Raw genomic sequence first — 72,089 nt, 5'->3', positions numbered from 1 at the left:
TGGGACAGGCACAGACAAATAAAGCGGGGTTAAACATGTTAGAGTTCTAACCTTCCCTTAACCTTAACATAGTCATATTGGTGGAACACCTCAATCTAAGAGCACTTTGTTAAAACTGCAATCTAATGCAGGAACTATTGTATTATAAAAACTGTTAATTTGTCTTATACTGAACAAACATGACGTATACTTTTCACTGGACAATACGCACATGGCAAGGTTTTTTTCCTTTTGCGAGTGGACTCACAATTTTATATATATACTAGAACATACCCGTGAAATCGCTGGTCCGTGACTGAATTAAAGTATATAACTATGTGTAAGCTTTATTTTAGCCTGGATATTTAGTATTGACTAGAACACACCCGTGATATCACGGGTCCGTGACTGAATTAAAGTATATAACTATGCGCAAACCTTATTTTAGTATTATTAGTATTGTCATCTGATAAAGTCATGCCGATAAAAGATACACAGTTTTTCTCTGCTTTCGTCTTTGTTTGAACCCGTCGAACTGAAACAATAATATTAATTATTTGGAAAACAAAAGGTCCTGGAATGGAGTATTTTTTAATCAACAGCATTGTCCTATATAAGTTATAAATAAAGTTGAGTTCTTTGCTTCGCTGTTTTACGTCATGCCCACTAACACATTGAAAACTGTACCTATACGCCTTATTTTTAGTCCAGATTTTTAGTATTCGTATTGTTATCTTAAGAAAGTCTTACTGATTAAAATACTACAATAGGTAACAATTTGACAATTTAGTATAGTGTCAACCCTGTGGTTATGACCCGTGTATATAGCATATTAATCCTGAATACAACCGTTTGGTGGTGCGCCTGTCAGATGCGAAACGTACAGATAAGGTAATAGGTATCAGTTGATTATACTATTGGTATCGGTAGCGGACTCGAACCGGAACTTCTTAATTATTGGCAATATTAATTACGTGGAAAACAAAAGGGCCTGGAGTGGTGTAATTTTTAATCTACACCTTTGTACTATATTAGTTATATATAAAGTTGAATTCTGTGATTCGTCGTTTTTACGTGATGACGGCTGACAAATTGGACCTCGTAATTTTAGTATTATAGATATTGTCATCTGATAAAGTCATGCTGATTATAAGATGCACAGTTTTCTCACCTTTCAAAATCTTTCTGTTTGAAACCGTCGACCTGGAACTTATCAATTATTGGTTATTTATTAACTATTTGAAAAACAAAAGGGCCTGGAATGGAGTATTTTTTTAAAATTTGTCCAATATTAGTTATAAATAAAGTTGAATTTTTGTTTCGCTGTTTTTGCGTCATGCCGGCTAATAAATTGGACACTGTACCTATACGCCTTATTTTAAGTATTCGTATTGTCTTCTTTTAAAGTCATACTGATTAAAATACTACAATAGGATACATGTGACAATGATATAATTTAGTAGTGTCAACCCTGTGATTATGACCCGTGTATATATAGCAAATCCTAAATACACCGTTTGGTGGTACGCCTTTAAGATGTGGAACGTACAGATAAGGTATAGGCAACTTGTGAATGTTGAATTCTTTGTTTCGCTGTTTTTCGTCATGCCGGCTAACAAATTGGAAACTGTACCTATATATGCCTTATTTGAAGTATTCGTATTGTCATCTTTTAAAGTCATACTGATTAAAATACTACACAAGGATACATGTGACAATGATATATGGGTGGTGCGCCTATAAGATGTGGAACGTACAGATAAGGTATAGGCAACTTGTGAATATACTATTGGTATCGGTATCGTTTTCGACCCGGAATTTGTTTTAAAATTATTGGCAATATTAATTATGTGGAAAACAAAAGGGTCTGGAGTGGTGTAATTTTTAATCAACACCATCCTCCTATATTAGCTATATACATGTATAAAGTTGAATTCTTTCCGATGACGGCTGATAAATTGGACCTCGTTATTTTATTATTATAGATAATAAAATTGAAAATGGAAATCGGGAATGTGTCAAAGAGACAACAACCCGACCATAGAATAGACAACAGCAGAAGATCACCAACAGGTCTTCAATGCAGCGAGAAACTCCCGCACCCGGAGGCGTCCTAAACAAATGTATATACTAGCTCAGTGATAATGAACGCCATAATAAACTCCAAATTGCACAAAAGAAACTTAAATTAATAATACAAGACTAACAAAGGCTACAGGCTTCTGAATTGGGACAGGCGCAAAAATGCAGAGGGGTTAAACATGTTTATGAGATCTCAACCCTCCCCTATATCTCAAGCCAATGTAGAAAAGTAAACGCATAACAATACGCACATTAAAATTCAGTTCGAGAGAAGTCCGAGTCTGATGTCAGAAGATGTAACCAAGGAAAAGAAACAAAATGACAATAATACATAAATAACAACAGACTACTAGCAGTTCTTATTCATATTTCGCCTTCGGTCTCAAGTAATAAATTAGCTTAACTTCTCTATGAGGGGTGAAGCTTACATGTAATATCTCTGTTTAAAGAAACAAACTATAACCACCAGACCATAGCTGGCCAGTGACCTTGACCCTAGTATATAAGCACCTGTTCCATAATAACTTGTCATTCATTCATCATTACCACAGTCACGTCTCAGTCATTACAGCTGAACGGACGTGCTGGGCCAGCTCTCCTTTACCCGCTATCTTCGATGAGGGTTTACAGTTAGATATCAACGACTTACTACTTAAGATGACAGAAACCAATCCATGCCGTACAGATAGACGTAGTAGTTGGCGTACCCGCGTTAACATGCACTCCAAAACCATTGTATCATGGGGAGTGTTATGCCGATTAACGTCCGAGGGCTGTATCCTAGGCTGTTGGGTGATACGACCTTCAATTCACTGCCTCACGGCTTTGGTCCTGATAACGCTTCCTGTCATCTTTCGAACTACGTCCGAGATCATCTACCAGTACTCCGTCATCGAGGCTAGCGGGCTGCCAAGCTGACCAAACTGGCCCTGAAAGCAGCCGTTGTGAAGTAAACCAACATCAAAATAGTCAACAAAAGAAAAACAACTCACCAAAACCAAGATGGCGGCCTACATATTGCGACCTCCACTACTTGTTCCTGACCCATGGCATCAAAATATGATAAAGCTCACCAAACGCCTTCGGGCACCGAGCCGACCGTGCGAGGGCTGTATAGCCAGTCAAGGTCGTTAAACACCACCACATATATATAACTTGTCATTATTTTTCTAGAGGGTGTGAAGTGAACACTTCACTTGAATTCTTTTTGGTTATTTTATTTTTATCTAAGATTTAGGGGAAAGTTACTAAAGTTACATTTAACTTGTCTACGATGTACGACAAGTTCTAATGTTATTTTGTTAATTAGAAATAATAATTCCTCAATTGTCTACGATGTATGACAAGTGTTGATGGAAATTAATTTAAAAATTTCTTGTCTACGATGTATGACAAGTGTCGATGGAAATTAATTAAAAAATTTTATTGTCTACGATGTATGACAATTTTATATATTCATTAAGTTTTTGCCTTAGTACGATGTACGGCACATTTGTTACTTAATTCATACTCCTGTTTGTTAAACAGGTAGATATTTAAAGGCATTTCTATTCACCTGAAGGTCGTGAGTACTCTTCAGAATTTACACGTGTTTTACCTGCACAGGTACACATTATTTTATTACAATGGCTGAATTTGATTATGCAAATGTATTGCTTTTGCAAGATGTTTAGAATGATGTATATGTTCCAGACCGTATGAGTATTTGGACCGTACGCGTACGGTCTGGACCGTATGCGTACTTTTTCAAAATACGCATACGGTCGGACCGTACGCGTACGGTCTGACTAATATTAAGAAGTTGGTCAAGTTTATTTGATACAAATGTATATGGTAGATCAACATAATTTATATCTGAAATTAATTTAAAAAGTTCAATAGTAATTGAAATAAAAACTTTTCATATTATAACTATTTAAAAAAATCACGCTTATTCAATCTGTTAATCTCCTGTATTTAGCATGTAAGAAATTCATAAATAGCAGCCCAGTATGCTCATTGAAATTGAATTCATCGGAAGTAAACATAGAGTGGGAGAACAATTATAGTTTTAGAATATTTAGGAACTTTACAAAAAAATGCATATGCAAAGGAACATGCATGATCAAAACATGTTAATGTAAAAAAAAAATATGACGTTCTCTGTGGAAACCAGTGTCACCTTGAGTAACAAAATAGAATTATCGGATAAACAAATATTTAATTTCAATTGTTCGCTTATTCACTTTATCCATCTAACTGTAATTATAACAATTTGTATAACGAAAAATAAAGATTTTGATAAATGTTTGTTTGAATTTAACCCATATGATCCCAAAACAAGTATGGTCAGCTGGACCGTACGCGTATACTCATACGGTCCGACCGTACGAGTATACGTATACGGTCCGGACCGTACGCGTACGGTCCAAATACTCGTATGGTCTGGAACATTTACACTTACAAGGGTGATGGCTATGATTTTCATCACCTCTGGTTGTTTTAAAATTAAAGATGATAAATTTAATAGGAAAACAAGAGGTATTTTGAATAAATCCTCTTCCTAAACAGTTATAAAACCTAGTAGTTTTATAAAAGATCATAATGGCATGGCAATTGGAAATAATTGACAAAGCAACAGAACCTGTCAAAAGTAAGTTTTAAAAACTAGTGCTACTTGTATAGCTTCAAAATCTACTTGATTTGTGAATATTTCTCAAGATAGGGCTGTTGAGTTTTAAGATAGGCATGTATATTTATGTATTGACTCATTATTATTAATGTAGTAAAGAACCTGTATGAATCATGAGGTTTGAGACAGTTTCTCTGCCTTCAACTCAAGCAGAGTTTGTAGAGAAACCTGCTGCTTTATTCGAATTTTGCCATTAGAGGCCGCTTACTTTAATGAAGATTTAGTTCTAAATTTTGATCTGAACTACTGTAATGATACTGTGCATGTACCTCCTTTTGGAGTTTGTGCCATGGCTGATGATAGTCCAGCTGGAGCTGAATTTGATACGTCTTTTGATCCTGCATTAAGGTTTTTAGAAGCCTTTAAGGCTTCTCTTAGTGAGATTAATGGTCCATTATCTCATCCTGTTTGTTGAACAGTTTAATCATGATTTTGCTCGGAAAATCCCAAAATTGTTAAAAAAGGCAGAAAACTGTGTAAGTTTTCTTCTGGACTTTATGTGACTGTTAATAATACTACCATGTCAGTAAATATCAAATCAGGAAAATATTAAGTTCATAGAGGAGTAATACTATCACCCTGAGAACTGTGAGTATCCTAGTGTGTCTAGGATAAATAAAAAGATCATCATTCCTATTGTTGAGTTGGCTATTTTTTGTTGTAAGAATGAGCCATTGGATCTTGATAATGCAAGGATTTTATTGTAAAATTCTATTTGTTTGTTTGACCATAGGTTTCTGGTTAAACGCATAGGAGATGCTCAGAAATATCTAGATGATAAAACTTATTTGTAATTCTGATGTGATTGTTGATTTATCACATTTTTAGATATGATTGCATGAAGCAAACTTGGTGATTATACAAAGATTCTAAAGCAAATTCTAGATTCCTTGGAAGAGGTTCCAGGTCTAGCAATTAATTTACTCCCAGCTGTTATGGGAAAGGCAATATCAGTCTTTTAATTGCGGAGGCTCTGTTGGTCTAGCAATTCCCTTCATTGAGAGGAATGGTTTCCCAAAAGGGAACAGAGAATCTCAAAGAGGTCACATTTCTCAACCAGTTGCTATATACAGTAGATAACTTAAATATTATGATTTGGAAAATGTTACTAATGATCTATTGATATTAGATTTTATAAGAAATGGTTATAAATTGTTTTTAATGATGTACCACAAGGTTCATCATTTTTGAATAAAATACATTTCACCTTTCATAAGGATGAAATAATTTCAGAAGTCCAAAAAATGATACATGTAGCTAAGGGAGCTATTTAAAAGATTGATCGATCATTGGAAAATCAGTTTATTTCTTATATTTTCTTAGTTCCAAGAAAGATGGGTCTTAAAGGCCTGTTATCTATTTGAAAAATTCAAACAAACTTAGCTTGTGGCTAATCAGCATTTGGAGCAGGACCATTTATCTTTTGTTTAGATGTAATTCTCAGGGATAATTATCTATATATATAGAGAGACCTAACATCTATAGAAGGATTTGGGATCTAAATTTGAAGAAAATTTTTCTGTTGGTGGATGGAGCTTCTTTAAGAACATGCGCTCATTTCATATAGATTTCATAGAATTGTTGGCTATATTTTTCTTTTGGAGAAAAGTTTTTAGTCACAGAGAGTTATACAATCAGAAAATACAATTTCAGTAGCTTTTATTATGCAATAGGAGGTATAACCTCTTTGTCACTTAACATGCTTACTACAAATATTTCATTATTTGGGCTTGGTGTTCAAGAAAGAACATTTTTATCACAGCTCTTTATATTCATGGTAAGAAAATTTTGATGCTTATCATATGTCTAAAAAATTTACAGATTCAACAGGATGGTAATTGAAAGAAGATATATATTTGTTTTGTTGTTATCACATTTTCATTTTCAAATCTGTAGATAATTGTTTCGTTGTCTTTTGACCAACAAGCTCCTTTCAGAGATGTTTGTACTTTTCATGGTCAGAATTAAGACCTTATATTTTCCCATCTTTTTCACTGTTGGGGATAATTATAAAGAAAACTATTAGTGATAAAGTTCAGAAGGCTTTTTTGATTATTCCTTTTTGGCCTGCTCAGAGTTGGTTTTCTTTGCTAAGACCAATTTTAATTTATTTGCCAGTTAAACTGCTAAGCATAAAAATTAGTAACAATGTTGCGCATGCATACTGAAGAATGCCTTTTCTTCAGGAAGAAACTTAATTTAACTGTATATTGTAAAAAATATAAGTGAACCAACACCTGAAGGGTTGATTGTGCGGTAGGGTAAAAATGTGTGTATTATATTCAGAAATCACTTTAATATAAACAGGAGATTTCAGAATCATTTGTAAAATATATTTACACTCCATCTTGGAGATCATGCATCTATAGCTATGATCAAGCATTATCAATATTTTTTGATACATTTCATTATTTGGTGTGTTCAAAGAGAACCAATTCCTTATCACCATCTAAAAAGGATGTTATTGATTGAATTTTTTTTTGTAAAACACAAGCTTTTCATATTCAGCATGTTTAATGTGAATTTTACTTGTTCTATGTTGAAACAGACTTGATCCTTTAAGAAGTAGATGTTACTTAATTTGTTTGTTTACTACATGTATGTGTGAAAGGTTGCTTGAACCTGAATCTGCAATTGAAGAGTTCGATACTTTTTCACGGTGGAGATGAATTTAGTGCTATCTTTTTTAAGTTCTTTTTATTCATTGGAGGATTTAAAGTTGAAGACTGTCTTTTATACTGTCTTGTGTCTTTATTTGCCTTGACTACAGCTGCCCAAGTGCAATCTTTATCAGCTGTAAATTTACATTCTATGTCTTTCATTCAGAGACATGGCACTTTATTTTTTCATATACATGAGTTTTTGAAAAATACTAGATCTATTAGTAAGTCTACCTAATGAGATGATCAAGGGTTTTGATAAACCAAAACTTTGTGTTGTTAAGACAATGACTTATCATGTTTTGTGTACAAAATATGTGAGAGAATTCATCTAAGTCTTTTCGTAAAGTTTAAATAGTTGGAGAGAGTTCTAATTTTAGCCGAGGTTTTAAGGTTTACTCATTTAGAGGAACCTCTTCATAAGTGCACTTAGCTTCAGGATGTTCTATTAAAGACAATATGGCAACAGCTTAGTCTGGACATATGCTAAAACTTTTGATAAGTTCTATAACAGGAAAGTGAATAATATCAGTACTAAAACACTTTCTATGCTTTATTAAATGTTGGCATTTATATAAAAATTGTTTTTAGTTTGTGTCTACACTTTAAACAAGCTAATTTATTACTTGAGACCGAAGGCGAAATATGAATAAGAATGTTCCTTCATCCAAGCATATCTTGGATGTGCAGGATGAAGGTCATTCTTAGAATATGAGCCTGAGGCTCGAAAGTAATTAATTCCCACCCTAGGGATTATCAGTCAGACCCACCCTTTTCCAATGAGTTTTATATTTGGTCGACACAAACTTTCATTAAATTATGACAAGTTATTATGGAACAGGTGCTTATATACTAGGGTCAAGGTCACTGGCAAGCTATGGTCTGGTGGTTATAGTTTGTTTCTTTAAACAGAGATATTACATGTAAGCTTCACCCCTCATAGAGAAGTTAAGCTAATTTATTACTTTCGAGCCTCAGGCTCATATTCTAAGAATGATCTTCATCCTGCACATCCAAGATATGCTTGGATGAAGGAACATTATCTGACATGCCAGCTCCAGACTTCAATTAAACTGATTGAAAGAGTAGGTCTTCATCATATGACTATCAGACACAATCCTTCCCGTTAGGGGTTTAGTATCGTACCCATAACATATATGAGAAGAACATAACCGTGTCATGCCAACAACTAGTTTTTAAATAAATGTGTTTAGTTCCGATGCAAAGCCTCTATAAGTGAAACAGTATTAACGCCAAAATATGCAATCTTAATGACCTGACAACAGTATCGTAACTGTATCCCTTCTTAATAAGACTATTTAAAGGTTTTCTTAACTTTTGAGGTGAAATAGTATAGTTGACTTAAGAACTATACTTTTAGGTCAATTTCTGAAGGGGAAAACGATTAATACGCGCCGTGGTATGTATGTCTGCGCATATCCATAGTCAAGAGCTTGTAAGTTAGTGCTTCTCGTTTTATTGATGTAGTCCATATTTTTTTTTTCGTTCACTTATGCCGATACTTTCCTCGATCGTAATGTGTGGCATTAGTCATTTCGGGGCCTTTTTTAGCATGTTATGCGGTATGGGTTCATTGTTGAAGGCCATATGGTGACATATAGTTGTTAATTTCTGTGTCATTTGGACCCTTGTGGAGAGTTGTATCATTGGCAATCATACGATATCTTTTTTTTTTGTATGTAGAAACGAATTATTAGATATTTGAACCTATGAACATCGAAAACAGGTCTTAATTTGACGTCCAATGCGGAAAAATCTAGGCATGAACAGAACATCATGGAATGCTAAATAGCGGAAACGTGTGAACTAGCAATACATTACATGTTGATCAATTCTTTCGATGGTTTTATGTGTATGGAGCGTTGTACTCTCGCACAAAGGAGCATATTGTTGAATTATTAAGTCGGAGTTCGTACTTACAAGTAAGCGTGTTATGATTTTCTAAATAAGACATTTAACTAGCCAAACAATTTTATTACGTATGACGTGAATACAGAAGTATTTTTTTTCATAAAATTGGCTCTTTGTGTTGAAGTTTTTTAGACTCTCCAAATCCCAAATTATGGAAAACCACGTTATACAGAATCGAAGTACTCATAAAATTGGCTATTTGTTTCAAGTCTTCAACCTCTTCAAATCCTCAAATTAGGGAAAACTATCTACCGTAACGATCAACCAAGTTGCATATTTTCCAGCTGTATTCTCGATCTCTGAAATAAAATTAAACTTTATACTTTTTCTTGCTCGAGTTATATAGGTTTCGTGTGTACAATTTGGAAATTAGTATGGCGTTCATTATCACTGAACTATAGTGTATATTTGTTTGGGGGCCAGCTGACGGACGCCTCCGGGTGCGGGAGTTTCTTGTTGCATTGAAGACCTACTGGTGACCTTCTGTTGTTTTTTTCTATGGTCGGGTTGTTGTCTCTTTGACACGTTCCCCATTTCCATTCTCAATTTTATTTATAGAGTCCAAGCAATGTATAACTTGCTTTGCGGTATGGGTTTTGTTCATTGTTGTTTGCTATGGTTAAGAGTATTGGCGTCGGGTTTTGTTCATTGTTTGCTGTGGTAAAGAGTATTGGTGTCATCTCTTTTTTTTGGTGCAAACTCGTGGGGATTTTTTTTTAACTTACTCATAGTGTCTGACCGTTATGTGTATTGACATCATTTCTAGTAGAATAATGTGGTACACACTTATTAAAATATTCAAACTTACACACAAAAGTTGTGTGTACTGAAAACACCTTTAATAAGGGACGACATCAAAAGTTCAATGTAGGGTAAAAAAAACTTCGATTCATATTTTTTATCACTAACCCACCTACCCCCTTTTTTTATTAACCTATTGACCAATAAGGATAAATATAAAATTGATGGCAATTAACAACACTTGCAGTTATTTTTTACCCCCCACCCCAAACTATTTGATTCTTCATTGATTTTTTGATGTCGCCCCTTACGTAACAATTTCATATCCTATATACTCATTGAACTTTCTAAACTTACTCGAAGTAGTTGGAATGTCTGCTGGAAACACCTTTTACAACGGAACCTTCTGGTACCCTTACTGTATTGGGTTTGTCAAAGTTATTCTTCATAGTATTTTCACATTGTCTTACTTCCTTTCCTAAAAGAAATACATATTGAATAAGCTCCTTATTTGTAAATAAAAGTTTGATAAAGGCAAACAAGAATTAATCTTAGCTTTGTAAATTATTTTAAGCGTCGTTAAGAGTCATTATTTAAACTTCAATCGTGACTAAGGCCGTGTTCACACCAAACGCCGTGTACAGTTAACATGTTTACATTTGGTTTAATGTAATGTACACTAGTTTCACCTGAAATCTGTTCACATCTATATACCTTGTTTAGCTACCTGTACATAAGATTTGTTCACACTTGTAAACTATATGTCATTTAAATGTTCATTACGTAGTTCCGAATTCAAATTTTTGAACAACTTTTGTAGCAGTTAGGGAACGACCATTTGACTTAAAAATGGGGGGATGGATTTTTCCACAATGTGATTAAAAAAATAATCGGGTCATACATGCAGATGATTAGAATGAACAAATATTCTGAATCCAAAGTTTCCCCATACATTATAGTAGTGTTGATTATTGAGATTATTGAATTGGTACCATCGAAAAAAAAAACTAAACAAACATTCGCGCGAGAAAAAATTCTGACTCAGATAAACTGAATGACACAGAAATTAACAACTATTTGTCACTGCACTGCTTTCAACAATGAGCAAAGCCCATATAGTATTGCAACTGACGTCGAAAAAGACGCTTAGTTAACGAGTTTAATGGTCCGGAATTACACACGGCTGCAAATTGTTTTAAATGATAGAATAATATATATATTCTAATTTCCGTCTGGTCGTAAAAAGTTTCTATGGTCACATTTTTGTATTTTATCCCTTTAATGGGGGTACCCCACAATTTACGGTTTTGGGTAGTTACTTTAAAATCCAAAAAAAAATTCTTTGGTTAAATTTCCCGCTATTTTCGTAAATATTTTCTATGCACATATCATCAAGGATCATCGGAATGATGAAGACATAAATATAATACCATCTCCAAGTAAAACTTTCAAACTTAAAGTTAGCTGTTTTTTAGGTAGAAATTTAACGCGTTTTTCTTTGAAAACGAGAAAACATATGATTCAAAAATAGTATTTGACATTTGAGAGGACAAAACATATTATTGCGATACTGCATGCAATTTTTGTTGGGCAAATTCCAAACAATTTTGTCAAAAACTCAAAAATAAAAACATCATTTGTACCTTTTTTAATTACGGAAATTTCCTATCCGTCAATCAGTTCCATCATTTATTTTTTCCTTCACAATGAATTTGATAGTTTCGATGTGATTATGTAGATTTTGTAGGAGAAGTTAATTTATTTTTGAGTTATTTGAATATATATATAGTAGTTCTTTCGTGTATTTTCTGTTAATTAGTTATATTTTTGTTAATAAAATTTTGACTTTATGTAAAAGTTAACCAAATCCTTCGGATAAGAGGTTTTTCCGGATAATGACTATAGTTGACATTGTGTGAAAATACATTGTATGTCAATTTTTAACCTCAGAGCAATTAATATGCATGCAAGTGGTCGGGGGAAAAGTACTATTGAAGATTCGCAGAGATTTGGTGTGTGACAAGGTGATGCTAAAACCAACTTCTCTTAATATTCTGCTTTCCGTGGGCGAATCATCAGTGATGTTATAAGACTTGCACCAGAAGTCAAAATTGGTGCGTCTTTGAATTAGATTGATTGATTGATTGTTGGTTGCTTAACGTCCAGTGACAAATATTTCATGAATGTTCAGGACGATAACAAGTTAACAATAAAAACAATAGGTAGGTTTTGTCATAATAGAGGCCATTCGGGATGATGATTGGGAAAATTTATACTGCCACAGGAAAATGATGGTATATTGGATTGGGACAGAAATTTTCCATTGCAACAGGCCACCTTCGGACTCCTCAAAGAGTTGATGCAAGGGTTTTAACATGCAAAGAACGTGACACTCCCTTTACACGAGGCATCGGACTTAACGTCCCCATTCTGACCGGACGTGACTGCGAACTTGATACATCCCGCACAGCCAAACAGACGCCCCACTTCGTTTTACTGCCGGTCGGGAGAAGACCAAGTGACCACATTTCGTTTCCCCAGCCACCCTTGGGGAACTTTAAATTAGAAACAACAGAAATCCATACATGTGATCAAACTGATCGACATGTATCCTCACAACCTGACACTTTTTTACGATCTCGCGCTCAGTTTCTTCCTTGTAGTTTGGATATGAAAACAGGGTTTTTGTGTAAGAGACAAACCTTTAAAAAAAAAAACCAAGAAAACTACGCAAAACGGAGTCCTCTAAACGTGTTGACAGTCTTTTAAGTTGTGCGTGAGTAATCATTTATCCATGCATAACCAAGTACTTATTGAAGTCAACACCTGTGCAATTAATTAAGGGCATACGATACAGTTTTGATCCTGTATTTACAAGTTCATAAAAATTTGCATATAGGCTATTTTTTACCTGATTAAATCAAATATGTAATAAAAAATATACCTTCGTGTGATACTTTTTGAGTAAAATTAGGTCGAAATTTTGTATATTTGCTCAAAATTCAGATTTGTGGCCGTAATTTCTTTTTCGAAAGAAAGACATAACTTTTTTGTTATAAAAGATAAACACAAATTATTTTTTGTTAAATAATCGGTAATTTCTGTATTTTATAAGTATCCTAAAAAATATGCAATTTTTTATTCAGAAATAACTCATATTTATCAAATGTTTATGAATTGAGGAAAAAACGTCATTTTTTACTGCATGTTTATCAAAATTTAAAAAAATCCTCTATTTACAGTTTTATAAAATTTGGATCACATAATCTCCCTGCAAATGAAACAAATTGCTGTTTTGAAAAATAGGGGTCCATGAACTCGTTTTCAAATTAAATCAGTTTGAATGCTAAAAATCAGTCGAAAAATACATCTTTTGCCGATATGTCACAGTTTGACGTCGCCAAAATAACATTTTACGTTAGCAACGTCATTACCTCCCCTGTAACTGTATCGTATGCCCTTAAGTAAAACAGTTAATGAAAAATTAGAATTTGAACTTGCTGTCAGTTCATTAATAACGATTGTTAGTGATGTCATTTGTTCTTCCATATAAAAAAAAACCTTTCTCATGTAGCACATCCTCTATATATACCGATCAATTTTACCCAATATTGTCTCTGATGCTTACCAAACTGCCAAACTCTAGAACTACATGTAACTAGATATTGTGACACCTTACAATTCAGACACAGTGGGGCCAAGGGATATGAAATGAGTTTAGCTCTGAACTCAATTTAGGGGATGCCATATCTGCTGCAGGAAAATTGAAGTCTATGTTGAGACTTTCAGAATTACACCAAGGTGTGTCTGAAAATATTAAGGATACATTAAAAGAAGAACAATTACTTCACCCTGCCACTAGTGCTCTTATGAGCTATGTCCTCGTTTTGGTATTTCTATGGAAATGCATAGCTTGTTAATAGATATCGGAAGATGTGGTATGAGTGCCAATGATACAACACACCATCCAAGTCACAATTTATAAAAGTAAACCATTATAGGTCACGGTCCGGTCTACGACACGGAGCCTAGGCTCAAAAGTTCATTTGTTAGTTAATTGATAAAAATAACACAAAGGCGCTTCTGAACCGTATATTGTCACTAAAGAAAACAAAAATTCGTAAATGGATGGCTATTACAAAATCAATCGTTTCTGTAGCAACATTCGCCCCATTACATTTTGGATTGGCAGTGCAGATACATCATGCATATGCATATGGGAATATGGGTCACATTGATCGAAACTTTGTACTCACATTTCTTTTGTGTTTCCTATGCAAAGGTAAGACTATATCTGACGAGTTTGACCGAATCATGACGGTATTTACGCTCCAGATAGCATTTGTACTCAAAAACTGTGTTTGCTTTGAACAAACTCTGTCCTACGCCGAACTTGTTCTTATAAAAAAGGGAAGTGTCTTGTAATGCTAATACGCGTACTGAATCCGCATATGATGACTAAGGGATTGATTCATGTCCCTATTTTATGAATACTTGAGCTATTGTGTGTCACTTTTAAAAGTTATATAAGGACCATGACTGATTTTGAATTACAACATTAGAAAATTGGCATTGCATTGTATAATTTTTCATCCTTCCCTTAAAAAATTATGAGTTAACTTTTTTACCAGGATTATCCCACTAAAAAAATGTTCATGCACCAAACTGACTTTGTTTTACACTCATTTTTTTAAAACCTCGCATTCGCCTCGTGTGACTATAGTATATTTTGTGTTATAACTGCCATGTCTAGACTTTGCAAATACACAATATGTGTTTATCTATAACTAGATACTAATTTTCACAAAATACACAACCTTTAAGATGCAAAATTAAAAACACTGTTTCAGCGCTTGAATTTTGTTTTTTTCAAAGATAGAAAAAATATTGAAATAATTTGATAAACTGGTGTTTTATACTTTAGAAAATAATTCTGTAATATACTATAGTGAAATACTATACACAATATGAAAGTTTATGGATGTGAAAAGGTCAAGGCCACTTCTTCTTTTACTATGTCTTAAATGGAAAAAAATCAGAAGGTTCCAAATCAATGCCATTTTTTAATGGCAGCTTTTCATATACATGTAAGTAGTCAAATTTGTCGTTTTAACATCGTTTATACCATATGCTTATGATTGAATCGTTTTGCATTCTATTGAATAAATATCAGAATATTTCTCTTCTTTGTCCTTGTGGTTGAAATGTTGGTATTTTTAGGTCTGACCTTTGACCTCAATTTCACAAGATTGTGACCACTCTGGATTTTTACGACCCAACTTTTCTTATTGTACACGTTTTCCTCTTTCCATCGATATATAATTTAGGTGTGTGTTCTTCCGGACCATTAAAGTTTTAAAAAATGAACTCTGGTTGCAGTACTAATAGGACATTTTAAACCAATTGTAGATAACGTTTTAGGGTGAACGTTTTTGAAAAATATAACCCAGAATGCATTAGACTCTAAAATAACAATTTGTTAATTTAGATCAAATAGATCATATTTTCAAAACTCATTTTTTTGTCAGTTATTTAGCCGAGGGTTTAAAATAGGGTTCACGGAATATAGAATGGAATAAAATTTCAGAAACATGGGCTATAATGTAAGAAATTCAGAAAAATGGGGTCCTATAATATATAGAAAATGGAAGAATGCCATTGGACAAAAAATAAAAGTATAGAGAAAAATTACCTTAAAAATTAAATAAAATTGAGAATGTAAATTGGGATTATGTCAAAGAGATGACAACCCGACCAAAGAGCAGACAACAAACGAAGGCCCCTAATGGGTCTTCAACGCAACGAGAAAATCCAGCACCCGGAGGTTGACCTCAACTGGCCCCTACATAAAATTGTGAACTAGTTCAGTGAAAATGGACGTAACACTAAACTCTAAAACATATCAATGAACTAAATTTAACAAACATACAAGACTAATAAAGGCCAGAGGCTCTCGAATTGGGACAGGCGCAAAAATACGGCGGGGTTAAACATGTTTTGTGAGATCTCTATTTATTGATACAACAAAGTATTAATTTGATATAACAAATTATTAATTTGATATAATAGATTATGATTATTTGATATAGCAATTTATTTATTTGATATAGCAATTTATTAATTTGATATAGCATGGATTGGGGCCAGTTTTCCCCTTCTCAATTTGGCATAAAGGATATATAAGTGAAACGCTTAAACTGTTTAGAGATATAGACCTAAATGTGTTTTGCATTGCTCACGATCTGAAATCCTTGACCTATATATACAACGGTATTAATCTGCTCAGATTATACACGTGTGATCTGTTCAACAGAAATTGCAAGTCTACAATCGTTCAAAATCTTACGCAGGTTTCTTTTTTTTTGATAAAATATTTCAAAATCAAAAATATATATTGAAACAAATTTATTTAACACAAATGCAATGATAAATTGAAGGATCTTAAATAAATCCTTTCATGTTCCTATATATATATATATTGAAATTAATAACGCAACATGCCAGGCTGTTTTAAGAAGGTGAAGCATTTTTTTTATCCTTCAATGCACCTATGTTTCTAGAAACACGAATTTCTCAATAGAACTATTCGTTTCGTTTTGATTTGAAAATATAAATTGATCCCTTTTTTCTCCGATATTTGTTCGTTTTTAGACACGAGCTCATTTTGCGAAATAGAGAAACTTGTCCCAAAAAATCTTTCTCAAATAAAGAGAAAAGCACTGGGGTAAAGCTGATGACCGTAACTGCATTCACGGTCATCCCAAGATGTCGGATGAAAAATTAGGTCAGTTTCTGTATTGTCTGTTAAAGTGTTTCTATATCATTTTCTTTACAAATCATACATTGAAACGATGTAAATTTATAAAAGAATCACTCGAAAATCACTAATTACTTCCGAGAAATGTGCATGAAACGGGAAATTCGATTTGAAAAAATCGCCAAGATGACCGTAAATCACAATCGAGATGACCGTAACAGAATCAGAGATTCATAACAAGGCTGACCGTAACTGCTTTTAAGATGACCGTAATTTGTAAATAATGACCGTAACTTTTAAAGGATGACCCTCAATTCTAAGAAATATCCGTATTTATATAACTATCTTTTTATATCAAATGATTAATCGTGTTGGAATACACATATCAATATGAGAGTTTTATCCTATAGGTATTAGAAAATAAGACGTGCTTCAAATGCAAAGATTACCATATGTATCTTTTTTACAGTAGAGGGTTTAATTTTTAAAATGAATTTGACAAAAGACATGCAAATGAACAGGAAGGGAAAAAATGCTACAAAAGCGCGATAAAATGACACCTTACAAGCATAATGAAAAAAATGCGGTGCACAGCCTTCAACTGCTCGACAAAAGATTTGTTTGTTTCTGGGATTCCATTAAAAGACATATAATAAATACACATTTTTAAAAATGCCGAAAATTGGCATGTACACCCATTGATATTATATCGTCTTTCATTTTGTCATGCAAATAAAATAACAGAAACATTTTGAAAATATCATTCGAATAAACTAGTGAAGATGAGCTCCAGCAAAGTAGATCCTTAAAATAGTATTGTACGAAAAGCGTATCACAAGGCGGAACGTTGTCAATTTGTATATATACAGAAATGTTATTCATACAGTCAGGATTCTACTTCTTCAAAATTATCTCCCCATTACGCCAGTTCATGCTCACAATCGTAGAAATGGAAGCCATTGTAGGGATGACGCTCTGCCAATTTTGCTCTTGAAAACTGATAAATTTATCCACATAGCACCATTACGATCGATCGTTATATGTCAGTTATATTTTAAAAGACAAATGTATCTACTAGCTAATGAGCATTAGTTAATGATCTTGTCTGCATTGATTCAACTTAAAATATTGTCTGTTCGGATGTCAGATGGAATTTTTGAAAATTCTTAAGCATTTAAAAAAAATCTAATTAAATATTTCGTGGAAGGGCAGACTAAACATTTTCAGTAGTTGAAGATTATAAACCCTAGTTATCACACACAAGAAAATCATATTTTTTCGAAGATATCCATTTTCATCATCCAAATTAAAAGACTGTCGTCAAGTACTTTTAGAAAAAATAGCTATTCGAACACACCTACTCTGTTTTTGTGATTCTTTAGATAGGTATCTCACTTGACCCATATATTTCATCTTTTCGTACTGTCATTTTTTTACGTTATAAAGTCAACCTGTAGCTTTGATATATAATAATGATAGAATCTGAAGCGAGATGCTATATAAAATACTCTTGCTTTGTACGTTTTAAAGACAAAATATACACCCCAAACATGCCCTAACATAAAAAGGTGCACTCGATTTTCTCGTTTCGATACAATCGTTACCTGTTTTGGGGAATTTTTTCTTGATTCACATAATGGAAAGACAGACACGAAAATTTCTGAACTAAAAGATTGATATGTTCTCCGTCCGTGATAAAAAAAAATCGGAGGTTATGCATTTTCTACATCCAACTTATAGATACTATATATAAAAAAGAAGATGTGGTATTATTGCCAATGAGACAACTATCCAGAAAAGACCAAAATGACAAACATTAACAACTATAGGTAACCGTAAGGCCTTCAAAAATGGGCAAAGCCCATACTGCATAGTCAGCTATAAAAGGCCCCGATAAGAACCATGTCGTCGACTTGATATCTTATTGTTTTGCATTACTATGTAATAGATACATTGAAAACGTATGCAAATGGTGTTTTTAAAAATAAGAAAATTGTTTTTTTATTTGTTTCTATTAACTTTTTAAAATTTTGTTACTATATCAAACATTACAGTTAACATTTATCGCTTTCTCGATAAACACAGAGCTTCGATTCGTTTGTTCTATTTCAAAAGTGTTTCCGCCTGCATATATCAAGACAAATTAAGATTTTAATCTGCTTCCTCTGGAACCATACACATGGGCTCGATTACCAAATATTCGTATGTATTATTAATGTTTTTAATGCTCCATTTATTGGCATTATGTTTTTCTGGTCTGTGCGTACGTTCGTTCGTCCGTTCGTCTGTTTGTTTGTCCGTTTGTCCAGCTTCAAGTTAAATAAAATTGAAACTTAGTACACATTTTCCCCTATGGTATGATCTTTTTAATTCTAATGCCAAATTACAGTTTTATCCCATTTTCATAGTCCACTAAACATAGAAAATGATAGTGTAGATGAGGCATCCGTGTACTAGGGACACATTCATGTTTCTTCAAATTTTCGTCGTATCGCTGTCAATTTGTGTTAAAATTTTAACGTCGATATCAATAAATATTTCATTGTTTACGAGAAAAATGCAATTTACGGTCATCCTTTACAAGTTACGGTCATCTTTTTACCAATCACGGTCATCCTTGTTTTATGTTACGGTCATCTTGAAAATATTTTGATTATGATTTACGGTCATCTTAACGATTTTTTCAAATCGAATTTCCCGTTTCATGCACATTTCTCGGAAGTAATTAGTGATTTTCGAGTGATTCTTTTATAAATTTACATCGTTTCAATGTATGATTTGTAAAGAAAATGATACAGAAACACTTTAACAGACAATACAGAAACTGACCTAATTTTTCATCCGACATCTTGGGATGACCGTGAATGCAGTTACGGTCATCAGCTTTACCCCAGTGAAAAGGGGAGGAGTGTTGGTTATAGAAACATAGCTCTAAATTGAGTTTTGATATGCATTAGATATTGGTCACTGGACATCAGATAACTAATCAATTAATACACAAAATGCGCCAGTTTGGGTTACGCAATCTTTTAATTAATCATTATTATGATTAAACAAAACTGTATATTAAATTAATAATCAGATAAATCAAATTAATAATTTATAATATCAAATTGAAAATTTTCAAACTAATAATTTGTTTATTGTATAGCAATATAATATTTCCAACAGAAAGTAACCAAAAGTTAGCGTGCAATAAATTCTAATATTGCACTAGTGCAATAAATCTTCAAAATTCATGACGTCATCAATGACAAAATCTTAGTTTAAACTATTTTTCACTTTCAATATTATATTGCTATACAATAAAAGGGTTATTGCATGAATATTGGGGAATATTGTCCCTCGTAGAACATATATTGCACTCGCAAGCTCGTGCAATATAAAATTCTACCCTATAGTATCAAATAAATTGGAAAAAGTTAATTAATATGGCCCTAAAAGGCTTCCGTAGAACTCCCCCCCTTTACATAAGAATAAATAAATTTAGAATCCCTTATTCAGACCCTCTTAGTTGTATCTATGAATTTTGTTCACGAGGGAATCTCAAGTCTATTATTTTTAAAACAATGAAACCTTTATGTAAGAGCATCAATTAAGGAATGATTGTAATATTTTTTCTGTCTATGAAGAAATAACATAACGGGTTATTTTAAAGTGTGCACTTTTTTATGTTATTTCGAATAGACAGATACAATATTACAGTTATTTTTATGATTGATTTTTAAATGCCATTTTAAATCGGAGTAAAACATGAAAAAACGTTGATGACGTCACGGTCACATGTCTAAATTATGTCTATGAGCTGATAAACAAAACAACGTCAACCAATCAGACGACGCGTTACATCCAAAATTAAATTATAATAGAATAAGACTCCAAACAAAACTACAAAAGTCATAAGGTTAGTTACATGTAACAGGAGTAGATATGTAGGACTCGGAGGTGCGATGGGGACGCTGAAGTGCGATGGTCCGCGCCGAAGTACGATGGTCCTTCCGTTGAAGTGCGATGGTTTAGCATGACGTTTGAATATCGTGACGTTTTCAAATACAACGTTACATCAAACAACAGGGATTCGCAGGCAGGAGAATAAAATTTGTAGATAAAAGTTCCATGTGAACAAATTAAAGGAAAAATAAAGTAACGAACGATTCAAGTCCCGAACAGTTTTGAGCAGTGCAAGTGGATATTACAAAAATAGTCTATGTTAGGTGGCAAATCATGGGGAACAAAGCGGCAAAAAGATGAACTTGGTTTGCAGATGACCTAAACAGTTTTCGGAAGTATGCTGCAAACCTTTCGTACGACAAATAAAATGTCTTTGATCTAAATATTAATTTGACTTCTCTCCAAGTATGCTTCACACGTTATGTGTAGACAATTTGATAATGAAATTACTTACTAGTACTAGCAATGTTTTTGTTATATCCCGATTTGTAAAAACACCCGTCACTTTAGCCTTATCCTATTGTTGTCATAGTATTAAGTTTTCTACAGACTCAGATTCAAGATTGAATATTTTATTATAGTCTCACCACATCTTCAACATGTTAGGCCGAAATTAACCCGACTGGTCCCTACGTGTACTTCCCAATTTATTTTATTCTCCTCAGCGGCGAATCAGCTAATTTCAAAGTTTTTAGTGGAAAACGTGACAACTACTATTACATAGACCTACACTCTGAATCTTCCCCCCCCCCCCCCCCCAACCTTCTACACGATATTTTCTGACTCCATACTACTTACTGCGTACTAATCGGAGAATTGGCAAATTCAAAATTAGAGTAAAACAAATTAAGATTTTTAAGTCTTTGGTAGGAACTGAACAGAAATTAAAAGATATTTTAAATGCGAGGCTATCAGCTACTTGTCAAATCTTAATGTTATTTAATTTAAACAGCTCATGTACATTTTTCTTTTTACTCAATGTCACAGGCAGACAGACCATCGCACTTCAGCGTGACCATCGCGGTTCGGAGTACCATCGCGGTTCTGAGTCCTACAGATATAATTATAAATTGAAAAAAAATATATGAATTTACAAACTATAATTTTAAATATCATTAACATCGTTTTAAACATACAAAATGTAACACTACCGATGAAATGAAAAAAATTCTTAACATCAATAAAACTATTTACCAGAAATTCCACAACATTTAAACATGAACCTTCTGTCCTCTTTTCCGTTGTCATGGATACTCCTTATACCAGTTATAAATCCATTATGGCTGCATTCAAAGTTGAAGTATTCATCCCAGTCATTCACAAAAGAAGCTGATATACAAAATACAAAAAACATTTTGGGAGCTACCATTTGATTTTTATGGGGGGGGGGGGGCTAGGATGAAATTTGAAAAAAATAGGCAGGACAGGACGACAATTTAGGTAAAAAAAGTTAGGATTAACTAAAAAAAAAAAGGCAGGACCGGACAGAGTGAAAAATAAAAAGGCAGGACAGAGATAACAGCTGAAAAAAATGCAGGACAACATTTTTCATCCTAGCCTCCCCATAAAAATCAAATGGTAGCTCCCTTAGCAGTGGTGGATCCAGAACGGGCAAATCCGGGTGTTGGAACACCCCCTATTTTGGACAATCAATGCATTTGAATGGCGACATATGGTTGGAACCCCCTTTTTGAAATGACTGGCTGCGCGGCACCACTGTTTGGTATCTTTTAAACGAAACAATATAGACTAGAATTTGTTTTAATTGCATATTAATCAATTGGACCATGTGGTATAAGTGCCAATGAGACAACTCTCGATTCATTCACAATGTACAGAAGTAGTCACTTGCATTAATTTACATATTCAGACGCCCTGGTGTAACTTCAGTTAGCCATTTTCATATAGACATTTTAAAATGGTCGAGTGGTTAAAGCAAATGATATAGTTTATTGAATATAATGCACATTTGTACCCATATGGGTTGAAGGCATACATAAATCAACATAGTAATTTTACAATAGAAAATCTAATAGCCTATAACACCGCGGTTGTGAGTTCGAATATTGTACGCGTCATGTGCTTTAATCGGTTAGGACTTCCGAATGTCGATGGTTGTCCTCGAGCACTTCGGATTTTTACCACCAATAACACCTGGCTGCCAAAAAAAGCCAATACAACTAAAAGTTGTGCAACTGACTGCAGTTTACAGAAATAAATGCATTTTATGTAAATAATTGACATTTACAAGTTGTCGAATAAATGAAAAAAAAGCCGCTCTTAATCTCTAGAGAAGATGCCGCTGTTATTATATTTTGTGTAGTCATTACAATTTAAGACGACAAACACCAATGAGATATTGATATCAAGAAGACTACCAAACTGTAGATCACATAATTCATTTTTTTATACTGCAACTACTTGTGTGTATTTTCTAAATATAGTAGCATAGCTATACTTTGTGCAATGTCAATTTCACCAGGGATCATTTTCTCCACAATCAGGGCTTCATGAAGGTATGAAAATGAGTTTGTGTTACAATTTAAACCGATACCAATCGACTAATTTTTAAGTTGCAGTATAAAAACAATAGAACTTAAAGGTCAATGCCATAGAAATATAAACTTTTGTGGACTCGGCACAAAACTTCGGAAGAACTCGGTACAACCTCTTCCTTCCCACGTTTCTCAGCCTCATACAAACAAGTTTATATACCGAGTGCCAATGAAAACGCAACACTTTTGTTTTTCCCGCCCTTATTGTAAAAAAACTTCAATAAATATCTCCGCCCTTATTGTAAAAAAACTGCAATAAATATCTGAGTAAATGCCAGCACTTTGACAACCAGCGACATGCGACATGCAGTTTTGGGAATGATCCAATGAAGCCGTTCACAGCATATAATTGGGAGAAGACTGAAGTTTTATAGCCCCTTCAAATCATCCACAAATTCAACCAAAATGGATCATTTAATGATAAGGGGTACAATAAACACATATACTTTTTTATTCGGCCTAAAGCGTTTTTATTTAACATGTTATATAATACTTACGTGTCCAGTAGCAATCTACGTGTTGTCCAACCAGAGATCTACATCCTAAAGACCATTTACGATCTTCATAATAGTCGTGATGTACACTGTGCATAAAAGAGATGGCTTGACCACTTGGACACGAAAAATCTATCCGCTCATCAAACTTGTTAACATAGTCCCATCCGACCACACAGTTTAGTGTGCAAATCAAACATATGATAGATAACATCAGCATCGTCAGTCAATGGTTTACTGAAAATAAATAATAGTATTATATATACAATTTCATTTTTAAATGTTACCATCTTCTGATTGGCTGAATTTGGTTTTTTAAATATCGCTAGCAAAATGAACACATATCTTTATAAACACGAAATCATAAAATATCTAGCCATTGTACAATTCCTTCTATCTTTTGGAACGGAAACGAAAATTGTAAATTAAGAAATGTTTGACTTGAAAACCGAAAACAATTATCAAACGTAAAGTAGTAAATATTTAAAGTCATACGAAACCTCAAATCCAAAAAAAATATGCACATGTTTAACTAAATGGATAGTTTTCATTATACAACTTGTGTACATATACTTTTTTCTGATGCATAGTGACCTTAGCGTGACTCTCCTCGTAAAAATCCGGTAATCGCAACACGCATGGATCTGTCATTAAAATAAACAATTATCTGATTGTACATGTTAAACACATGCTCAATATCCATGCTTTTTGATGGTTGTTTACTATAAGGTGACAATCGATAAACTCCGGCTTCAAAACACAGCATTTAATGAGCAGCCACATTTGTTAAATGAAAACAGAGAGAAAAAAAAAATTGACGAATATACGATATTTTAGCGTAAAATATGATAAAATCGAGCACAGAAGACTAAGTTTATGATACATATGCATTGGTTTTAGAATTGGATAAACATTTGTCAAACATGGAAATATAAGTAAAATGAAACTTAAAGTACAACTTACCAGTGAGATAGTTTTCCCTAATCTGAAGTAATATTGTCCAGGCGAGGTTTAAATACCCAAGTCGAGACATTGAGTCTCAAGCACGAGAAAAACGTTCCCCGCGAAAGTCACTGGACAACTATAGTTATATATAATATCTAAAAATAGAAAAAGGGGAATTTACGATGACCAATAAACGGTCCGTGTAACACTTATCAATTCAAAGTTTTAAAAAGTTTTCAAATTTTAGATTTTTGGAATTTTGATCAAAGTTTCAAAATTCCAAATTTTGAAGTATGATTATGAATTATACATGCATTATACCGCTGGTTTTCCCGTTTGAATGGTTTTACACTTGTAATTTTGGGGCCCTTTATAGCTTGTTGTTTGGTGTAAGCCAAGGCTCCGTGTTGAAGGCCATGTACATTGACCTATAATGGTTTACTTTTAACCACGTAACCACGTGCACCGTCATCATAAAAAGGGAAAACTACGATTACAGTGTTTCATTGGGGAGGAGATCTCTCAAGATATATACAATTTCATATTAGGCCAACAAAATAGTATGTGTGTTTCCTATTACATCTGTGAAAAAAATTGCCTAAGGGTTGGTAGGTATTTTTTTTATTTTACTTTTGTTTTACATTGAGTAAATGGGAGGAACATTCTGACTTGGACAGTGTTTATTGAAAAATGTGAGAGAAAAAACAACATAAGGCTATTTTAGGAAACACACATTTTTTTATTTGGCCTTAAAACTTGTGTTATCAAAGTTTTTATTTTACATTTAAAGGGGCACTAGCTGTCAAATTCATGTTCACCGATTTAATTCAAAATCTAATATTTTATTTATAACTATGTAAAACATTTGTTCAAACTATAAAAAGTCTAAAATAAATGATAATCAGGGCATGATCATGAAAATACGAAGCTTCGTCTTGTGTGTATTTTAGTTCACACGGGATCAAAAACTGTATCGTATGCCCTTAAACACAAGTTATTTACTATTAACATGCCTCTTTTTTGGCCCTTTTGTGGCCACTTATTCCTACATGTATATGTCTGGGGGAAATTAACCCCAAACTGAATCCCAGCCTTCCCTTTGTTGTATGGAACCTTGTGGTACAATGTCAGAGAGATCCGTACAGTTACACACAAGTTATTGTCTGGAAACTACTAAAATGCTTGTTTTTGGCCCTTTTTTGTCCCTTAATTCCTAGACTGTTTGTCCCACTAACCTTAAAATAAGTCCCAACCTTCTACTTATGGTATTAAACATTGTGGTACAATTCAGAGCAATTGAAATACTTATAGTAATACACAACTTATTGTCCTGAAACTAGATAAATGCTTGTTTTTGACCCCTTTGGGACCATGACCGCCAAACTCAATCCCAACCTACCTTTTGTGGTTATAAACAATGTGTAGCATCTTTTTATTAAAGTCCTTGATAAATAAATATTTACATTAAAGGGGAAAAAAATATATGCCTGCTTCATAGATCTGAAAAAAGGCTTTTGATTCAGTATGGAGAACTGCTTTACTTTATAAATTATGTAAAATGGGAGTTGGCAGGTATTTTTATAGAGTTTTAAAACAACAATACTTGAATAATAAATCCTCTTTAAAATATAAAGATTATGTATCAGAATATTTTAATATTGCTAGAGGGGTTAAACAAGGAGACACACTAAGCCCCACTTTATTTAATGTCTTTATAAATGATATTGTAAAAATTTTTGAGGGAAATGATTCAAGTCCCCTTAAGCTTATAAATAGTAAGGTGGGATACCTCCTTTTTGCGGATGATCTTTTAATCCTGTCAAAATAAAAAGAGGGTCTTCAAAACAGTTTAAATAATTTTAAATTATATTGTAACAAATGGCAACTCTCTTTGAATACAAACAAAGCTAAATCCATGATTTTTAGTCAGTCAAAACATAATAGTGAAACATCACATATTTACTATGAGAATAAAGCCATAGAGAGTGTAACAGAATATTCATTTTTGGGAATGTTGATAAAATGTAATGGAAATTTATCACAAAGTACTTTAGAGTTGACAAAAAAGGCAAAAAAAGTATTTTTTGCAATAAAATCCTATACTAAATCATTGAATAATCTACCTATAAAAGTAGCAAATAATCTTTTTGATACTTTAGTAAAACCAATTATGACCTATAATTCAGAAGTAACATATTTGGATACATATATTTCTTTTCATCGAGCCAATAACAGAGCCTTATCTTCAGGAAAAGAAATTAATCAACTTGATTTTATAGACAAAACCCCCATTGAAAATATGCATCTTAAATTTTGTAAATCTACTCTAGGAATAAGAAAAAATGCATCCAATTTAGGAGCAAGAGCTGAATTAGGGAGATTGCCTATCGAATGTTTTATTAAAACACAAACCCTTTTATATTTAGCTAGACTATATAATAATAATATTAATCCATTGATAAAGGAAGCTTTTTCTCTAACACAGTCTCTAGATTTGACAGGAACTTACTCATGGTATACATATGCAAAAAATATTGTTAAAGAGACTAATGTTGACCTTAATATTCTTTCTACTTGTAAGGACATAAAAGATGTAAATAAAATAAAAAACGATATAAAGTTAAAAATGAAAAATAGATATGAAGATTTAATTCAAATTAAATTTCAAAACATTGATGATAAAAGTAAATTTTTTCTTTATAAAAAAAATAAAAAAGATCACAAACTAGAATCTTATCTTAATACATCTAATTTTCAGATAAGGAGATTAATCACTAAATTTAGAATAAGTGATCACTCCCTTTTGATTGAAAAGGGGAGATATTTTAAAATCCCAAGAGAGGAACGACTTTGCCATAAATGTAAAATACTAGAGGATGAGAAACATTTTTTACTCTATTGTCAGTATAATAAAACTCTAAGAAATGATTTTTTTCATCACATATGTACTGAAAATAATAACTTTAATAATTTAAATGAAGAAGAAAAAATTCAATATTTACTAAATCCATCATCACCTTTACAAACAAATAAGTTAGGATCCTTCTTGAAAAAGTCATTAGAACTGAGGGCAGGGGACTCTTAACAACTTGTTTGTTGTTAAAAAAAAAATTTTGATGCTGTTGTTATTGTGTATGTTTATTGTGTTTATTGTGTTAATATATGTTGGTCACAAACTGTAAAGTTTATATGACAATAAAATATTTGATTTGATTTGATTTGAATAATATGGTTTACATGACTTTCCCAACAACCGTTTTCTTGAAAAATTAACCCTAAATGTTTATGTTCTTCAACCTCTTGTATCAGTGTATCATTCATATATATTGGTGTATTATGGGGTTTTGCTCTTTTTCTAGATATGGTCATGGTTTCAGTTTTTCTTGGATTAAAATTAACAAGCCATTGTTGAGACCATTGGTGATTTTTTTCTATATCAGAATTCATCAATTCAGATGTAGCATACTCGTCCTCAACAACTATATATAATGACGTATCGTCAGCAAAAAGTATGATGTTGCATGATATGTCACATACAATATCGTTTATGAATAGTAAAAATAATACAGGTCATAAAATTGAGCCCTGGGGGACACCTGCTTTAATGCTATACACATCAGAGGTCTGTCCTCCTATGACAACTCTTTGTCTTCGTTCAGATAAATAACTTTTAAACCATTTTAATAAGTCCCCTCTAATTCCATATTTTTCTAGTTTATGAAGGAGGCCTTCATGCCAGACCCGGTCAAACGCTTTACTGATATCACAAAACACAACTCTTATTTCCTTTCCAAAATCAAGGGCTTGAGCGATATCGTTTGTAATATAAATAAGTTGATTAACAGTACTATCTCGAGGCATAAAACCTGATTGCAAGTTTGTAATAATTTTATAACAAGAAAGGGAATTAGATAAATATTTAAAAACACATTTTTCCATCGTTTTACCAATAATAGATAACAGAGAGATTGGTCTATAGTTTGATCAAATTTCCTGAGAACCACTCTTAAAAACTGGTATCACATTTGCTATTTTCCATTCATACGGATAAGTGCATAATTGAAGTGACTTATTGAACAACAGAGCCAGGGTTAGCTTAATTCTAAAGCAGCATATTTAAGAAATCTTGGACTAATGCTATCGGGGCCTGTTGCCTTAGACACATCTAACAAGAGAAGTTGGTCATAAACTTCATCTTGCGTTATACTTATATTATCTAATGTATGTATGATTTCATCTAAATTTAGTTCTGGGATATTTGCAGATGAGTCATCAACACTCGATTGATCACAAAAATAACGATTAAATGCAGTTGCTTTATCCTTATTATCGTCTTAGTAGGTATCATTTAATAAAATAGGGGGGTAGTCTGAGGATTTGGAAGGAAATCCAGCCAGGTTGCGCAATTTTTTCCACCAATTCTTAATGGAATCTACGTTTGAATGTAATGATTCACATTGTTTTTCAAAATAATGGGTTTTTGCTAGTTTAATCAAGTTAACGCATTCATTCCTAATTTTCTTAAAGTTAGCCCAAGACTCAGCAGTATTGTATTTTTTTGCTTTTTTGTGCGCACGTTTCCGTTTACGAATTTGTCTCCTTATAAGTGACGTCATCCAAGGAGGATCTTTCGTGCGAACAACAATTAGTTTACTTGGAATATGCTTGTTAGCAGCATCTATATTTTTTTGTGTAACAATGGAGACTGCATTATTTAAATTTGTATCAAGTATTGTGTCCCAGTTAACTTGTCTTAACTCCTCGCAGTAGCGATCGTAGTCCCCTTTTTCAAAATCCCAAAACCTTACGTTTAAATTGGGTGTATTTCGGTTTGTGCAAATTCAGTATTCCACTTACTGGACAATGGAACCTAGTGTTTGCTTCTAAAATATTTTTACTCACTTCGTGACATGCATGCAGCAAGAATATGAATATCATTAACTATAAGGGGGTCGAGGAGTTATGAGGAATTCTCACACAAAAATGTTGGCTCGGTAATTGCTTGGTGCATACCATTTTTTAATAATATGTTTTTTAAATTATTACGGTTGGCCAGTAGTAAGTTTTCGTTGAAGTCACCCATGGCCACAATATTTTTTATACCGCTGTTTACTGCGTTTTCGATTGACTGATTTATATGATTCCAAATATGATATGGTGAATCTGGAGGTCTGTAAAATAGGCCAAACAAAACTTTACAATCCTTAACTACTACTTCAACCCATGAGCATTCGAGAGTATTGATTTCTAGATCATTTCGTCGCTTACTTGGGATATTTTGTTTTACATAAATCATGACACCCCCTCCAAGCTTATCACCTTCTCTGTCGTTACGATAAAAAGCCTTAAAGTTTGATAATACAACTGAATTGTCGGATATATTCGGCTTTAACCAAGATTCTGTTAACATAATTATATCTCTATCCCCAAGCTCTGCCTCCAAAATATCAAGTTTTGATTTAACACTTTGAATATTAATGCAAGTAAATGTGATCAAATCGCGAAGATCTAAATTCAAAACTGAATCATTTAGGCTAAAATCATTTGCAAATGATGGCCCAGGATTTGTTTCAATATCACCAGAAAGCAATATAGTAAAAACTACAAGAAATATCAAATAACAAATAAGCTCAGGTTTTACAAAAAGGCATCTTGATACGTCTTTACACACTTTGGTATTTAATCGTGTACTTGAAAATGGTTCTTATATGGAAGAAGAAGAAGATCATTGTCCTGAAAATCGCACAGACACAAATTGTGATATACAAAGAACTGAAATCAAACAAGAGGAATAGAAAATTAAAAAGTGAATATTTTCATCATTTTATTTTGTGTATTGCCTAATTTATAAACGATATTTATCTTGTTTATGCATACTGATTGAAGATTAAACAAGAGTGCACACGCTGAAATGTCTCGCCTTCTATACTAACCATTGATATTATGTTGATAGTCCTAAGTATAAAGCTAAGCTTTAATACAACTGTCACATAAACTTAACATTAACCAAGTCCAAGATAACTAAACAAAGACCAATGAACCTTGAAAATGAGGTCAAGGTCAGATGAACTATGCCAGACAGACATGAACAGCTAACAATGCTTCTATACAACATATATAGTTGACCTATTACTTATAGTTTAAGAAAAATAGACCAAAACACAAAAACTTAACACTGTGCAATGAACCGTGAAAATGAGGTCACAGTCAAATACAACCTGCGCGACTGACATAAATATTTTCCATACACCAAATATAGATGACCTATGGCATATAGTACTAGATAAAAAGACCAAAACTCAAAAACTTAACTTCGACCACTAAACCATGAAAATGAGGTCAAGGTCATATGACATCTGCCCGCTAGATAGGTACACCTTACAATCATTCCATACAACAAATATAGTAGACCTATTGCATATAGTATGAGAAAAACAGACCAAAACACAAAAATTTAACTATAACCACTGAACCATGAAAATGAGGTCAAGGTCAGATGACACCTGCCAGTTGGATATGTACACCTTACAGTCCTTCCATACACCGAATATACTAGCCCTATTGCTTGTAGTATCTGAGATATGGACTTGACCACCAAAACTCAACCTTGTTCACTGATCCATGAAATGAGGTCGAGGTAAAGTGAAAACTGTCTGACAGACATGAGGACCTTTCAAGGTACGCACATATCAAATATAGTTATCCTATTACTTATAATAAGAGAGAATTCAACATTACAAAAAATCTGAACTTTTTTTTCAAGTGGTCACTGAACCATGAAAATGAGGTCAAGGACATTGGACATGTGACTGACGGAAACTTCGTAACATGAGGCATCTATATACAAAGTATGAAGCATCAAGGTCTTCCACCTTCTAAAATATAAAGCTTTTAAGAAGTTAGCTAACACCGCCGCCGCTGCCGCCGGATCACTATCCCTATGTCGAGCTTTCTGCAACAAAAGTTGCAGGCTCGACAACAAAATTAATGACCATCTTGAGTTTTCAACAGGTGTTCATTATTTACAATGATTGTATATTCTGGTGCGTGTAATTGTAAAGTCTGACGCGTGTACAAAGTTGAAGGTGTTAATTGGATGTTATTGTAGCATAAAAAACAGTCACGCGCCTCGTTAATCTCATTTGATGTTCTACATTGTGTGTACTATTATTACCGTTAATAGGATGAAGCCACATCTAATGTTTTTCATATCAAGAACCCCGAAATGGGTTTATGGACAAGAAAGTCGGTATCTTAAACACCACATTTGATCCATTGCAAGTTGAGTCAAATGAGCCAATTGTTATACTATGGACCAGTTCTGGTCATGGGCGCAGTCCGATATGGACTCCAGATTACTTTGTGCCGCTAGTTAAAGCTATAGCCACAATATATCTGTTATTGATATAGACAATATGCACGACTTTCCTTATTTAGATAGCACAATAAATCAATCAAATGTGTGTCCAACAATTTTCGATACCACTGTTAAGTCTCTAGATGAATCTTTCGATTCAGTTGATCAAGGCAATAAACGCAGTGACACATGTCATGTAGAAGGTAGACAGCATATCTTGCATGCTCGAGGCAAATGAATCAAATGATTCCAATATTCCAAATGAAATTATACCTAAAAAAGCTCTATGGCAGATTAAATCGGAGAAAGAAAAGGCTTTTGCAAAAATTTTTGACTCATGGGAGAAACCTAAACTTCAACAGATGGTGGGCTGACAATCCCAAAAAACAAGTGCACGTGCAACGTAAGCCTTGCCAAAGGAAACGTACTAAAAATGCTAAACCATAACGGTGTACATAAGGATTTCATACAAAACTAGTGCTAACTAATAGCATGTAGTAAAAACGAAGGGATTTTACCCATGTTTAACAGTTTAATACCCAGATGAAATTAGGGGGAGGTTTGGGTATCCACAAAAACATTTGAACTAAGCCACATTCTGTGTGTGCCTGTCCCAAGTCAGGAGCCGGTTATTCACAGCTGGTTGCTGTTTGTCTTTGTGTATCATACTTGATTTATGTTCTTTGTTTTGTACATATATTAGACTGTTAGTTTTATATAAATGTCATTTCGAGCCTTTTATAACCATATGACTATTCGGTATGGGTTTTGCTCATTGAAGCAGGCCGCATGGTGTCCTATAGTTTATTAATTTCTGTGGCATTTAGTATCTTGTGAAGAGTTGTCTCATTTGCAATCAGACGGTTACCACATCCTCATATTGTTTCTTTCTTCCTCAAATGTTTACGACATTGACATATCACATATGAACTTGCATAAAAAAGATCCTTAAACAAAAAAAAACATTCATTTGGTAAACAATATGTCATGTATGCACAGTGAAACCTGATTAAACCGAACCCTGAATAAACCGGAAACCTGTCTAATCCAAACTTGTTCTGAAGACCAATCATATCACATGTTATGCATTGTGAACCTGATGAAACCGAATACCTGCCAAAACCGAACGAAATCTCAAGTCCCGAAAGGGGTCAGTTTAGTCAGGTTTCACTGTTATTACAATTCAACTTTAACAAATATGTAGCACTGTTTACATATTTGTTAAAGTTGAATTGAAAAGCACTCTAAGTTATTTACATGTATAATACATGTAAATCACTCAAGAGTGCTTTTGAAAGATTAGATTATAAAACAAGATTCACTATATACATCAATATCTCTATGTGTTCTAATATATCTATATCTCTATGTATGTGTTCTAATGTGTCTCAGTACAATCTCTATGCATGTGTTCTTATAATATGTCTCTTATACATGTGTTCTAATATATCTAATCATTATGCATGTGTTCTTATATATGGAACACATAGTAACATCACATATTATGAAACATCTCGAATCAAATAACATCTTGTACGACCTTCAACATGGCTTTCGGCGCTCTATATCTTGCGAGACACAACTTCTCTCCTTCATCCAAGAACTTCAATCCACAAACAACTCAAATACTCAAACAGACCTTGTAATAATGGACTTTGCGAAGGCCTTTGATAAAGTACCGCATCGTCACTTACTATACAAATTACAATATTTTGGTATTAATGGAAACACTTTAAACTGGATCTCTGCATTTCTCTCCGATCGAACTCAGACAGTTGTTCTGGATGGAAGATCATCAAGCACAGTCCCAGTCACCTCTGGGGTTCCACAAGGTACTGTCTTAGGTCCAGTCTTATTCTTAGCGTATATCAACGACCTTCCAGACTACCTTACACATAGCAAACTAAGATTATTTGCTGATGACAGTATCATATACATGCCAGTTAAATTACAGAGTGATTGCCTAAAATTGCAAACTGACCTTGACGCAGCTGCAAATTGGGAAGAGGACTGGCTGATGGCCTTCCACCCAGACAAGTGTAATGTTCTCTCTGTCACAACTAAACGCCAACCTCTACAACATAATTACACTCTTCACAATCATACTTTAGAAACTGTTACATCTGCTAAATACTTAGGCATCACATTACAATCAAACCTTAAATGGGACAAACACATAGATGACAATATCTCGAAAGCCAACAAAACTCTGGGCTTCCTTCGAAGAAACATGAAAACATCAAATCAAAACATCAAGAGCCAGGCATACCAAGCACTTGTCCGCCCCAAACTCGAATACTCTTGCTCAGTTTGGGAACCCCACACTTCAGAATCTATCTCGAAGATAGAGATGGTCCAAAGGAGAGCTGCTCGGTATGCCTGCAACAGGTATCATAATACTAGCAGTGTATCAAACATGCTGAACACACTAAACTGGCCTATTTTAACACAACGCAGACTGCATGCAAGCCTGGTTATGATGTACAAGATCACACATCATTTTGTTGCTATACCATCTAGCACAATTCTCATCCCATCAGACTCAAGAACCAGAAAACATCATTTTCACACCTTCAGGCACATTTATACATCAAAAGACTCGTACAGATTTTCATTTTTCCCATATACAATAACTCAATGGAATCTTTTACCAACCGCAGTGGTAAATACACAGACAGTCGACTCTTTCAGAGATCAGCTTACATATGCTGTTCTCTCCACTATCATTTAAAAATCTTCATCTCCTGTACATAGTTTTAATCACTACATCTGTTCTCTGCACCGTTTTGTATTTAACTAAAATATTAACTAGTTCTTTTTAATAAATAGGCCATGCATGCACCAGTTATTAATCATCTTTATTCAGATGGAAAACTGGAAAACTTAAAGAAGAAGATATCTTTATCTCTATGCATGTGTTCCAATATATATATATATATATATATCTAATCTCTATGCATGTGTTCTTATACATCTCTAGCTTTATGTGTTCTTTTACATCACTATGTCTATGTGTTCTTATACATGTTATGTCTTGATCTTTACGTGTTCTTACATCACTATTTCTATGTGTTCTTATACATGTACATCTCCAATACATCACAGTTATGAGGTTTATCACCTGTATGTGTTCTCATGTGTCTCTGTAAAACACAAAGCTCACTAAACCCTTTGCCACATACATCGCAATCATAAGGTTTATCCCCTGTGTGTGTTCTTATGTGTCTTTGTAAACTACTTGACTGACTATACACTTTACCACATACGTCACAATCATAAGGTTTTTCACCTGTATGTGTTCTCATGTGGACATTTAAATTACCACGATGACTAAACCCTTTACCACATATATCACAGTCATGAGGTTTTTCTCTAGTATCGGTTCTCATGTGTCTCTGCGAATTGCCAAGGCTACATAACTTTTTACCAGATACATCACAATTATAAGGTTTATCAGTTGTATGTGTTCTCATGTGTCTCTGTAAATTCCAAAGCTTACCAAAACTTTTACCACATACATCACAGTCATAAGGTTTAACTCCAGTATGTATTAGCATATGTCCAGTGAGGAAACTATTTCGGGAAAATTGTCTACCACAAACATCACATTCATATGGTTTTTCACCTGTATGTGTTCTTATATGCTCCTTTAAGTAACTACTTTGACTAAATCCTCTAGCACACATATCACATTTATATGGTGTTTCACCGGTGTGCTTCCTCATGTGTCTCTTTAAGGTATAACTCTGACTAAATTCTTTAGCACACACATCACATTTATGACGTGTTTTATCAGCCTGTGTGTTTATGTGTCTCTGTAGAGTACCATTGGTTGTGACTAAATCCTCTCCTCCCTCTGACATCTTATTAATAATGTTTACCGGTATCTCCAGTTAGTGCATTCTTGTACAACTCTGTAAGGAAAAAAAAGACATATACATCATATGTACAGTACATCATGATCTGAGACTACTATAACTGTTATAGTAGTCTCAGAGTACATGTATATAAACCTTTTGGTACCTTTCTGCAATTTTCACTGTGAGAGGCCTTACATTCGCAGGAGGATGCTGATGCATAAAATTGTAAATGAAAGAAGATAGAAAAGAGATAAATTGTTAAAAAATAAAATCAAAGAATATTTGACAATTAATATGACTACTTTTATAAATTTATGTTTTTTCAACTCCATTAAATGTGAATATTATACTAAACTTTATGTTTGTGATCCCCATGTGCACCCACAGTAAATAAAATAAAAAAAAACGGTTGGACATTTAAACAAACAACACCCGGTTGTAATTGATTTTTAGAAAGCACCCATCTTACCTTAGTAAAAAAAGGAAAACACTGTCACACATATCATGTACAGTCATGACAGTAAAACCTTACTAACCATAGTCCTGCAAAAAACAAAAACCTATATTTACTAAGCATTTTGTTATGCACAGTCATCTCAAAATGTATATGCGTTATGAAACCTGATAAAACCTAACATCAGCCAAAACGGAAGAGGTGCGGTTTAGCCAGGTTTCACTGTATATATATAGAACATCTATTTTGACATACTCTCACTTTTAAACTATGTGATTGTTAGTTCACTGTATCAAAATTAAGAAATCATTCATGGGGGCTTGAATATTTAGTGATTTTACCATGGGTGGGCCCATTATGACATATATTTTAACCTGAGCGATAGAGAGAGGTTATATATGGGCATAAACATGATAAAGAAACAACCCGTGGTAAAATCACGATATATTCAAGCCCGATGAATTATTTGGATTCTAATAGGACAATGAAAACAAAATTTTGAGTTCTGAAGAGGGGAAAATATGGGTATAAAGGAACAACCCGTGGTAAAATCACAATATATTCAAGGCCCAATGAATTATTTGGATTCTAATAGGACAAATACAATAAATTTATAATTGATATTTATGAACTTATTTGCCCTCTGTAAATCAATTTTAAGTTATTAAATACATCGTATAAAAAAGATGTGGTATTATTGCCAATGACACAACTATCCACAAAAGACCAAAATGACACAAACATTAACAACTATAGGTAACCGTACGACCTTCAACAATGAGCAAAGCCCATACCACATAGTCAGCTATAAAAGATAAGACAATGTAAAACAATTCAAACGAAAAAACTAACAGCCTTATTTATGTAAAAAAATGCATGAAAAACAAATATGTAACACATAAACAAACGACAACCACTGAATTACAGACTCCTGACTTGGGACAGGCACATACAATGTACATATTTTTATTCAATAATCAATATTTAAAAGTCACCAATATGTCAGTCAGGGGTACTACTTAAACAAGTTATTTTTATTTACTTGAACAAGTATAAAAAAAATAATGTTTGAATAATCTCCCCTTAATTTTCTCATAAATTTACTTATATAAGTTTTGAGATGTAAAATTATGCCTTTAATTATTTTTTCCAGTTTTGCTCAAATTTTTTCATTAAAGTTCAATGTTTCATCTCATTAAATCATCAAAGAAAATGATTGAGCAAAAAATTGCTCCTTTGGGGCTTGCAAATAAGCAGTGTTATGAAGATAACAGACAAATGGGATTTTCATTCTCCATGAAATTACACTTAAATGATTAGTCAAGACATCTGCAAAGGGTACACAAGTTAAATTTCTATTAGAGCAAAGAAATCTTAGTAATTCAAACTAGAGGCTCTAAAGAGCCTGTGTCGCTCACCTTGGTCTATGTGCATATGAAACAAAGGACACAAATGAATTCATGACAAAATTGTATTTTGGTGATGGTGATGTGTTTGAAGTTCTTACTTTACTGAACGATTTTGCTTCTTACAATTTTATCTATTATGAACTTTGCCCATTAGTAACAGAGAACTATATTTGGTAAAAATTTACATAAATTTACCAAATTAATGAAAATTGTTAAAAATTGACTATAAAGGGCAATAACTCCTTAAGGGGTCAATTGACCATTTAGGTCATGTTGACTTATTTGTAGATCTTACTTTGCTGAACATTATTGCTGTTTACAGTTTATCTCTATCTATAATAATATTCAGGATAATAACCAACCAGGTGCTCAAGATAACCAAAAACGGCAAAATTTCTTTAAAAATTACCAACAGGAGGGCAGCAACCCAACAACCAGTTGTCCAATTTATCTGAAAAATTCAGGGCAGATAAATATTGACTTGATTACCAATTTAACTTTATGTCAGATTTGCTCTAAATGCTTTGGTTTCATAGTTATAAGCCAAAAACTGCATTTTACCCCTATGTTCTATTTTTAGCCGTGGCGGCCATCTTGTTTGAATGGCTAGGTCATCGGACACATTTTTCAAACTAGATACCCCAAAGATGATTGTGGCCTAGTAGTTTCAGTGGAGATTTTGTAAAAGATTACTTAGATTTATGAAAAATGGTTAAAAATTGACTATAAAGGGCAATAACTCCTAAAGGGGTCAACTGACCATTTCGGTCATGTTGACTTATTTGTAAATCTAACTTTGCTGAACATTATTGATGTTTACAGTTTATCTCTATCTATAATAATATTCAAGATAATAACCAAAAACAGCAAAATTTCCTCAAAATTACCAATTCAGGGGCAGCAACCCAACAACGGGTTGACTGATTCAACTGAAAATTTCAGGGCAGATAGATCCTGACCTGATAAACATTTTTATCCCATGTCAGATTTCCTTTAAATGCTTTGGTTTTTGAGTTATAAGCCAAAAAACTGCATTTTACCCCTATGTTCTATTTTTAGCTGTGGCGTCCATCTTGGTTGGTTGACCAGGTCACGCCACACATTTTTTTTTAACTAGATACCCCAAAGATGATTGTGGCCAAGTTTGGATTAATTTGGCCCAGTAGTTTCAGAGGAGAAGATTTTTGTAAAAGATTACTTTAATTTACGAAAAATGGTTAAAAAATTGACTATAAAGGGCAATAACTCCTAAACGGGTCAACTGACCATTTTGGTCATGTTGACTTATTTGTAGATCTTACTTTGATGAACATTATTGCTGTTTACAGTTTATCTCTATCTATAATAATAATCAAGATAATAACCAAAAACAGCAAAATTTCCTCAAAATTACCAATTCAGGGGCAGCAACCCAACAACCAATTGACCGATTTATCTGAAAATTTCAGGGCAGATAGATCTTGACCTGATAAACATTTTTACCCCCATGTCAGATTTCCTCAAAATGCTTTGGTTTTTGAGTTATAAGCCAAAAACTGCATTTTACCCCTATGTTCTATTTTTAGCCGTGGCGGCCATCTTGGTTGGTTGACCAAGTCACGCCACACATTTTTTAAACTAAATACCTTTAAACTAAATACCCCAAAGATGATTGTGGCCAAGTTTAGATTAATTTGGCCCAGTAGTTTCAGAGGAGAAGATTTTTGTAAAAGATTACTTTAATTTACGAAAAATGGTTAAAAATTGACTATAAAGGGCAATAACTCCTAAACGGGTCAACTGACCATTTTGGTCATGTTGACTTATTTGTAGATCTAACTTTGCTGAACATTATTGCTGTTTACAGTTTATCTCTATCTATAATAATATTCAAGATAATAACCAAAAACAGCAAAATTTCCTCAAAATTACCAATTCAGGGGCAGCAACCCAACAACCGATTGACCGATTCATCTGAAAATTTCAGGGCAGATAGATCTTGACCTGATAAACATTTTCAACCCATGTCCATGTCCGGACGCAAAGTGATGAGAAAAGCTCACTTAGCCCTTTGAGCCAGGTGAGCTAAAAAGAAGAAAGGATGTCGTTTTTTACCTATACAAGGAAAAATTTCTGAATGTCTAAGGGACATTAATAAGCCATTTTTTTTTTACCTAAACAAGTAAATAAAAATCACTTGTATAACATGTATAATGTATCCTACAAATTTACTTATATGACATATAAGTAAATTTGTAGCATACATTATACAAGTGAATCTATCATAAGGTGTATATTTTTTTTACTTTTTCAAGTAAATAAAATTAACTTGTTTAAGTAGTACCAGGCGCGTAGCTCCCTATACGCTATAAACATGCAGTTGCCTGCACATCAATTCGGCATGTAATTTTTTTTATTGCAAAATAAAAATTTATAAATTAAATATTTAAAGGAAACACATATGTTGTCACTTTTTTAATTAATGAAATGTCATTAAATAACGGCATTTGGTTTCAAAATAGAAGTTTTATTGGAGATCATGACAAAATCCGACAGTTACTTGTATCTTTTACAAGATTTGAATTTGTTATACTCAGTCTAAGACATGTAGTTTCGGAGTACCTTTGCCAGAGTGTGGTTTATCTGTTTAAAACGAGATGAACCAATCAGCATTAGATTTATCAGAACCCTTCAATATCGTTGAAATCATGCCACGGCAATGTGTTCGACAGACTACCAGAGCCAATCATCCTGCAATCACGCCGAAAATCTATTGGAAAGTCTCATTATATTTTGCGTTTATAGACCATATGATAATGGAACTGGAGAGTGCAGTGGCGTCTGGTATTATCAGAAAATCGCTTCTTTGTGCCGTATCTGCTTCCTTTTATAGGAAATATAACAAACGAACAAATCTCAACATTGTCTGAGTGAGACATACGAAACTGACCTGGTATGTAATTTTGACGAATTCAATTGGGAGGTTGCTCGATGGCGAACACGTACATTGGTTTACAACATCTCGCGAGTGCTACCATAGAGATCTATCAGTGTAATATGTCTGTTGAAATCAAATGGAAGATCAACAATGAACAACGACAGGTTATCATCGCAAGCATTACTGCATATTCATCAGGATTTCAGTGTGAATATTGACAAATAAATAGAGAAGCTCATTTCTGCCTAGACCCGAAGAGCAGATTTTGGACAATTTTTGAGTAAATTCTGTATCAGAAAAATGTGTAGTTTATGTCACAGGCGCTTGGGTATATGATACAGATTTTTTTTTTGCTGAATAAAATATAAAATTTTCTATATAATTTGTGTATATATATTGAGTTACTTAGTTATTGTCTTTATTTGTTTTTGTTGTTGTTATACATGTATGTCACAAACTGTATAGTTTATATGGCAATAAAACTTTGAATTGAATTGAATTTATATTTATAATACATATCTATCACTTCTGTGCATGTCTCACCTAGTTTCGAGTGATTTAAACGACCCAGAGAAAATACCCAATTTTACTTTCCATACTAACAGCCTTTGGCTGTTGTCTGCTTTATGGGCGGGTTGTTGACCCCTCAACACATTCTCCTTTGTTTCTTAGTATGGACAAATGATGGATAGTAAAATTGGGTATTTTCACTTGGTCATTTAAATCACTCGAAACTATGTGAGACATGCACAGAAGTGATAGATATGTATTATGAATATAGAAAATTGAATATTTTAATCAGCAAAAAAAAATCTGTATCATATACCCAAGCGCCTGTGGTTTATGTTTTCAATTAACCATTATTTACTCTATTCAGAAAATTTATGAATAGTTTTACTTTCATAAATTGTTTATCATGTTTATAAGTCTTATCTACATGTAGCTCCTGTTTCAACTGTCCTATGACTGATAACCGACAAAAAACATTTTCCTGCTTAAAGGGTCCCAAAATTTTTTCGCCTTGCTCTGCTCGCCAGTAGTTGCTTGTACATCATTTCTTTCTAACTAAGCCCCTGAGTACCCCTGACTGTATGTGCTAATATTAAAATTGTAAGTGTTATTTGGTCATTACAAGTGTTATTCGATATTCACAGTGTTATTCAGTCATTCAAGGTACCGCATATATAAACGCACTCTCAGTATCAAAGTTGGTCGGTAAGAGGACGGAGCAAACTGAATTAGTAATAATAATAATAATAATAAATATAAGCTTTATTTAGAGTCGGCATGGTATATATAAAACATAGAGTAACATACAATGTAAGCTACATATGCATGATGAGCTTTTAACCGACAAGCATAAACTATTTACTATAACGTATTTTATACTATAGATAGTTTTTTGACTGTTGGATGAATTTAAATGATAATTTAAAAAGAAAAACAAAGTTTGTATGTACATGTATCAGCTTGGGGATCGGCTTGTACCGTTGTGTATGTACATGATGTAACTATTTGTTATATACGTTTTAATATAATTATACAATAATCTTGAAAGAGGGTGGTAAAGGGTTATTTTCGTGCAACATGATGGCTGTTTTTTATTTAACGTTCAACGTGTTTTTACTTTTTTATTTGACGTTCAGTCTTGCAAGACGGGTGCCTCGTTCAACATGTTCAACGTGTTCTGCTTATTTAATTATACGTGCATCGTGATTTTCAACGTCTTATTTTGCGTGCTTGGTATTTTTCAAATAAAATTCAAACACTTGCCCAGTTGCCAGGAATCGTCAAGAAATACTTTTTTAAAAGCCGTAAACCAATTATATCATAAATGGGTATACTAAATTGGGAATATCAAGTAAAACAAATAGTTATATACAAGAAGACAGTGACTCAGTCACAAAAGGTTCAAATAAAAGTATTTATTTTCGTGCAACGTTCATTACAGAAATTATTTCACCATGTGTGTTCACGTTTTTTTCGTGCAAGCTGCCCCCCTTTACCACCCTCTTGAAAACTTGTAATAAAAACATAATCAACCTAGTTGTTTTATACTCATCTAAAAAAATATTTTTCAAAGGCCTTTTTTAATTTTTTTTAACGTACACCTTTTACATTATAATAAAAATCATAAACATTTATGAATTACAATTAATACATATCTTTATCTCTATTCCTTATAAATATATTTGTTTATTGGGGCCGGATCGACTTTACATATGGGCCGGATCGACGTGGGACGGATCGACGTGGGGCCAGATCGACCCGAAAGCTTTTCGAGAACTCTGTTCCACAAGCGTGTATTTTACTATTTACCCGTAATATAAGTCTGTACGAGTCAATACAATCTTGTTTGATGTTGCGTTATAAACACCATCCAGTCTACTCATATATTTTTCACTCCAGTTTGTTAAATATAATATTAATCATTGTCTTCTCATTTAGCAATTGTTTCGATTTACTTACCTTTTCTTTGTGTACAGGGAAATATAAGTTGAGGGAAAGAAACCAACGTTATATACATTCAATTTGATTGCATGTATCTCACCAGATCCCCTACCTACCTTATCTGTAAGTGCCGCCTATGTCAGAGGCACCACCACAACGGTGCATGCAGGAATTTGATACAAAACTGGTGTCAGCGTTATTAATTTTATCAAGGATTTATGTAATATAGGTAATGTTTTTATAAGTTGACAGAAAATAGCATAATGCATGAAATTGTACTGCCTTTAGCCCAGCATGCATGCAATTATGTTAACATGGTTTATCAAATAATTGTTAAAAGACTTATATGATTTTTTACCGGGGGGGGGGGGCTGGTCATTTTGAAATCAAACATACAAAATTTCTTGACCCCGCCATAATATTTCCCCATTTTTATTTGATCCCCCGATAAAATTTTAAAATAAATTGACCCCCTCTATTTAAAATGCCAAAGATGTAACATGCAAAACAGTAACTATTATGTTATTTTATGAAATATTGAAAATGAAACATTCTGAGTAGATCGAGTCCAAAAACATATTTCAAGGGAAAATTGTCTCGAAATGGGGCTCTTCCATGAATATAAGTAGGTAGAGCAATTTAAAAGTGTTATTTCTAAAATGGTAAAAATCAGAATTAGTAATAGCAAATTACTAATAGAAGTGTGCAGATATACTAAAACACCTTTAGAACATAGAATTGTCCAATTTGAAAGGATGTAATTGAAATCGTTTGAACTTAAAAGAAACTTACTCCTTTGTAATTTAAGTGATATAGACTAGTTCCATCTTTTGTTAATATGTGTAAACAAGATAAGTTTTAATTAGTTTCATTTTAAAAGTAATGATACGGACATTAGTACTGTAAGCGTAGCTGGAATAAGCGATGTGTATGATTTGAACATTCATTTAAAGCAAACATAATGTTGTTTTAAAGAGCTTTTATAGAATTAAAGCTGATTGTTATAGCTTGAATTAATAATATTGTATGAATAACACCTCCTCGCAATGTAAATTATAAAATATTAAGAAAAATGTCTGTTTGTTTGTTTGTTTATTTTTGAATTTGTATATAATTATATTTGTATTTTGTACATTATTGTACATGTCGGCTGGTATAATTTTTGTATAGGAATTTACACCAATAAAATTATTTGATTGGATTATTCGATGTCACTCCTTTGAACGCTGCTTAAACTTAAACTTAATGCAGCTTCCTTCATCACAAAAGTCTTGTGATGTCTTACTTAATATTGTATATGAATAAATAATATTTTAATTTGACTGATGTAATGTTCTTCTTGACATTTTGTCTCTTGAAGTATGTGAAATCATGGGCTTGATACGGGTGATGTGTGACGTCATCAAAGTCACGTGATGACTGCTATAGTTGGATATGACTTATTTCCGTGTGTAACAAGAAAATGTCCATAGTACACGGATGCCTCACTCGCACTATCATTTTACATTTTCAGTGGACCGTGAAATTGGGATCAAAACTTTAATTTGTAATTAAAATTAAAAAGGTCATAATCATAGAGAACATATGTGTACTAAATGTTTTTTTGTTGATGTGACTTCAACTTCACCAAAAACTATTTTGACCAATAACTTTAACCAAACTTTTAACCTGAACTTCGCTTTATCATTTTCTATGTTCAGTGGACCGTAAAATTTGAGTCAAAACTTTAATTTGACATTACACATGTTACAATTAGAAAGCTCATATCATGGGGAACATGTGTACTAAGTTTCAAGTTGATAGGACTTCAACTTCATCAAAAACTAGAATGAAATTCAAAACAGTGTCGCTGTGGCCATTGATTGACACATTAAATTCATCCATTGACTGGGACAATTTAGGTGAACGTTTGTATGTAACGACCACTGCTCACTATGTACTTTTTAAAGACACTTAAACTATGGGGTCACCAAAGGTTCTCAACACCTTAATAAAGTAATTCGAAAAATTAATCGGAAATAACACGATGTTTTGATTTTTATCAATTATATAAATCAAAACATAAAGGTTATTCCTGATTGTACGACTTTGCCCCCCCCCCCCCCCCCCCCCCCCCCGCAGAGCTATAGAAAAGCAGTACATTAACGGGTGTTACACGGACTCTTTTAAGATGATACACGGACTCTTTTAAGATGATACACGGACTCTTTTTAGTTGTTACACGGACACTTTTTTATGAATAGAATCACTCGTGCATGATCAGTGAGTTCATGGGCACTTTAACTTTCAATTAGATTTGAATTTTTTGGTTCACCGACTTATTTCCTGTCTTTTTATTGAACAAAATATTTACGTTAGCATCAATATCTTTTTTCAAACATTTCCAATAAAATACTATTCATATCAGTACACTAAGGGATTTATTAGACATTTAACTTCAAAAAAGGGGGAGGGGGTATGGTTTCTCCTAAAAAAGATATTTTGATCCCAAATTTTACGAGAAAAAAATTATTATGGTCAAGCAGATGACAAATTAATGTTTTGAATGATTCCTGATTTTCCGAAAACCGTAAATAGTGCTAATTTAAACAAAAACATTTGGGTGCTGGAGTTGAAAAGTATATTGTTAATATACTCAAAAAAGAACATACCGCCCCCTTTATGAAGCAAAATATTCGGTCAATAACTGTTTTTTTCAATATATGGACATGAATAGTATTTTGGACAAACACTGAGAGTAAAGAAATGATGATACTGACGTGTATATTTCAATAAAAATAAGACAGGAAATAAATAAATAAAAATCAAATCGTATCAAAAGATAAAATCCCTATCAACTCACCAATGCACGATTGATCCTATAAACAAAAGGTGTTCATGTAATACACGTCCAAATAAGCAGCAAATCTAGAAGAAAATCATTCAACTTATTTCATCAATTTTGGGCGGTAAGCTGCGATTGGATCATAACGTAACACGTGTTTAATCCCGATCAAAACTAGTCTTGCAGATCTAGAGACGAGCATGAATTTAAAAAAAATAAAGTATATGCCTGAATTTATATAATATTAAGATAAAATCCATTTTTTTCATAAACATTTCATTCACTAATGAAGTAGAAAATTCATTCTTTTGATACATTTATATTGTTATCGAATTTATATCAGTTGCGGATCCAACCCCCGGGAACCCCCACCACTGAATGTTATGTAATGTTATGTAAATTCATGTATTTGGCAACAAACGCGCGATTTTTACGATTTTTTTAAGGGGGGGGGGGTGGTGGATGTAATGGCACATTCTGCATTTTATCATCAAAAATAAAGATCACATCCTGTTTATTTTAAAATCAATTAGCCCCCCCCCCTTTTCCCCGCTTTCCGTTTCATCCATAAAAATTAAACGTTATCCTACTTACCACTAAAATATGTCTTTAATATATTACTTTTTTACGAAGTTGCATTCTAAAAAGTCGTAAATGTGTACAACATTCATCTTTTACTTGAAATGTTTTTTTTTTGTTTTTTTTTTATCAAATTCTAAGATTCCTGATTTTTCTTCTTGAAAAAAAATCTCAGTTGACCGGAAATGAAAAAAATAAAGGAGTTTATACTGTAACTTACATTTACTGCTTTATGGCTATCTAAGTTTCTCAAATGTTTAGTCTTGCAAAATATATTATTACTTTCTTGAAACGTCGTACAAGTCAGATAAAAAACAAAAGTAACAAAAGAAACAGGCCGGTAACAACCAGCCGAATAGTTTTTTCTGCACTTGAAGTCAGGTCAAGGTCCTCGGCTATCGCCTCGGACCTTGACCTGACTACTCGTGCAGAAAAACTATCCGGCAACGGTTGTTACCGGCCTGTTTCTTTGTTACCTTTGTATTTTATCTAATACTTAATTTTTCGACTTTATTTTATAATTAAAGGCGTTAAGAAACCTTTGGTGACCCCACAGTTTAAATGTCTATTGTAGGTACGTCGTGAACAGTGGTCGTTACAGACAAACGTTCACGTAAATTGTCCCAGTCAATGGATGAATTTAAGGTTCATCATAACCTTTTGGCTAAAATGGCCGTATTTACACCCCAAATTTTACTCTGAGTACAGACTAACCTATACACCTGCAACAGTTTTAAGGGATGGCAGGAACTAGATATATAAATTTTAAATGCATTTTATGTTTCAGAAAATTATAAACTTTTCTAGATTTTGCTATCCATTTTTTTTTTCGTTCCTGCAGGAGGTGCAAAAATTAACTAAGTAGTGAAAACGATTGAGAAGCTCCCCTCATATAATCAATGTTGTGAGTAGTATTGATTTAAATGGACAATAGATGGACAATAGACACCTGTAAACAATAGGTGATTTAACAGGTTTAAACTGTGTAACTGAGTGGACCGTATCAAATGAAACTCGGGTGTTTGTTTATTTTGCTATCTTCTGCAGACTGGAAAAAAATGAACATCAAAATCCAGGTAAGTTTTTAATTTTCTGAAACGTGGACTTCATATAACTTTTATATATCTAGTTCCTGCCATGCCTTAAAACTTTCCTGGATGTACCAGTTTGTCTGTACTCATAGTAATTTTGGAGGTGTAAACACGGCCATATTTTTCAATTCCTTATGATGAACCTTAATTTGTCAATCAATGGCCACAGCCACACTGTTTTGAATTTCATTCTATCTTGACCAAAAACGTTAGCCTAAAGCGGGACGAACGGACGGACGGACGAATGGACCCACAGACCAGAAAACATAATGCCCCTCTACCATCGTAGGTTGGGCATAAAAAATATTGATCCCCCACTTTAAATCTATAAAAAAAAATGAATCCCCTTTTCCACAAACAGAAAAATTCCCCCTGTATTTTGACCAGCCCCCCTCCTAGATAAAAATTGATAAGTCCCTATATAATGGTTTCTTTTGTTAATCTAAAACATTTAAATCAGCAATTGTCCACATGTCTTTGTATGTGAGTTCTTCCTGTTAGTGAAACCTTTCACCGCATCAATTATGTATACCACCATATGTGCCGACATGTGTCCCTGTGAGTTCTACCTGTCAGTGAAACATTGAGTTATAATAAAGTATTCTTTGTGTGATTGGCACAATGTTGTCAAACGTATACTTGTTCTACCTAACAGAAGTTCCAATGGAAACTTTATTATAAACATCAGTGTCATAATACCTTAACCTCATTGGTTGATATCTTTGGCGGAAGTACATGTGATACATCCTCATTCTTTCAATATCCAAGCTGTGGGAAGGTTGTGCTACACGTGTTATCGGCAAAGTAACTATATTCTTTAACTTTTACTTACATTTGCCTTGGTGGCAATATAGCCTTGGTGGCTTTAAGACCTTGGTGGTCATTTATATATGCCTTGGTGGCAAAAGACCTAGGTGGTCATTTATATATGCCTTGGTGGCAATAGACCTAGGTGGTCATTTTTATATGCCTTGGTGGCAATAGACCTAGGTGGTCATTTTTATGATTTTTTACATTTGCCTTGATGGCAACAATGAATTAAAAATACTAGCCTTGGGGGCGTCAAGACCTTGGTGGTCATTTATATTCGCCTTGGCGGCTTCTTGTTAGAACTAGATGGTAATGTTTGACCTTGGTGGCAAACTATGTTTTGGGGTTTAGACCTTGTGTAGCTTTTATCAACCCAGGTGGTCAGATATTTGTTATGCCGTGCGCCGGTTAAACGCAGGGCAAAGTGCTATCGCTATATAAAATATATGTGGAAGTGGGGGCTCTGGCCATTTTGAAAAATTGTAGTTGAAAGGAGAATAATAAATTGTTTATAGGGTAAATAGTTTCTTTTGTTACTTTTGACTGTGTTGTGGACTTTTCATTTATTTTTACATCGTACATACTGATAGAAATGCTATTTAAAGACTTTGTTAGAAAAGAATAGAATTATTGAGAAAGTGGAATAATTTAGTGTGATATGTCACTTGATATTCATGTTTTTCATCGGAGTGATGTGTATTGAATTATAAGGTGTCTTCGTCGAGGTCCGCGTTCAGCGGTCTGTTTGATTGTACATAGAATTGAATAGAATGTTTTTGTTTTCAGATGGTGTTGCCTACAGCTTTGGCAGGGTGACGAATGAAGGAGAAGTAATATGACATTGTACGATGATTCATGTCAATGAGTTTGAACAACCTTTTTTAAAAGGAAAGGATTTTTTCTAATCAGAATATGGTGAGAACAAATTGCAAATGAAGTAATGTTTTGATTTCTGAAAATAGGAAAATAATGCATGGGGAAAATATTGATACTACACTAAATTATGTATGTCTGTGTTGAGAAAGGCAGAAGATGCCAATATGGTACGGTACTAAAAAAAAAAAAAAAAAAAAATCTGTGATAGAAGCAGCTTTATGTTCAAATGAACCTATTTAAAAGTAATGCTAATAATTTTTCCGTAATTTCATGATGTTTTCTATTGGATGTGTAATTAATTTCATTGATGTGTTGAAATATGTCACAACAATCTTTTTGTCATGGGAGATTAGATAATGGTTGCAATATTTTTGTTTTGTTTTGTTTTATCTAAATTAATAAATAAATATAATGTTGAATGATTTTGTATTCTAGTACAAATGTATACTTAAATTTAATGTGTGGTTAAATTTTTTGATTTAAATTTCTTTGTCTACAGTTCGAGGGACACTGATTCCCTAGTGGTTTTCCACGTGGATTGTAGGCAAAGGGATTTTTCCTTTTCAAAGTGTGACTAATGCTGTCGTTAGTACAAATACACAATTTGTTATTGGTTAATATATTTTCAGTGGACATGTGAAGAATCGAGTGGAAATACAATTGTCAATGTTCCTGATTATGAAGTAAAGAGTGTGTTTGATTCAACAACAGTAAAGAAAGAGACAAGCCAGCATAGTTTACACTTGGAGGTTAAGTCCCTTTGCTTACAAGCTTTCCACATGCTGAAGATGTTATTAGAATAATGACAATGTTCATTTTGATATGAGTTCATTGCCTTAACTCAACTTTTAAAAGTCCTATGTGGTCAAATTCATGAGATTAATTGAATTATGAACGATTTATAAAGAACTGTTTACATGCATCTTTAAATGTTTAGAAGTGTTTTAAAGTAATTTTAAAAGGAATAATATTTAATAAAAGTGTTGAATTTGTTTTGAGTATTGGGAATACTATTCCTTAAGGGAAAGCCTTGCTAGTGGTATATTTTGAGATTGGCCTGCAAATATGCTGTATGGACTATAGAGTTTTCTATGCCCATAACTTAACATGAACTGGATGCAAGATTATATCAATCACTGAGGATATGTGTATAACCTCATTGGTTGATATCTTTGGCGGAAGTACATGTGATACATCCTCATTCTTTCAATATCCAAGTGGTGGTTGGTTTAAGGGCTATGTTTGGTCAGGCAATACATATTGCCTGTTTGGGTTAATGAGGTTCTTGATAAGTTCCCCCCTCTCCCACCCATAAGTACCAAAATGTGGATATGTTTTTATATTTATATTTCAATATTGGTTTTACATGTATGCATTTTGGGTTGTTGAGCACGAGACAACATTAGAAAAACATGAGCATTACCATGGGATTATGTTGACAAAACAAACCTTTGCTTTATCGATTTTCAAGGGAAAGGTCAATAAGGGCAAGTGTATTGGCATGTTTGTGTTTGCTTTTTCATTACAACGGTAAAAATAATATTATATATCTGGGATGACAATAATGTTGATTATAATGCTTCATTTTATGAGCTCCAGAGTAGTTTTATAACTGAAAAACAACTGTGCACTATATCCAGTGAGCTCTTCTGCATTGCATTGTGCATGGTAGTCCACATTTTGGTTTCTGAAACGTTAAGATATTATCTTGTATTCGGTTCTTTCCTCTAGAGTTTTCTATGCCCATAACTTAACATGAACTGGATGCAAGATTATATCAATCACTGAGGATATGTGTAATTCCTGTTGGAACGAATATTGTATACCATTTATTCCGTTAGGAACATATTCTATAATATTTATTCCTGTGGAAATAATATTCCAGAATATTCTTTCCTTTTTATACGACCGCAAAAATTTTAATTTTTCGTCGTATATTCACTGTGTATCATCGCCACCGGAAATTGGGTACTAACGAAGCGGAGAGAAATAGAAAAAAAAGAATTCATTCAATTTAAAGCATTTCCACTCATTTGATGAGGGTGCCGCTTAAGAAATGATTTTCTGATATATAATTCTTTAAATTATTAGGCCGATAAGTACAAAATTAATACAAGATTTTGTGTAATACTCCAAAACTTGCCACTTAGTACCGGAAAATTTCGAGGTCGATCGTCCTCTGTCGCCCCATTCTCAAGATATTGAACTGTTTTTCATTATTTTTCCAGACAAGTTTTTAGATTATTATAGTGTGGCAACATATTTACTGAAATTTGTTGTCAAAAAGATGTATTTTTAAGAATATAGACCATAAAAAATAAAGTCTAGGGTACGGCAACTTGCTCGTGTTGACAAATTTACTGTATGGCAACTTGTTTTCAACTGTATGGCAACTTGCTAATTTTAGAATAGTTATTTACCGTCCTTTCAAAGAAAATAAAGTATTAAATTCAAATATCTAAGGTGGAAAGGGGGGGGGGGGTACCCTTTGATGTTAAACTGTTTTCGTCCTGTTCAAGGTTTTAATTTGTTTAAAACTTTTATTTGACTGATAAATTTTAAAAACTGTTAACTGTTTTCGACCCACTGTCTGTAATCTGTTTTGTTAAAATTTGTAATGTTGTTAACTGTTTATTTGAAATTGAGATTCCTGTTATCTGTTACGTAATACTTAAAGTGTTCACTGTTTTTGACATTATTTTTTCTGTTAACTGATCTTAACTGTTATTTACAAGAATCACATTAAAATTTACTGTCCATCTCTTTCTTTACGTTGCTTCCGCAAAGGAGTGACATATTCAGCATATATATGTAACTGTACATGTCTTTAAAAAAATCTTTGAGTATAGTAAATCCTTGATAAAATTGAGAATGGAAATGAGGAAAATGTCAAAGAAACAGAAGCCCGACCAAATAGAAGAAACAACCCAACGCAACGAGAAAATTATGCACTAGGGTGGGTGTCAATTCACAGATAGGAAAAAAACTAAGAATTGACACTCATAATTTTTAAACACCCTCTTTCCCTTCCTTCCTAATAAATAAGGCTTACTATTTGAGTTATGCATGTGTATATTTATGGAAAGAGAATCGTCCATAGATTTGATTTCCAATAGTAAAAATGGTGACAAATAATCTTTTTTTTTGTGTAACCATGGCAACAATCAGCATTTATTTGATACCAAATATTGCAAAATAGGGGGTTGAACATGTCACAAAGATCTAAAAAATTTGGTCCAAAGGAAAATTTCAATTTTCAATCAATAAGAGTGATACCTTTCCTGAAACCATAGACATATATGTATCAAAAGGTAAAAAAAAATCATATGCATTTCTGCTGTTTTTTCCATAAAATTGAATTGAAAAGATCGAGAGTCAAATCTTTGTTGAAAAACAATACAAAATTTCTAAATCTATGGCGGTACGGATAGGAACGTATGGACGTTCAAACTGAAAAATGGCTTATAAAACATGCTAAAAACAATCTAAATGTTCATATAAACCCACTAGGAAGGCTATATTATTATTCAACTATCCAAAAATCAATTCAATTGTACAAAAACTTTCATATTTAGAAAATTCACCATGGCTATAATGCGAAGCTAAACTTGTAACTGTGTATTGATATACCTGAAACTGTCTTCTAAGTGAGCAATCATTTAACTACAAAAAGGGGGTAGAAGTTCAATGTTTGTTTCTTGAAACATATAAATGAACCAAAATTTAAAAAATGAAATAAATACAAGACTATATACAAATGTAGCAAAGGTTACGGACTCAAGTTGGGTCATGCAGGTGCAACAAATGCGGCAGTGTTTAACATGTTTAGGGATATCTCATGCCCCTCTTTATACGTCTAACCAATGTAGTTATATATGCCTTTTATTTGTAATGTATCCAAAACGTTAAAAGGAAAGGCCACTTCTTATCCAGCTAAAACCCTGGTCAGTCCTATGATGAAAATAATTCCGATGTATATGGAATGTTTGATAAGTTATATTGACCCAGAGTACCTGAACGGAATTGTGAAAAATAAAGTACCTTTTCAATTTGCAATTCGTAAAATAACTGAACAGTGTGGCCTGGTAGAAGAGGCCGCAAATGAGGATTTGCATGGTTCTCAAATTGATGTCAAATTTGCTAGTCTGTTTTTTTTTTTATATCAGCTCAGAGTTCTTAATTGGGACTTGGAGATGAAAGACCGCTTCAATTTGTGACACCTTACATTTTACTTTCTGATTTATACACTGGTTTTGATGATTTAAAATAAAAATCAGTAAACCTTCGTAATTCCTTTTAATAAAATCATGTGAAGCAATGAGTCGTATGAATACCCTGACTGAGATGTAACCATAATTTATAAGAGCCCCCGCCATAAAAAAAAATAATGTTCGCGCCCTATAGTATTCACTCATTCTATCTGATTGTTACACTTTCCTACGTCATGACGATAACCCAAGTTTGCTTCGACTGATTGACATAAAACATTTACTCAACAATATACATAACCAGAAGAAGCCTCCCTTTTGCTGTTTGAAGCATTTTCGATTATTCATGACATAGTCCTTTTTCTTGGAGTCAATCACTCCGTCTGCTTTTCCATCCGTTCAATTGTCTGTCCATGTGTCAACAAAAAAAATATGGTACTTGCGTGTGTCTTCTGAAAATTAGTCAGCTTTATAAAAGATTCCTTATGGAGCTTGGCATTTCTGCGACTTTGTACAGTTTGTTTTCAAACTTTTGAATACATTGAAGATATGCACTTTCCCTTTTCATTGCTTTTGGGTTCGTTTGGAAAAAAGGGTAAATTAAAGTTGCTGTTAACTCTTATCAGCATTTAAAATTTGTTGTTAACTGTTTTTGCAAAAATCGAGGTGTTGTTAACATGATAACAGAACACCCCCCCCCCCCCCAATCTAATTATGCATTAGATAAAATGCATTAGATAGAAATACCATTTGCTTGACAGTAATTAAGATTATGCAAATTATATATTTTCAAAAAGAAGCTGACAAGAAAATTAATTCGAAATGCAATTGACGATTTGTTTCTCCTTACTTTCGATGAAAACAAAGTATTTTCTTAATATTGTCTGTCCGAATTCTCGATCCTGTGGTTCGGTGGTTGTCGTTTCTTCATCTCTATCTTATTTGTTGTTTTCATAAATTGTTTTGTTACACTGTATATGAGTTAGGCCGTTAGTTTTCTTGTTGAGTCCTTCCACATTTTTCTGTCGGTGCTTTTTATAGCCGACTATAAGGTACGAGTTTTCGTTGTTGAAGGCCGTACGATAGCATATAATTGCTTGCATACACTTTATTTTATCCTGATGGATAGTTATCTTATTTGCTATCATACCACATCTCCACTGTTTTTATCTAAAAAAAGCTAGCACCAAGAAAAGATGAATTGACGGTTTATTTTATTGAACTTACACAATTTCAACCTAACAACAAACAAGACAACAGTCGTTAGTAGTTTAACGATATATAAATGTATTTAGGATAATATGGTTGAGAAAAACCTTTTTGTACAAAATCGAAAAGCGGTACGCAACGAGGCCTTCTGAACTGAATTAACGGCATATATTTAATAATATTTGATAAGTAAGACATTTTGTATATTTGTAAGCCTGTAAAGCTTTGATATCAACAAAATATCGTCACTTGATATTATCTCAACAGTGATTAATTTACTCTTAAAATTATAATATATTGCAAGACGCCGTACAGACAAAAGTTGTTATTTTGCAATTCGCCGTACAACGTCCTGCAATTCGCCGTACAACAAACAAACAATGTTTTTGTCCATATTCTTTAAAGAAACATGTTTTTGACAACAAATTTCAGTAAATATGTTGCCACACTATAATAATCTAAAAACGTGTCTGGAAAAATAATGAAAAACAGTTCAATATCTTGAGAATGGGGCGACAGAGGACGATCGACCTCGAAATTTTCCGGTACTAAGTGGCAAGTTTTGGAGTATTACACAAAATCTTGTATTAATTTTGTACTTATCGGCCTAATAATTTAAAGAATTATATATCAGAAAATCATTCCTTAAGCGGCACCCTCATCAAATGAGTGGAAATGCTTTAAATTGAGTGAATTCTTAACTTGTTTTCTTTTTTTTTCTATTTCTCTCCGCTTCGTTAGTACCCAATTTCCGGTGGCGATGATACACAGTGATATTGCTATCACGTTGGCGTCGTCGTCCTGCGTCGTCGTCGTCGTCCGAATACTTTTAGTTTTCGCACTCTAACTTTAGTAAAAGTGAATAGAAATCTATGAAATTTTAACACAAGGTTTATAACCACAAAAGGAGGGTTGGGATTGATTTTGGGAGTTTTGGTCCCTAAATTTTAGGAATTAGGGGCCAAAAAGGGCCCAAATAAGCATTTTCTTGGTTTTCGCACTATAACTTTCAATTAGTTTAAGTTAATAGAAATCTATGAAATTTTGACACAAGGTTTATGACCACAAAAGGAAGGTTGGGATTGATTTTGGGAGTTTTAGTTCAAACAGTTTAGGAATTAGGGGCCAAAAAAGGGCCCAAATAAGCATTATTCTTGGTTTTCGCACAATAACTTTTAAATTAGTATAAGTAAATAGAAATCAATGAAATTTAAACACAAGGTTTATGGCCACAAAATGAAGGTTGGGATTGATTTTGGAAGTTGAGGTCTGAACAGTTTAGGAATTAGGGGCTAAAAAGGGGTCCAAGTAAGCATTATTCTTGGTTTTCGCACAATAACTTTTAAATTAGTATAAGTAAATAGAAATCAATGAAATTTAAACACAAGGTTTATGGCCACAAAATGAAGGTTGGGATTGATTTTGGGAGTTGAGGTCTGAACAGTTTAGGAATTAGGGGCTAAAAAGGGGTCCAAGTAAGCATTATTCTTGGTTTTCGCACCATAACTTATAAGTTAATAGAAATCTTTGAAATTTAAACACAAGGTTTATGACCATAAAAGGAAGGTTGGGTTTGATTTTGGGAGTTTTGGTCCCAACAGGTTTTTAGGAATAAGGGGCCCAAAGGGTGAACTTTGTTTGATTTCATAAAAAATTGAATAATTGAGGTTCTTTGATATGCCGGATCTAACTGTGTATGTAGATTCTTTATTTTTGGTCCCGTTTTCCAATTGGTCTACATTAAGGTCCAAAGGGTCCAAAATTAAACTTAGTTTGCTTTTAACAAAAATTGAATCCTTGGGGTTCTTTGATATGCTGAATCTTAAAATGTACGTAGATTTTTGATTATTGACCCAGTTTTCAAGTTGGTCCAAATCGGGGTCCAAAATTAAACTTTGTTTGATTTCATCAAAAATTGAATAATTGGGGTTCTTTGATATGCCAAATCTAACTGTGTACGTAGATACTTAATTTTTAGTCCCGTTTTCAAATTGGTCTACATTAAATACCAAAGGGTCCAAAATTAAACTAAGTTTGATTTTAATAAAAATTGAATTCTTTGGCTTTTTTGATATGCTGAATTTAATCATGTACTTAGATTTTTGATTATGGACCCAGTTTTCAAGTTGGTTCAAATCAGGATCCAAAATTATTATATTAAGTATTGTGCAATAGCAAGAAATTTTCAATTGCACAGTATTCAGCAATAGCAAGAAATCTTTAATTGCACAGTATTGTGCAATAACAAGAAATTTTCAATTGCACTGTATTGCGCAATAGCAAGAAATATCTAATTGCACAATATTGTGCAATAGCAAGAAATTTTCAATTGATTGGAGTTATCTTTCTTTGTCCAGAATAGTAGTTGAATCAACTTAAATCATTGTTTTATACAAGACACAATGTATATTCACTTTTACTACCAACTGATAAATTAAAACAATCTTTACCATTCAGTGATAATAAGCACTTTTTGTTACATTTTAATATTTTATGATGTATTTAAATGAGTAGTTATTTTTGCAAACTCCATTAAAATTTGAATTGAGATCAGTTTTGAAAAAAGGGAAAGGGGGATGTAAAAAAAATGGGGGGGGGGGTTAAATTTTTCTCATTTCAGATTTCATAAATAAAAAGAAAATTATTCAAACATTTTTTGAGAGGATTAATATTCAACAGCATAGTGATTGCTCAAAGACGAAAAAATTATTTTAAGTTCATTAGACCACATTCATTCTGTGTCAAAAACCTATGCTGTATCAACTATTTAATCACAATCCAAATTTAGAGCTGAATCCAGCTTGAATGTTGTGTCCATACTTGCCCCAACCGTTCAGGGTTCAACCTCTGCGGTCGTATAACAAAATGTATAAAGCTGCGCCCTGCGGAGCATCTGGTTGGAACTTATGTTATGAAGAAACTTCTATTCCGTGAAACTTTTCAGAAACTAGAGGACTATGGGTAATCTCATTGTATGTACACCAAAATGAAAATAACGTTACGTCATTGGTTGAATTTCAACTGTTTAGAATGTTTTTAACCAATTTCAACGTTGTGGTCTATCTATCTAATTAATCAATCTCTCTCAATCTTTAATTACAAATATTGCGTTTATGAAGTTTCATTCGGCCATCCTACTATAGTAAGCTTACCCCATGTGCATTTCAGTCACGTTGTTTGTCACCTGTATGAATTTTCATGTGTCTTTCTAAACTAGTATGCTGAATGAACCTTTTACCACATACATCACAAACATGCGGTTTGTCACCTGTATGAGTTCTCATGTGTCTCTTTAAACTACTAAGCTGATTGAACCCTTTACCACATACATCACAGATATATGGTAACGTTTATCATCTGTATGAACGGTTATCATGTGTCTCTGTAAACTTAAACGCTGACTGAACCCTTTACCACATACATCACAGGCATGAAGTTTCTCCCCTGTATGTGTTCTCATGTGAATCTGTAAACTATCATACCGACTAAACCATTTACCACATACATCACAGATATATGGTTTATCATCTGTATGAGTTATCATGTGTCTCTGTAAACTTGAACGATGACTGAACCCTATACCACATACATCACAGACATGCGGTCTACCACCTATATGAGTTATCATGTGTGTCTGTAAACTATAACGCTGACTAAACGCTGTACCACATACACCACAGTTATAAGGTTTATCGCCTGTATGTATTCTCAGATGTCTCTTTAAGTTACTACAGTTATCAAACCGTTTACCACATACTTCACAGACATAAGGTTTATCGCCTGTATGTATTCTCTTGTGTTTCTGTAAGTTACTATGCTGGTCAAATCCTTTACCACATACATTACAGTCATGAGGTTTGTCACCTGTATGTGTTCTCATGTGTCTCTGTAAAGCACCAAGCTGACTAAACCGTTTACCACATACATCACAGTCATAAGGTTTATTATGGCAAGCCGTTCTCGTCAAAACTATGTTTAAACCCTTTCTTCGAAAAAAATACACACTGAGAATTTAAAACCTAAAATAACACACTGAGAAATCGAAATTACACACTGAGATTTAAAAAAATAAAAAACACACACTGAGAATTCAAAATTACACACTGAGATTTTAAAAAGACACACTGAGATTAAATAAATTGAAAAACACACACTGAGAATTGTTAATTACACACTGAGATTTCAAAAATACGCACTGAGATTAATATGCAAATTACTAATGAATATTCATGAGATGAATAATTCAACAGATTTATATCTTGATCTCAAGAACTCTTGTCAATATAATGAAATGCGATTCCTTCAAGCAACATTCGTAATAAATTTCAAGACTTAACATCGCTCATATTCATAAGTTTGTTGCCTATAATTTAGATCATTACTACCAGTAATCAGAGACATATAATACAAGAGATTGGCAACTCGGCGAAATCCCGTAATATCACACGGCCACATTTAAACCTCGCGAGATCTCTTTGGGTAATAGAGTTATTATCAAAGTATTAAAAGTACTCGAGGTAATGGTGAATGCTTAAGCATAAATTAACTGTTTCAGTGTTAAATTTAACATAATTAATTAAATAATTTGAGTTCATACATTCATAATTATTTATTTCAATGTCCTTTTAATTTTTATTTGTATTATTGAAAAAGAGACATAATTTGATATTGATTTAAAAAAAAAAAACAATATTAAATAATTAACACTTCATAAATTGTATCAGAGTTCATTTTATTTGATACTTTCACAATGAGTTTCTATTAAATATACACCTGTCTCTGAGACATAATTTCACAGTGTAACATGTATATTAGGCTTGAATTATTCGATGGTCAGGTAAATCACAACCTGTTAAAACTGAAGAGTTTTATTTGACACCTGGTACACAAGAAGTTGTTACACCACAGGTGTCCACACTATTTCCGAAAATACTATTTACAAAATATATAAAATTAATTAATGTGTAGAAAAAAATAATTAATTTGTTTGTTTATCGTTGATCATGATCGACTCCGTCTTATATTCATAATTTGTATAGATCATTAAAAATTGAATACTTATTGTGTTCATTATTAATTGGGCTTGTATTAAGTTTTTTTCTATGATTGTCGGTTAATTGTTTTCTAAGTGTGTTTTTTTTTCAAAATTTACATTATGAGCTTGCATTGAGTTTTTTTTATGATTGTCGGTTTATTTATGGTTTCTCCTTTTCACGGATTGTGTATTTAAGACTTACATTTAATGATCATTTAATAGAAAATGGCAATATAAGTCTCACTTTTGACCTCAAATAGAAAGAGATTAAACCATATTTTAAGTGTAAGGAACTGATAAATATACGATAAAGACTCAGAGCAGCAGGTATTGCTGCCTTTTCATGTAACAATTTTTGTAAGAAGAAACATTTTACTATGTTATACTTCTGTCAGCTTGGGAAGTTGACTTCAAAGCATACACCAGTTTTAATGCCACATTGATATCTAAATGTTTCGAAATGTACACGTTTCCCTTCTTTCTTTCTTTTTAACTTTTGGACTAGTTAAAATCTCCTTTTAGTTTTGAAACAGACATGCACATGTGTAAATAGTTTTACAACTATTTGACTTGATTTGTAAGTCAAAACCTTTTTGTTTTACTTTATACAAACTGCACGAAAATGCGCCTACCTTTGTTGTTGATCAGGCTGATTTAATTGATGGTTGCCTAACGTCCAGTGGAAAATATTTCATGGCATATTTATAATATATTGATGTGCGAGTTTATGACATTTCTTTTCTGTACAGTATATGCAATATAATATTGAACTCTCCACAAACAACTGTAGGTAACCATAAGGCTCTTAGCAATGAGTAAAATTCATACTGCACTGCGAACTACTAGTATACAAGGTCTATTTACATGTATGAAAAAGGTTTAACAATTCAAACAAGAAAACTAACCGCCCGATTTATGTATAAAAAAATCCAAATATGATATACAGCAACAAACCACAAGTGAATTACAGGCTTCTTACTTTGGAAAGACACAAAGATAATAAAGGCATGATAATATATTTCACCATTATCACAAGCCGTACAATTTTATGTTTTTGTTTGTTTTTTGTTTGTTATGTTTTCCCCCCCCCCCCCCACAGTAAGCATTTATAAATGATATAAACCAATTAATTTGGTGTGGCTTTTGGATAAACCAAATTACATCATTCTGTAAAAAAACACTGTCATACATTCCATTATTCTGAAATGAAAAGAACCAGTCAGACTGAGAATCAGAACAAGTATTTATGTATACAATATATCTAGACTATCACTACACATCATTCCATCCTTTTTCAATAATTAAACCAAGATATAAGAGAACAAAACTCATTCCAGGTATAAATAATATTTTTATTATCAAACATTCACTTATAATGTTACTGTCAATGATAACTGAGAGCTTCGTGCTAATTTCCCTGCAACTGATCTGGTACAGTTCAACTGTATGCAAATTTCGGTATCTGTACAGCTAAGGATATATGTACATGTATCATTGATGCTAACTTGTAATAAATTGCATAAAGTCTGAAAGGGAGAATGGGAGAAAGGCAAGGTTCTTCATGTTCATTGTGTGTCTCATTCACTGCAAATATCTCAATTACAAATGTATTGTGTAATCAGTTGCTCTGTGCCTTCCAGTGGTGCAAGAAAAAAATCAGCATGGCAATCAAATTCAAGCGTACATATTTTTTCATTCTCAAATGGCTGTTCTTTTGCTGCATAAGTGTGGTCTGAATGTTCATCTAACAAGAGTTCTCCTTTGACTTCTTCTGATGTAATAGAAATTTCCTCAGAACGTACAAACTCGACCAGAGATGTGTCATAATTGGATGATCTTTTTCATATTCAGTGTGGATTGAAACTGCAACAGATAACTCCTCCATAATGGTATCAACAGCTGTCCATGGTCGAGGATTACCTTTCTTTTTAACTCCTTTTGTTAACTTACTACATCTTTTCCTCTTTTGGCATTCTAAATTTAAAAAAAAAATATATTTTAGAGTTGAAAAGAATTTGAATTTGTAGAGCCTATTATACAACATCTATTTGTCTTACTTTTAAACTTTACTTCCTACATGTATGTCATACAACATTCTGCAGGTTTTTATTATGCTAAATCTATTTTAAATTTCATTTTGTCATGTATGGACCTTTCAAGCTTGCTATTAGGAACAAATATTTGATATATTTGTCAATTGTTAAACATCGTACAGTGAACATACAATATAAGTTGCTGACATCAACTTTATTTAGTCTCTGCTTCTATCTCATGAGGGTATGGAAGCAGGGGCAGATCAACCCAGGATAAAGGGGGTTCCAACCACATGTCCCCATTCAAATTCATTGATCATCCAAAAAAGGGGGCTGGATCCGCCAATGGGAAGGTGTTTACAAAAGGTAAACGGACAGAAAGTCACAGGACATAAGTCACATGCAAATTTGGTAGGACAAAAAGTCACAAATAATCTGTTGACAATTGTTTGTATATATTAGAGAAATATCTTTAAATATTTACTTTTTAATACATATATTCATATTAAAGTTTAATAAATGTATCATTATATTTGGAAAAATGAAGATTTATTTAATTTTAATCATGTAAAAGAAAGATTTCTTGGCACCATGAAGCCATTTAAGTGCCAAACCAGTTTGACACTTTGTTTTTTCAACAATTATTTGATCATTTTTTAATTGTTTTTGATAATTTTTGTTTACAAAGTTGGTTTATATACAATTGTTCAAGAATAGAAATAAGCGGGGTTTTTTTGTTCAAAGAAATAATCAGAAAAAAATAAATTGTGACTTTTGCCCTGTGACTTTCTGACACTGTCCTACATTCATACAATAGGAGTATTGGAATAACTGCATAAATTGAAATCAGAAAAGTAAAGACAAGAGGAAACATCTTATCAAAATATCAAGATTGGAGAATGATGGGGTGCTAAAATAAATAAAGAATAGAGAATAATGGGCAAAATTTATAAAGAAAAGAAGAATATATTGGGAATGTGTACATGTCCATGCCATGGTATACACATATATGCCCCGCTGATCTTATTTTAACAAGATAACATTGGGAATTTATACAGGCTCATTAAATTGCATATTTATTCGATAATTTCTAAGTTTTATGAAAAAAAGGTAATTCTCGCATAGCTGGATTTGGGTATCAATGTGAAAAAAATAAATCACCTTTGATGGTATTTTATGAAAACACTATTTGATCAAAATATACGAAAATAGTATCATTTTAACGGGATAACAATCGGGAGTAGAATAACACTTTAAAATTGTATATAAAATCGTAAATTTTAAAGTTTTATGGAAAAAAAATGGTGGGCCACACCGGTTCTACAGCAATAAAGAGGGGAAGCTGAATGGACCGAATTTAAATTGGTCTGCATTTGATTATTATCATCATCTCAGCACATTATAGTATAAACAAATTGGTAGAACTAGTTAAATGTATCTTTTGAATATACTTACATGCTTTAGCTGTGAAAGAAATCGACATAAACGAGAAAACAAATCTGTAAGCGTATCGTCTCTTTTAACAACAATGGCGGAATTTTCTCATCTCGATCCTCCTTCATCCCAGGTCACATCATAATCCCAAGCACTTCCGGTGGCCAAGTGATTTCATTGGCCGTTATATAGACTCTACTAGAGTTGCCAATCTCTTGTATTATATGTCTCTGCAGTAATTAAACATGTGTCCCTTTTCAAAGTCTTCCAACTGTTTCCCTGATTTCGCTAGTTAATCTTTTATATTTTTGTTACGGTGTTTATATGCTATAATAGACACTTGAGTAAAAATTTCACTGCATTCTTTTGCAGATTGTTCCAATGTTTTCTTATAATTTTAATAAAGTTTTTCACCATTTGGTTATATTTTGTAATAAGAGTAAGTGGGTATTTTTCTTGTTCTTGTATTTCTAAAGTTTTTTTAATTAATCATTTGGAACCAAATCGAAAGACTAACGAGTTCTGTCCTCTTGTTGTTTTAAGCTTGTAATAGATTCAGATTAAGTATGCTAATTAGATATATGCGCATAAAAAGTGCGCACAAATCTCAGTGTGTAATTTTAAATTCTCAGTGTGTAATTTCAAATTCTCAGTGTGTGTTTTCAGTTTATTTATTCTCAGTGTGTCTTTTTGAAATCTCAGTGTGTAATTTTCAATTCTCAGTGTGTAATTTTCAATTCTCAGTGTGTAATTTTCAATTCTCAGTGTGTAATTTATAATTCTCAGTGTGCGTTTTTCATTTTTGTAATCTCAGTGCGTCTTTATAAAATCTTAGTGTGTAATTTTTAATTCTCAGTGTGTAATTTTCAATTCTCAGTGTGTAATTTTTAATTCTCAGTGTGTAATTCTCAATTCTCAGTGTGCGTTTTGAAGTTTTTAAATCTCAGTGTGCTTTGTTGTAATTCTCAGTATGTAAATTTTTCGAAAAATGGTTTAAACATAGTTTTGACGAGAACGGCTTGCCATAGTTTATCACCTGTATGTATTCGCATGTGCTTCTGTAGATTACTATACTGACTAAACCCTTTACCACATACATTACAGTCATAAGGTTTCTCGCCTGTATGCATTCTCATATGAATTTGTAAGCTAACAAGCTGAGTAAACCGTTTATCACATACATCACAGTCATGAGGTTTATTGCCTGTATGTGTTCTCATGTGAATTTGTAAAGTACTCTGTTCACTGAACCTTTTACCACATACATCGCAGTCATGAGGTTTATCACCTGTATGTATTCTCATGTGGCTCTGTAAATTATATTGTCGACTGAACCCTTTACCACATTCATCACAGTCATAAGGTTTTTCACCAGTATGTGTTCTCATGTGTCTCTTGAAGTCGCTACCTTGAACAAATTTTTTCGAACAAACATCACAGTCATATGTGGTTTATCACCAGTATGTATACTCGCGTGTCTCTTTAGGTCTCTACATTGAACACATTTTCTCGAACTAACATCACCTTTGTGTAGTTTCTCGTCAGTATATGTTCTCGCGTGTCTCTTTAAGTCTCTTCCTTGAACACATTCTCTCGAACTAACATCACAGTCATGTGGTTTATCACCAGTATGTGTTCTCGCGTGTCTCTTTAAGTCGCTAAGGATTATCTCCATTCGAAACGAAGTTGTAGTAAAATAAAATAAATATGTATTAATAAAAATTCAAATACTAGTATTGAATGACCAAATGTTTGAATGGTCACAATGGTCAAACAGGTTCCTTAATCGTTTAGGTTTCGATGTGAATGTGAACTGAATTTTGACAGTAGTTTTTATCATCCTTGTTCTGTACAATGTTGTTAATTGTCTGCAGGCTAAATTTGAGTAAAGGTCGCTTAAGTTTTTGCCAGTGGTCACTTCTATTATTGTTTTATTCACAATATGACAATTTAACTGAAGGTTACATGTACGATTGTCAAAAATGATTGTAAAATAATTACCATCCGACAATTGCACTCGTCTAAACTCGGTCGATTCCGTTCATCTATAGATCTAACTAATAAATAATCGGGTTCACTCGAGGATTGCCGATTGAAGACAACTTGTCCAAATTGTCAAAGATGATTTTAAAATAAAATGTGTAGACTATCAATTAGGTGCACACTTGTCTGTGTGTATTTAGCTAAGTTTCTATCCAATTTTCAGTGTTTTTCTCATTACTTTTAAAGATAAGCGTCGTCTTTATTCAGAACACTACATAGATCAAGTTTAAACCGACTTACTTCTTAAAGGTGCAAATTTTGTCAAAATTTAAATCCTCTCTCTGAAAAAGAATTAAAACTTATTTGTATGTATAGAAAAAGCTCTTGATTTGAGAGACCACCTTTATAATAGGTGGTATATATATAAACATATATTGGTGAGAAAAAATATGAAAATTTTAAATATTATGCTTTATATGTGAATGGTATCGCTATGAGTTTTTAGTGTTATAGTATCCATAGAATATACTTAAAATGATAAGGTACATGTATCATTGTAATTCACTTATGACCGGTTATTACAGGCCGTTATTACATGCATCTATATTTCATTTGAATGTTACCGTGAAATTGTTTAAATGTAACTATTACTGTTAATATTTGGATCCGTGGCGTGCTAGGCGAAAGCTCGGAAGCCAAGGCTTCAAAATCGTTTGTCCACCAAAAAAAACACAATAGAAAACAAAAGATAAAAACGAGCTAGAGGTAAGAGAGAGAGAGAGAGAGAGAGAGAGAGAGAGAGAGAGAGAGAGAGAGAGAGAGAGAGAGAGAGAGTGAGAGAGAGAAAGAGAGAGGGGGAGGGCAGGAGACTCCGATTGAAAGAGAGTGAGGGGGAAGATAAATAGGCACTGTGCGGTTGAATAAGAAAAAAAGTTGTAGAAGTCAACGAGTCTGTTAGACTTGTCAGTAAGTTTTCCTGTCAATTGTAGTTGGTTACCATGGTAACCTCCGACCAATCAAATTTCAATTTAAGACAAAAACTGGTTGCCTTGAATTAACCAATAAAAACTGTCTGCCACGAATTAGCCTATGATACTAAAAGTGGTGATAAATACCAAAAAATGGCTGTCGGAGTGATCGCAAACTGGATTGTTATGCCCCACCTACGATGGTAGAAGGGCATAATGTTTTCTGGTATGTGCATTCGTTCGTCCGTCCATCTGCCCCACTTCAGGTCGAAGTTTTTGGTCGAGGTAGTTTTCGATGAAGTTGAAGTCCAATCAACTTGAAATTTAGTATACATGTTCCCTATTAAATGATCTATCAAATTTTAATTAAGAATTGAATGCTTCTTTTTGTAAATTTATTGGGGTGTAAAAGCGTTGACCGAAGTACATTTTGTATGAAGCGCGGAAGCGCTTCATTCTAAAAATGTGCGCACGGTCAACGCTTTTACAACCCTATAAAGTTACAAAAAGAAGCATTCAATACTTATAATTACATTTTTTAGCTACGATCATGAAAACACGAATTTTATATATTTTTTTATTTAATTCACCTGTGCACTTTATTATTGGACCACGTGTTATCATGAATGAAAAGTTGTATTGAGCAATGCAACTGCTTACGGAATAACACGTGATGTGAAGTTAGCCAATCAGAATAAAGTATTATAATGAAACATACATCTAATGTGATTATTGCCAAATAAATGTTTTGCCCCAATTGCACGGTCAACTTAACATAGAAAATGATAGTACGTATGGGGCATCCGTGTACTTTGGACATTCTTAATTTAGTTTCTTGACAATTTTCAATATCACAAGGACCATAACTCTTGAACGGTAAAAGAGACAATCATCAATTCTACACTTGACATCCTTTTTGTCATCATTAACAGCATATCGAAATTTGAAAAAAGCTTTGGTCGAACGGTCCGACGGCGTGCACAAAGTTGACGGCAACTGTAAAATGCGCTTTTTCAATAGCTTTATACATATAATATTTATATGTATTTATAATGATTTTTGAAGAAGTTTTTTTTCATGATAAAATGATGATGCATGCCATAATAATCCACATTTATTTACTAGTAAGGTAAATCAATATTTAATCTATAAAGCATGAAACGGACATATAGAAAACGGCAAAAATTCGTTGTAACTTGTAACATTAAATTAGCATAAAATAAAGTTTTTGACCTAAAACTTTTACAAATTTAACGTTGTATCCCACATTTTATCGTATAATATTATTGTTTAGATTCGGACTCTGACATTATATACAATTTATTACCACAAAAAAATCAAAAACGACCATGGTAGATATGCTTGGAAATGATCTTCGTTATGTGTAAGAAGTAGTAATTTGGAAGGACTAATAGGTCAAAATGGAAGAATCGGTTAGAAAAAATATGTAATTGCTATCTTTTTATTTTCAAAATAACTTCGTATTCGAAATGTGCAAAACCAGACTGAGGTTTGATAAAATCTGCAACGTATGAATGATTCGGTTGTCCAGACTGAACACCTGAATTTTTTAAATGTCCAACTATAAGGTTACATTCTAAATAAAATGCGTTTTAACGCTGTTTTCTGAAAAGGGTCCACGACATAGTCTCTAATTACTTCCATTACACTGCTCGTAGCATACATTTATTTATATTTTCAAAATGTGCATTTGCTGCACTTTTTTGTTCGAAAAAAAAAGAAATATCTGAACGTGAATGTTTAGAATTATGTGATAAACTAAGTGTCCAGTGTTTTTGTTACGCTTACGTTTTTTGAGGGAAAATGTCGACGTCGTAAATGGTTTTTGTAATTTGAAGACGTTACATTTGTGGACTCAGCTTTGTGCACGCCGTCTTTAACTGACAACGTACGACAACTCCAAGTTTTGCCAAAATCTCACCTTCGCACCATGTGAGCTAAATGTAAACTAATGATGTTATTGACCAGTATGTCTTCTCATGTGTCTATGTAAATGACTAAGATGACTAAAACCTTTGTCACATACATCACAGTCATGGGGTTTATCACCTCTATGTGTTTGCATGTGTCTCTGTAAAATAGCAAGATGATTAGACCCTTAACAACACAAATCTCAGTCATGAGGTGTATCACCTGTATGTATTCTCATGTGTCTTTGTAAATGACTAAACTGAATAAAACCTTTGACACATACATCACAGTCATGGGGTTTATCACCTCTATGTGTTTGCATGTGTCTCTGTAAAATAGCAAGATGATTAGACCCTTAACAACACAAATCTCAGTCATGAGGTGTATCACCTGTATGTATTCTCATGTGTCTTTGTAAATGACTAAACTGAATAAAACCTTTGACACATACATCACAGTCATGGGGTTTATCACCTCTATGTGTTTTCATGTGTCTCTGTAAAATAGCAAGACGATTAGACCCTTTACAACACAAATCTCAGTCATGAGGTGTATCACCTGTATGTATTCTCATGTTTCTTTGTAAATGACCAAGCTGACTTAAACCTTTGTTACATACATCACAGTCATGGGGTTTATCAACTGTATGTGTTTTCATGTGTCTCTGTAAAGTAGCATGCTGACTAAACCTTTTACCACATACATAACAGGCATAAGGTTTGTCACCGGTATGCGTTCTCATGTGACTTTGTGAGTGACCAAGCATACTTAACCGTTTACCACATACATCACAGACATAAGGCTTTTCACCTGTATGCATTCTCGTGTGTCTCTGTAAATCACTATGGTGTCTAAACCGTTTGCCTCATAGATTACAGTCATATGGTTTATCACCGGTATGATTTCGCATGTGTACCCGTACATCACTATGTTGACTGAATCGTTGTTTACCACATACATCACATTGATGAGGTTGATCACCTGTATGGATTCTCATGTGGGTCTTTAAACCACAGTTCTGACTAAACCCTTTACCACACACATCACAGTCATGAGATTTGCCACCTGTATGTGTTTTCACGTGTCTCTGTAAATTACCTTGCTCACTAAATCTTTTACCACATATATCACAGTCATAAGTTTTTTCGCCTGTATGTATTCTCATGTGTCTCTTTAAACCACCGTGCTGACTAATGGTTGTGAAAATTGGGGTGTTATTAACATTACTCCTAAAAGGAAAAATTTATCCCTTTATGACATATTTAAAGATTGTGAGTTTGAGAAGCTAAATTTAAAATTTTGTAAGTATATTATTGGTGTTACAGAGATGTGCACAAATGTAGCAGTCCTGTCTGAATTGGGTAGATATCCTCTTTATATAAATTTGCTAACATGTATGTTTATGTATTGGCATAGACTAGAGAATTCTCCATCTGATTTATTGAAAAGTGCTTATGCTGAGTTAAAAATGATTGAGAGTAAAGCTCAAACGAGCTCTAATAATTCTTGGCTGTCTAATATCATTTTCTACAGTGAAAAATTGGGTATTGACCTAAATATATGTAAAAATTTAGGCAAAAATAAATTTAAAAGTTTACTGAAAAAAACAGCTCAAATTAAATTTTCAAAATGATTGGGAGAAAATGCGAGATTTTTATTTACAGAATCAAGGCAAATTGGACACTTATTTTTCATTCAAAAGGTCATTTGACTACGAAAATTATTTAGATTTAAAACACCCACAAAAACATTTGTTAACAAAATACAGACTCAGCAATCACTGTTTAAGAATAGAAACTGGCAGACATGAACGAATTACCAATGTATGTGGTAAATATGGAATATTACCTCGACATGAGAGGATATGTTTATATTGTAATTCAAATTGTATTGAAAATGAAATGCACTTTCTTCTGGAATGCCCTCTTTACAATAACCTCAGAAGAGATGTGACTGATTATATCAAAAAAATACCCCAGTTTAGATAATTCAAACAGAAAAGATCTTTTTTCATGGATCATGATTAATGAAGATAGCAGATTTTTATCAATTTTATGCGCATACCTCGATAAAGCCTGCAACTTAGAAAGTCAGAAAATTAGATAACTTAAATACTCTGAAACATTTTAAAATTATCTCCCCTTGAGCACTGATTCTTTCTTCATGCATTATTATTTTATTATTTTATGTTTCTTTAATCACTCTGTAATGTTTATGCATGTTGTAATTAATGTTATGCTCTTAATGGGCCCTTTAATTTGGAAAAAAAAATATGGAAATATTGTAAACCCTTTACCACATACATCAGTCATGATATTTGTTTTTATCCCCTGTATGTGTTCTCATGTGGCTCTGTAAATAGCCAAGACTACTAAACGCTTGACCACATACATGCAGTCATATGGTTTGTCACCGGTATGTGTTCTCATGTGACTTTGTAAGTGACTTAGCATATTAAACCGTTTACCACATATATTACAGTCATGGGGTTTATCACCTGTATGTGTTTTCATGTGTCTCTGTAAAGTAGCATGCTGACTAAACCTTTGACCACATACATAACAGTCATAAGGTGTGTCACCGGTATGCGTTCTCATGTGACTTTGTAAGTGACCAAGCATACTAAACCGTTTAACACATACATCACAGTCATAAGGCTTTTCACCTGTATGGATTCTCATATGACTCTGTAAAACACTATGGTGTCTATCTAAACCGTTTACCACATCGATAACAGTCATATGGTTTATCACCGGTATGAATTCTCATGTGTACCCGTACATCACTATGTTGACTGAATCGTTTACTATGTTATGCGTCTCTGTACAGTGTTTGCCTGTCTCTGCAAGTATTCGTCTCTATAGAGTTAATTGCCAGTCTGGTTTTATGCGTCTCTATAGAGTACCATTTACTGTGACTCAATGTCTTCCCCATACATCATATTACTAGTAATAAAGTGTATTTCCAGTTGGGGTTCTTGCACGACTCTGTAAATAACATATTACAAAATTTAGACAAAAACATGCTTATAACTTATATAAAATATCTATGTTGTACACTCTGTTTTATTGCAAAAAAAAAATAAACAATCAAACTATCTCAAAGTTCTGTTTTCTATCAAAATCTATGTACGAGAAGGCTGAACCAATAATCTCCAGAAGATTTTTCTTTGCATTTGGTGTTTATATTTGGTTCGTTCTATTCTTACATATATAATTAGAAAATTGGTATATGGACGAGTACATATTATACTTATAATGCAATTGCTAAATCCAGAACAAATATTTTTGTTTGGATATATATACTAAAGTTAATAGAAAAACTAATATGTATATGAATAAAGAGTCCGCCCTCATTTAAATCAAATAAGTGTTGTAGATATGCACTTGGAACAAACAAAAGAAGATCCTGACCTTCTAAATCTGAATATGGAGGAAGATTCCCACTTATTTTTAGCTCACCTGGCCCACAGGGCCAAGTGGGCTTTTCTCATCACTTGGCGTCCGTCGTCGTTAACTTTTACAAAAATCTTCTCCTCTGAAACTACTAGGCCAAATTTACCCAAACTTGGCCACAATCATTATTGGGGTATCTAGTTTAAAAATTGTGTCCGGTGACCCGCCAAACCAATCAATATGGCCGCCATGGCTAAAAATAGAACATAGGGGTAAAATGTATATTTTTGCTTATAATTTTGAAACCAAAGCATTTACAGCAAATCTGACATGGTGTAAAATTGATTATTAAGTCAAGATCTATCTGCCCTGAAATTTAATTTCAGATGAATCGGACAATGGGTTGTTGGGTTGCTGTCCCTGAATTTGTAATTATAAGGAAATTTTGTCTGTTTTCGATTATTATCTTGAAAATTATTATAGATATATATAAACTG

The 72,089-nt window shown here is 33.2% G+C and overlaps 3 protein-coding genes, 2 long non-coding RNA genes and 1 pseudogene across 7 annotated transcripts; 1 reads left to right on the top strand and 5 right to left on the bottom strand.

Moving 5' to 3' along the window:
• Nucleotides 1-9,366: 9,366 nt before the first annotated feature.
• Nucleotides 9,367-24,898, bottom strand: LOC143051709 (dermatopontin-like). The gene is made up of 5 exons (XM_076224622.1): nucleotides 24,786-24,898; nucleotides 23,826-24,059; nucleotides 21,968-22,102; nucleotides 10,423-10,543; nucleotides 9,367-9,623 (listed from the first exon to the last, which is right to left on the bottom strand). The coding sequence occupies exons 2-5, from the start codon at nucleotides 24,040-24,042 to the stop codon at nucleotides 9,569-9,571; spliced, it is 528 nt and encodes a 175-aa protein (XP_076080737.1). The 5' UTR covers nucleotides 24,043-24,059; nucleotides 24,786-24,898; the 3' UTR covers nucleotides 9,367-9,568.
• Nucleotides 24,899-33,076: 8,178 nt separating this feature from the next.
• LOC143051704 (uncharacterized) lies at nucleotides 33,077-43,418 on the bottom strand. Of its 3 annotated transcripts, none has more exons than XM_076224617.1 (3): nucleotides 43,332-43,418; nucleotides 36,454-36,527; nucleotides 33,077-36,038 (listed from the first exon to the last, which is right to left on the bottom strand). In XM_076224617.1, exon 3 carries the CDS (start codon nucleotides 35,985-35,987, stop codon nucleotides 35,190-35,192), a length of 798 nt encoding a protein of 265 aa, XP_076080732.1. In that variant the 5' UTR covers nucleotides 35,988-36,038; nucleotides 36,454-36,527; nucleotides 43,332-43,418; the 3' UTR covers nucleotides 33,077-35,189. The 3 variants fall into 3 exon arrangements, with proteins under 3 accessions (XP_076080732.1, XP_076080731.1, XP_076080733.1); XM_076224616.1 differs by lacking the exon at nucleotides 43,332-43,418 and adding an exon at nucleotides 43,234-43,320; XM_076224618.1 differs by lacking the exon at nucleotides 43,332-43,418 and adding an exon at nucleotides 43,084-43,204.
• Nucleotides 43,419-49,202: 5,784 nt separating this feature from the next.
• LOC143051718 (uncharacterized) lies at nucleotides 49,203-50,388 on the top strand. The gene is made up of 2 exons (XR_012970880.1): nucleotides 49,203-49,434; nucleotides 50,025-50,388. It is a non-coding gene; the product is annotated as an uncharacterized LOC143051718 (long non-coding RNA).
• Nucleotides 50,389-58,008: 7,620 nt separating this feature from the next.
• Nucleotides 58,009-58,724, bottom strand: LOC143051707 (uncharacterized). Its single transcript, XM_076224621.1, has one exon. It carries the CDS (start codon nucleotides 58,690-58,692, stop codon nucleotides 58,105-58,107), a length of 588 nt encoding a protein of 195 aa, XP_076080736.1. The 5' UTR covers nucleotides 58,693-58,724; the 3' UTR covers nucleotides 58,009-58,104.
• Nucleotides 58,725-61,178: 2,454 nt separating this feature from the next.
• LOC143051716 (uncharacterized) lies at nucleotides 61,179-63,550 on the bottom strand. Its single transcript, XR_012970878.1, has 2 exons — nucleotides 63,336-63,550; nucleotides 61,179-61,821 (listed from the first exon to the last, which is right to left on the bottom strand). It is a non-coding gene; the product is annotated as an uncharacterized LOC143051716 (long non-coding RNA).
• Nucleotides 63,551-64,279: 729 nt separating this feature from the next.
• LOC143052047 (uncharacterized) lies at nucleotides 64,280-68,855 on the bottom strand (annotated as a pseudogene).
• Between the last annotated feature and the right edge of the window lie 3,234 nt (nucleotides 68,856-72,089).

The sequence above is a fragment of the Mytilus galloprovincialis genome, chromosome 11, assembly GCF_965363235.1.
Source record: "Mytilus galloprovincialis chromosome 11, xbMytGall1.hap1.1, whole genome shotgun sequence".
Classification (NCBI taxonomy): domain Eukaryota; kingdom Metazoa; phylum Mollusca; class Bivalvia; order Mytilida; family Mytilidae; genus Mytilus; species Mytilus galloprovincialis.
Note: the sequence above shows the minus strand (reverse complement) of the source record. Positions and strands in the feature narration are given on the sequence as shown.

Excerpts from the sequence above, each read along its gene's own strand:
- LOC143051704 (XM_076224617.1), bottom strand. The coding sequence starts at position 35,987 with ATGTCAGAGGGAGGAGAGGATTTAGTCACAACCAATGGTACTCTACAG.
- LOC143051709 (XM_076224622.1), bottom strand. The coding sequence starts at position 24,042 with ATGCTGATGTTATCTATCATATGTTTGATTTGCACACTAAACTGTGTG. Across the intron at positions 10,544-21,967 it reads TAAATGTTGTGGAATTTCTG|GAAAGGAAGTAAGACAATGT; the intron begins GTAAATAGTTTT and ends TATTTCTTTTAG. Across the intron at positions 9,624-10,422 it reads AGACATTCCAACTACTTCGA|AGATCGAGAATACAGCTGGA; the intron begins GTAAGTTTAGAA and ends ATTTTATTTCAG.
- LOC143051707 (XM_076224621.1), bottom strand. The coding sequence starts at position 58,692 with ATGAGAACACATACAGGTGACAAACCTCATGACTGTAATGTATGTGGT.